Source organism: Salvelinus fontinalis, chromosome 12, assembly GCF_029448725.1.
Source record: "Salvelinus fontinalis isolate EN_2023a chromosome 12, ASM2944872v1, whole genome shotgun sequence".
In the NCBI taxonomy this organism is placed as follows: domain Eukaryota; kingdom Metazoa; phylum Chordata; class Actinopteri; order Salmoniformes; family Salmonidae; genus Salvelinus; species Salvelinus fontinalis.
The window spans coordinates 7967891-8039422 of record NC_074676.1 but is presented as its reverse complement, the minus strand read 5'-3'; the positions used below and the strand labels follow the sequence as shown (position 1 = coordinate 8039422).

Genomic DNA, 71532 nt, shown 5'->3' with positions numbered 1-71532 from the left:
TAGATTTGGATAGAAAACACTCTGAAGTTTCTAAAACTGTTTGAATCATGTCTGTGAGTATTTCAACAGGACAATGACCCAACACACCTCCAGGCTGTGTAAGGGCTATTTGACCAAGAAGGCGAGTGCTAAATCAGATCTGGCCTCCACAATCATCCGACCCAAACCCAATTGAGATGGTTTGGACAGCAGAGTGAAGGAAAAGCAGCCAATAGGTGCTCAGCAAATGTGGGAACTCCTTCAAGACTGTTGGAAAAGCATTCCAGGTGAAGCTGGTTCAGAGAATGCCAAGAGTGTGCAAAGCTGTCAAGGCAAAGGGTGGCTACTTTGAAGAATATATCTTGATTTGTTTAAACACTTTTTTGGTTACTACATGATTCCATATGTGTTATTTCAGTGTTGATGTCTACACTATTATTCTACAATGTAGAAAATATAAAAAATAAATAAAAACCCTTGAATGAGTTGTTGTCTTGAAACCTTTGACTGGTACTTGTAAATGTTTGGTGATGGACATGATCGACCAGTGGACAAGTTGGTTACCAATTATGTAAAGTGTTGGTCCAATGTTTCATGAGCTGAAATAAAAGATCAGACATTTTCTATACCTAAAAGCGCTATCCACCATTTTGTGCAAATTCTTTTACATCCCTGTTAGTGAGCATTTCTCTTTTTCTAAGACAATCCATCCACCTGACAAGTGTGGAATATGAAAAAGCTGATTAAACAGCATGATCATTACACAAGTTCACCTTGTGCTGAGGACAATAAAAGGCCACAAAATGTGCAGTTGTGTTACAACACAATGCCACAGATGTCACAAGTTGAGGGAGTGTGCAATTGGCATGCCGACTTCAGGAATGTCCACCAGAGCTGTTAACAGAAATTGAATGTTAATTTCTCTACCATAAGCCGCTTTGTGTTATTTCACAGAATTTTGCAGTACGTCCAACCCAGCATCAACTGCAGACCATGTGCAACCACACCAGCACAGGACCTCCACATCCGGCTTCTTCACCTGCGGGATCGACTGAGACCAGTCACCCGGACAGCTGATGAAACTGTTGGTTTGCACAAACAAAAAAGTCATGCACAAACTATCAGAAAGCATCTCAGGGAAGCTCATCTGTGTGCTCATCGTCCTCACGAGGGTCTTGACCGGACTGCAGTCTGGCGTCGCAGCTGACTTCAACGGGCAAACGCTCATCTTCGATAGCCACTTGCACACTCTTCACAGATAGCCACTTGTGCTCTTCATGGATTAATCCCGGCTTCAACAGTAGCGGGCAGATGGCAGACAGCGTGTATGGCGTCGTGTGGGCGAGCGGTTTGCTAATGTCAAACAGAGTGCCCAAAGGAGGCAGTGGTGTTTTGGTATGGGCAGGCATAAGCTACGGACAACGAACACAATTGCATTTTATCGATGGCAATTTGAATGCACAGAGATACCGCGGCGAGATCCTGAGGCCCATTATCGTGCTATTCATCTGCCGCCAACACCTCATGTTTCTGCATGATAATGCAGAGCCCCATGTCACAAGGATCTGTACACAATTCCTGGATGCTGAAAATGTCCCAGTTCTTCCATTGCCTGCATACTCATATATATCCAGAATTTTAGCACAGCCATTGAAGAGCGCGACAACATTCCACAATCAATATCCTGATCAACTCTATGCTAAGGAGATTTGTCGCACGGCATGAGGCAAATGGTGGTCACATCAGATAGTGACTGGTTTTCTGATCCACGCCTCTACTTTTTATTTAATAAGTTATCTGTGACCAACAGATTCATATCTGTATTCCCAGTCATGTGAATTCCATAGATTAGGGCCTAATGAATTTCTCAGTTGACTGATTTCCTTATATGAACTGTAACAACTTGAAATTGTTGCATGTTGCATTTAGATTTTTGTTCAGTGTAGATCTTTTTCAGGGGTCGATCGGTAGGAGCATCTCCTATAGCATCCGCTTCTTCCGGTTAGTAATTTTCATCATTCGTTTTTTGTTAGAGAAAGCTTAAATTCCGCTGCGTTTCATTGTTGTTGTTTAGCTTGCTAGCTAATGCCATTACTTAGCTTACAAAAAGGGGCGGCACAGTTCTGGAGGGAAAGTTTGCATAAAAGGGATTGGTCGTGCCTGGCTTGGGATTTTTTTTAGTTAGCTACGTTTAAGAATTTATAGCATTATGATTGGTTATGATTTGTAAACAATGTATCAGCCTGTCTTGTTTGAGCAGTGAAGAGAAAAGAATTGTGGCGAAATATGGTTATGCATTGAGTTCTTTTATTAGATAATTGTTTTCTTTTACGGTGCTACCAAAATAAAAGTACTGGTCGCACAGCAAAATGTTTAGTCAAGTAGAAACCAAATTGGTAATGTATGTACTGTTATCTCCGGCTGGATCAGCCTGATAAGACAGCAGGGTGAATGGGATCGACATTTACCTATCAGGCTCCTGAAGTCTCTCAACCTGGAGTTCCTCCTCTCCTGCTCCTCACTCACCGACTTCCACTGGAGCTTCATCCTGAAGTACTCATCCCTTATTCACCAGGGAGAAAACAAAAAGGAAACACCTCACTTGGACACTTTACTCATCTTATGTTTCACTCACATAGCCTACGCTGGTTTAACAAAGGAAAATGTCAACAAAGGCTGATCATTATTGTAAGACCACGTTGGCCACTTTGATTAGTGGTGATAATACATTTGTTATAATAAAAACAACAGCTGTTTCAAATATGTCTGTCTTGGTAAAGCACACATACGTTTTCCTCCTCTGTAGGCCTTTCCTCTCCTCGTAGGTGCTGTCCCAGGGGTAATACCCCAGCAGAAACTTCCAGGCCTCTTTCCTCACCGCATGGCACAAGCCCTGCAGGATCAAGACATAATTTAGAAGAATGACTTTACCCAGAATTGATAGTTACCACAAACGAATATACAGAGGGCCAGTTTCCCAGACACAGATTATATGAAGCCTAGTCCGGGACTAAAAAAAGCATGTCAGTTCCTTAGAGATTCTCTGTTGAAAGGTAATTTTAGTCCAGAACTAGGCTTAATCTCTGTCTGGGAAACCAGCCCAGAGTTTCACTGGAGAAGGTGCTTTACCAGGTCCTCTTAATCTCCCCATAAATTCAACATACCCCTTTGAATATTATTTTCTTGAGGTGAGGCACATTTTTCATCCTTCCTCCCTTCTCCTGGTGCTCAGCCCAGTCCTCTGCAGACAGTGGCTGCCTCCTCGTCACCTCTGGCCTTGCTCCCAGGTCGATCTGAGACAAACAAATCACTAACCAATAAGATCATGCACTCCTCCGCACTGTACGCATGTTAAAAGACAAACTCCAGCTGAAGACAGACAGAACCGATACCACTGCCAGAGAATCCATTCATAGGCACTAGACCAGGGTTGGCCAAGCCTCCTCCTGAAGAGTTACTGGGTGTCCAGACTTGATTCAACTCTGCTCTAACTAGGTTGGACAATAGAACGAGTCAAAATTCACCCAAGGCTGAAAAAGGAACATTTGCAGAGCTGGAACACTAGCGTGATGCCATAGCAAATGAATTGAAAGGAACCGTCGCTGAGCCCTTTCTGACTGGAGTGACACCAAAACATTTCTTCCTTTTTATTTTACCACTACAACCTGTTTTTAGGACGAAACTGAAAAATAACAACTCCTGTAGGAAGTAAACATCCGCTCATCGATGATGTCAAGTGTGCTTATGTCTTTTTCCACATCTTGTTACGCCTTACTCTAAAATGTACGAGTTTTTCCCCCTCATCAATCTACACACAATACCCCATAATGACAAAGCAAAAACAGGTTGACACACATTTTTTGGTAATTTAATTTACATTTTTCTAATTTCATTTTGCTAAAAATGAAAATGTAATATCCCATTTACATAAGTATTCAGAACCTCTACTCAGTACTTTGATGAAGAACCTTTGGCAGTGATTACAACAATGAGTCTTTTTGGGTATGACGCTATAACCTTGGCACACCTGGTTTTGGAGAGTTTCTCCCATTCTCCTCTGCAGATCCTCTCATGCTCTGTCAGGTTGAATGGGGAGTGTTGCTGCACAGCTATTTTCTGGTCTCTCCAGTGATGTTTGATTGGGTTCAAGTCCAGGCTCTGGCTGGGCCACTCAAGTACATTCAAAGACTTGTGCCAAAGCCAATCCTGCTTTGTCTTGGCTGTGTGCTTAGGGTCGTTGTCCTGATGGAAGGTAAACCTTCGACCCAGTCGGAGGTCCAGAGCAGGTTTTCATTAAGGGTCTCTGTACTTTGCTCCGTTCAGCTTTCCCTCGATTCTGACAAGTCTCCCAGTCCCTGTCGCTGAAAAATATCCTCACAGCATGATGCTGACACCACCATGCTTCACCGTAGGCGAGTTGGTGCCACCATTCTAAATATAACTAATAGGAGCTGGCATGGTGAAAAATGCCCTAAAATAAAGGACCGTTTTTTAACGACAACTTAAACTACAGCAAGCAGCTGGGACATATGGTAATATTATGAAACTGGGCTCCATGGCAGATGCAATGAACTAGTTATAAGAAAAAGGGCATTTTGTCCCAGCCTACTCTAACACACCTCACAACAGCCCTACATCTATAACAAAGCCTGCACATTCAGTAGCTGTCCAAGTAGGACGGTTGGCCTGTTTCCCTTTCAGACCCCACAGCATCTTGGGGTACCAGGGCTCATGGCCAGAGGTGCTGTTATGTCATACTCTCCATCCACTCACCCTGGTGATGACCTCAAAGCCCGGCTCCTCCTGCTGGTTGATCTCCAGGCCAGGGATGACCTCTCCCAGTCCCAGGATGTCCAGGTCAGCCATCTCCTCCAGGGGACGCTGCTGCTGCTCCAGCTCTGGACCACGGAACGCATCGAAGATGTAGTTGGTGACCTTGGAGAAGCCCCCCAGGGTCGTCACGTACGGATCATTCTTGAGCTTCTGTAAGGGAAAACATGTTTTAGGAAGGCAAAAATAAGCTTTTCCCCCCCCTGTAGATATACATGCTAGTTTCACAACCAGTCATTCTGGTTAACCAGGCTAGGTAAGTGACAAATGTATGACAACTATTTGCATGACAATAGTAGCCTCTTACAGTAACAAGGCCGTAGTTGTTGTCATCCAGAAGGTTCTCGAAGGACTGAGACAGAGCTCTGTTGGGAGTGCTGACCAGTAGGCAGGTTTCATCATCCGGGGCCCTGAAAACACGAGGAAATAATGTATATCCATTCTCGACATCAACCTAAAGTTAGAGATCCCGAACATACGAGTGAGCATGCATTTCAGAAAAAGGTGTTCACATCAAGGCTGTATGAGGGGAAGAGACGCAACAAGATAATGCATAATCCTCAGAAACATTAAAGTGTGCTCTCTCCTTCATGCAAAGCAGGTAAAGCACCCTGATAGCCTCAATATCCAATTTCATATATTTTTTTAACGGGTTAACAGTTAGTCACAAAAATACAATATTTATTGGAAGACATGGTACAGGGTGAGATATCATTCTAACCAGACGCCTGGCTGAAAATGGCCGGCCGGCACTTAAAGGTGGGTGCACTATGCAGAAATCGCACCGCCATTTCCTGGTTGCAAAAATTGGAATAATTTGCCTGATTTCAGTTTGTGACAAAACAAAGTACAGTGTAGAAAATCATTTCACCATCTAAATCTGTTTAATATATTTTCCATAAGCAGAAATATTGTCTTTTCAGCTGGTGTACAAAACTGAAAGTAAAAGATGCAAAAACAAAACTTAATGGGAAGCGTAGAAATAGCACACACAGAGCAGATCTACCGACTTGCTTTCAATCAGGACAGACCTATAACAATAATTTGTGTGAATTTTGTTGGGTCGCCTAAAAAGTTACATAATGCAGCTTTAATTGAAAGTAATCAGTATGAAAGGCCTTGATAAGAATTTCAACAGCTATATGCGCTGACTGAAAGAGGAACAGTGCCTCTATAGAGGGAATTACATGATGTTATATTGGGCTCAAACAGAAAGCCTGGCTCTATCATGGAGGAGAAACTGCCCACTAACCAGTCAGACAGAAGAGGGGATAGGGAGAGGAAAACCAAGTGTTTGCTATAAATCTAATTTTATTTGTCACATGCACTGAATACAACAGTGAAACGCTTACTTACAAGCCCTTAACCAACAAAGCAGTTAAGAAAATACCAACAACAACAAAATATATAAATGTAACAAATAATTAAAAAGCAGTAACATAACAATAGCGAGGCTATATACAGGGGGTACAGGTACAGAGTCAATGTGCGGGGGCACCGGTTAGTCGAGGATATGTGGGAGCACCGGTTAGTAACCCTCATGCAAATCACTAACATATTAGATAAGAAACCCCATGAAAATGCTAAGTGTTTCAGGTGGTGAAAACCCCCTCTATTGAGCCAAAACATAGATTTCCTTAACTACCCATCTTCTATCTACCAATTAATTCCAGAATGGTATACAACAAAGCATACTAAATCTACTCAGGCTTTTATAAATCTAGTCAGCTTCAGTTAACTTCACATTCCAGGTCAGACGTTATCCGTACAATGACGGTGGATATTGCTCAGACAGTATCCGCCTGCTGCTAACTCTAGCAGGCTTGTAACGGTGGGCTAGTTGAACACCAAATTATTCTGTGAGACAATGCTGAAACATCAAATCAAATTTTATGTCTCACATGCGGTGTATACAAGAGGTGTAAACCTTACTGTGAAATGCTTACTTACAAGCCCTTAACCAACATTGCAGTTCAATAACTAGAGTTAAGAAAAGACTTACTAAATAAAATAACGAGGCTATATACAGGGAGTACGAGTACCGAGGAAATCAGCGGGGGTACAGGTTAGCAGATGTCATTTGTAGATGTAGGTAGGGGCTAAAGTTAAACAGCGAGTAGCAGCAGTGTCAACACAAAGTCAATGTAAATAGTCCGGGGGGCCATTTGATTAATTGTTAAGCTGTCTCATGGCTTGGGGTAGAAGCTGTTAAGGAGCGTTTTGGACCTAGACTTGGCACTCGGGTACTGCTTGCTGTGCGGTAGCAGAGAGAAGAGTCTATGACTTGGGTGACTAGAGTATTTAACAATTTTTTGGGCCTTCCTCTGACACCGCCTGGTATAGAGTTCCAGGATGGCAGGAAGCTTGGCTCGACTGATGTACTGGGCCCTACACACTAACGACAACGACCTGTCTTATGCATATTTTGTTTTATTATTGTCCCAGAGAGGACGCCTTTAATTTTGAGCTATGGAAATATTTTATACAGACAAAAAAAGTTTTTGGTTGTAATTGTAACGTTTCAATAGATTTTATAGGCTACTAAGGGTGGCCCACCTTCCGCCACGAAAGCCTTAAAGGAGCTGTGTCTTATTTTGAGAATGGCTTCTTTGCCTATTCAAGCCAAAGGACAGAGTGCAGCCTACATTTTTGTCTGATTCTCTATGATAAAAAAAGATAGTAATGCATTTTATTTTGTCAGGTGGTTCCTTGCATCATACAGTGATGTAAAAATGGTGTTAGACTTTTTATTTTTGGACAAGTGATTTGAGCTTTCGGACAAAAAAAAGTTAATGTCAAGCTGTCTACACACTCATACAGTGTTTTTAATTTTGAGTCATTGTCCACTGTTGCACCATTCACTGGCCTTTGGTAGAACATACAGTAGTAATCAACAAAATAATCATCCTGTGATTCAAATGGGCTCAGAGGATCCCTCTGCTGGTGATTCACCACACTGCGCTCACTACAGTCACATTACCAGGCCTACATAACATCAGAGGTCGTTTAGCGTCCACGATTGCACTTAGAAACAAACTGTAATCATGCAATAACCATGGTATCGAATGGAATCAGAATATATTAATGTCTGATCCTGGTTCCTCTAAGTTTTTTTACTAGCCACTTTTTCCTGACCACTTCTGCTGGCTCTTGTTTTCTACTGTAAACCACTTGACCACTGCAGATGTAAAAAGGGCTTCATAAATCAATTGGCTTGATTGATCAATCGTCAAATAACGACTTTTTTCCAGAACCAGTTGGACTATTTTAGCAGACCAGAATACTGAAGCACTCACTCAGTGATCAAGGCATATCTCCTCAAGCAGTCCAGGAAGTCTTCACTACCCCCTTGGTGGAAGTGGAGGACTGGCAGGGAGGTGGGGGGCTCCTTCAGTCTGAACATCAGGCGGGACGAGCCCTCCTCCTTCACTGTGATAGACCTCAGGTCCCACAAACTGAAGGTGAAGGCCCACTTGCTTTTCTCATGCGTGTGGTTCAACGCACCTGGAAGAAAGCAAAGAAATTAATCCGGTTTCATTCTGACCTCATCTGGTGATGACCTCAACATACAATTCAAACTATGTTCAGTCCTTAATAAACCATAGTGGAGATTTACAAAAGGAAACATTGGCAAGAGATTCTCATATCAAACCCACTTCACACAATTTAGTAAACTTCTGCTGTAAGTGAACTTCTGTGTTAAGTGAACCCATCTGAACAAATCTCATGTTACATGTAGGAGGCATTCTTTTGGTATCACCCGGCATCGGGTGAGTTACAACGAATGCACCCAATTGTCCACCCACCCTCTCCGTTGGAGCAGGGTTTCCTCTTAGGAAAGGAGACTGCGTTGATCATGTCCCACTCAGTCTCGTAGCTCTGCTGCTGCTCTACCACAGCCTGCTGAGGAGTCGACCTCTCCTCCCCGGGACACTGGGCCCACTCCATCACCGAGCTGGAATCCTGGGGGAATGAAATGGATTCACCTCGTAAATGACATGATGAATCAGGTCTTCACCCATTATCATTCAAATTCTAAAGGCTTAAAACAGATGTGTGAATGGTGTTGCTAAATATTGGAATTCTTGAATTTGCTGAATCATGAAGAATGTTTATGGAATGTTGGTTCCTGGAATACTTATTGGAAGGCGGCTGTTTGAAGAGACTATCCCCATCAGCAATAGTTAACAATTGACAAACACACACAAATCTTCAATAAAGTTCTGTCAGATAATATCCTTAGTTAAATGCATTACCAGTTTTCTTTCCAATTTACATAGCGATATAATGCACAAAGTTACTGAACAATTGGTTGGCATTTTGGTGAATTAAACATTCCAAAAGAAATGTCTAACCTTGCCAGCACACAACATGTTGGATGGATCAACACTGTCCTCCAAGGGTTTGTATTCCACGATAGTTTCACCATCCTGGTAATCATTAAAAACACAATAAGCACACATACAAGTTCCAGGAATTCACTAACTGAAACGCAATCAACAACTCAGGAACTGATATCAACCTTATCAATGAGCCGTAGGAACCCAGAAACAAGGAGATCTGGCTCTTCACCGTCTTCGTTTGAGTGTATGAAAACACCTTCATGTTCAAATAACACCTGAAGAAAAATACAATACAGCAGGAAAATCAGCTATGGTAACAATGGGTGAATTTATTTTAAATTCTACATAATAATCTTTCTCAATACACTAGCCAACAACAGTATTTAGCTGTATAGTAACGTTAAATGCAAGAGTACTTGCCAAAAAAAAAAAGAGACCCCCAGACAGCTAGCTAGGGAATCCAGAGAATTGAACTAACTGGTCAGCTAGCGGGTGAGCAAGCGAGGTAGCAACTAGACCTGCAACGAGCTAACGTTAGATGCTAACTGAGCAGTCACTTGGCCAATGTATGGTTGTTTTTTCAAACTACAAGAGGAAACTGATAGTATCAGGTAGTTATTTACAACACACACAGATTCATGAAATTCAACTACCGAGATCTACTTATATGCTTTCGTGGCATTGTTGTGGGCTGTAAAATAGTTAGCTGGCTACCTAGCTAGTTTAGCAAGGAAAAACAGCTGATTGACACCACCAAAGTGGGTCAGCTCAAGCGTTTGTATGAACAGAATCTCCTTCCCCACGGTTATATTCACATTCAGTGATAGATGCATCTAAATACGAAAAAAAACGGAGAAGAAAGGCGCAAAGGCGATATTCCAAAAGTTGTGCATTTTCAGTACCTTGGGAGGAGTATCAGCCGCCATATCGCCTGCTTGCACTCACGACGACGTTGCACAGTGCAGCTCACGTGCCTGACAGCTTCAACAACAGTGACAAGTCATCTTCCGCATTTCCGGGAAGCGCATGCGCATTTAGCTCAGGCGTTACCACGCAGACGTGTAACTCCTGATGGTTAATTGCAGCAACTGGAGTACGTTGTCCTGTGAAATTGGCGTTTTTTCACAAGCAGTCTTTTGATGTGCTGGGCTTTGTGGTACAAACACAACTTTTCACCCCATAAATGTTTTATATGGAATAATCGGGCGATACCGAAATGGCCATAGTTGGTTCTCAAAAAACATTGTTCTAGTCAGCCAAGTAGTTAGTATTAGTGGGAATCTGTTAACACAGAGAGCATTTATTGAAAGAAACAACAATACCTAGTGGGATAACATATTTACTACAGAATAAAGCATCTTCTGGAAAATCTCCTATTGTAAGCGATATCCCGGTGAATGGCATAGGTTTACTAAATAAGAAATTCAATAATCGGTTAATAAGGGATCTTTTCTGCAGGAATTCTATTCCTTCTGCTATATTTTGTTGGCCTTCATCGTTTGATGGTAACATGCTTGGCTCACTCAACATAAATTTGTGGTGACCATAAATTTAAGATTATCCATAGATTTAAATGTAAAGATTATCCATAGAGTCTACCTGTATAATAGCTTGATTTCTAAATACTGTATATACTCGATGTTGCCAGTGAATGCAGTTTTTGTGAACTACAAACTGAATCTGAACACTTGCAATTGTTTACATAGTGAGGTGTTCTGGACTGATGTGAAACTATATTTTGGTAGCAAAATGCATACAAGTTTTACATATTATTTCACTACACTGATTCCACAATTGAACGCCAGTATGTCATAAATCTCTTTATTTTGTTAGGAAAATTGTTAATTCACAAATAAAAATGTATGAAGAAAAATGCCCTTAAAAAAAAATGATTTGGACAATTATTTAGAATCTGTCACGTTCCTGACCTATTTCTGCTAGTTTGTTGTATGTGTTAGTTGGTCAGGGCGTGAGTTTGGGTGGGCATTCTATGTTGTCTGTTTCTATGTTGGTTTAGGGTTGCCTGGTATGGCTCTTAATTAGAGGCAGGTGTTTGGCGTTCCTCTAATTGAGAGTCATATTTAGGTAGGTTGTTTCACAGTGTTTGTTGTGGGTGGTTGTCTCCTGTGTCAGTGTTTGTCGCACCATACGGGACTGTTCGGTTTGTTTTTGTACATCGTCATTTTGTGTAGTCTATTTTTCCCTGTTCGTGTGTTCTTCGTGTTTAATGTAAGTTCGTCTTCCAGGTCTGTCTACTCCGTGTGTTGTTTTGTTAGTTATAGTGAAGTTCGTGTTTTTCGTCTTTCTGTAAATAAATTATGTGTTCACAACCCGCTGCGCCTTGGTTCCATCACTACTCCTCCTTTTCGGTTGAAGAGGAGGAAGACTACGTTACAGAATCATTAAAACGTATGCAAAATGTCTCAAATGTATTCGCTACATTGTAGAATAATAGTGAAGACATCAAAACTATGAAACAACACATATGGAATCATGTAGTAACCAAAAAAGTGTTAAATAAATCAAAAAATATTTTAGATTCTTCAAAGTAGCCACCCGGCAAGTGCGAGGAGCTGGCACAGGACACACTGGGCTGTGAAAGCGCACTGGAGACCTGGTGCCTATAGCTGGCATCAATGGTACCGGAACTTTTTTTAATTTTATTTTTTTTAATTTTATCCCCTTTTCTCCACAATTTTCGTGGTATCCAATTGCTAGTAATTACTATCTTGTCTGTCACGCCCTGGCCTTAGTTATCTTTGTTTTCTGTATTATTTTAGTTAGGTCAGGGTGTGACAGGGGGGATGTTTGTGTGTATTTGTCTCGTCTTGGGTGGTTGTATTGTATAGGGGGTTTTGTAGAGTTTATGGGGTTGTGTTCAGTGTAGGTGTCTAGGTATGTCTATGGTTGCCTGAGTGGTTCTCAATCAGAGACAGCTGTCTTTCATTGTCTCTGATTGGGAGCCATATTTAAGGCAGCCATAGGCATTAGGCTGTTGTGGGTAATTGTCTATGTCTAAACGTTAGTAGCTTGTGTGTGCACTTTCGGTTTGTAGCTTCACGGTCGTTTGTTGTTTTGTTTGTTTGTAAAGTGTTTCGTTTCGTGTTCATCTTCTTCGTAAATAAAAAGAGGATGTATTTATATCACGCTGCGCCTTGGTCCACTCTTCCTCAGAAAGACGATCGTGACATTGTCTCATCGCTACAACTCCCGTACGGGCTCGGGAGAGACAAAGGTCGAAGGCCATGCGTCCTCCGAAGCACAACCCAACCAAGCCGCACTGCTTCTTTAACACAGCGCGCCTCCAACCCGGAAGCCAACCGCACCAATGTGTCGGAGGAAACACCGTGTACCTGGCCCCCTTGGTTAGCGCGCACTGCGCCCGGCCCGCCACAGGAGTCGCTGGAGCGCGATGAGACAAGGATATCCCTACCGGCCAAACCCTCCCTAACCCGGACGACGCTAGGCCAATTGTGCATCGCCCCACGGACCTCCCGGTCGCGGCCGGCTGCGACAGAGCCTGGGCGCGAACCCAGAGACTCTGGTGGCGCAGCTAGCACTGCGATGCAGTGCCCTAGACCACTGCGCCACCCGGGAGGCCCCGGTACCGGAACTTTAACACACTTCGCACGGCAAGTGCGGGGAGCTGGCACAGGACCTACCGGGCTGTGGAGGTGCACTGGAGACACGGTGCGTAGAACCGGCACACATTGTACCGGAACGATGACACTCTCCTCAAAGCGAGTGCGGAGAGCTGGCACAGGTGGCATCGGACGGCTAACACGCTCCTCAGTGCGACTGTCTTGCCTCTCCAGCCAAACCAACAGCTCTCTCTCCTCAACTTTCGTCAACCACTCCTCGCTCAATCTATCCCAATATTCCTCCTAGGTCTCTGACTCACCCCTCAGCGTCGCCGACCATCCCGTGTTCCCCCCCCCCCAAAAAACAAAATGTGGGCTTGCGTCGTGGCCGCGAACCCTGGCATCGTCGCTGTCCTTCCCTCACTGCTTGCGTCTGCTTCCACGGAAGGCTTTCGTCTCCAGCCATAATTTCCTCCCAAGTCCAGGATGTCTGTTCCTCCTTTATCTCCTCCCAAGCCTAGGATACCTTCTCTTCCCGGGCAAGCTTCTTGGTCCTGTTGTGATGGGATATTCTGTCACGGCCGTTTGTAGAATTAACGGACCAAGGCGCAGCGTACGTTGAGTTCCACATCATTTTTTATAAAGTAAAACTTTAGCAAAGACTAAACAATAAACTAACAAACAACAAACCGTGACTACAACACTAACTCAAAACATAAACAATATCCCAGAACGCACAGGTGGAAAAAATGCTACTTAAGTATGATCCCCAATTAGAGCCAACGATAGCCAGCTGCCTCTAATTGGGAATCATACCAAAACCCCAACATAGAAAAAACAACCTAGAACCCCACATAGAAAATATAAACTAGACTAACCCCCCAGTCACGCCCTGACCTACTCCACCATAGAAAATAAAGGCTCTATATGGTCAGGACGTGACACTATCCTACCAACGGGACATTAAAAACTGCAATATCTTATGTTTCACTGAGACTTGGCTGAACGATGACACGTATAATATAGAGCTGGATGGCTTCTCCGTGCATTGGCATGACAGAACAGCTACGTCTGGTAAGACGAGGGCCGGGGGTGTGTGTCTATTTGCTTGTGTGCGATGTTTAATATTAAAGAAGTCTTGAGGTATTGCTCAACTGAGGTAGAATACCTCATGATAAGCTGTAGACCACACTATCTACCAAGAGAGTTCACATCTATATTATTCGTAGCCGTCTATTTACCACCACAAAATGATGCTGGCACTAAGACCACACTCAACGAGATGTATAAGGCCATAAGCAAACAAGAAAATAAACGAACAGTAACCTTTCAGTTGAGCTTCACCTGTCTACCGGAAGTTGATGCTGTTACTATGCAGCCTCTTGCTAGCTTGTTAGCGTAACAAATTACTAGCTAGACATCTTACGACTTCGGGTGTGTTCGTAAAGTCAGACTGTTCAGAGCGCACACTACCTGCTCTGGCCGAGGAGCAGGATTGATCCGAGCGTTCTGACCTCACAACGGCAGTCAAGCACCCAAGCTAACTGGCTAAAGTTGGCTAGCTTGCTAGCTACTTCCAGACACAAATGAGTGAACAAGTCAATTGTCATTGTACTCGCCTTAGCAGAGCTGGTTAGGCTTTTTTCAAGTTATCCAGAGGGTTGGTGACTAACTGCGCTGCAGGCAACAATTTCATAACTAAATAAAATTCTACGGTTACTGACATCGGCCATATTCAACGGGTGTTGAGCGTTCGTAAATTCAGACGAGAGTGTTCTGAAATCGGAGCAGATAGCCAGAGCGAATTTCCGAAGCACTCGATTTAACAATGTACATTGAGTACGCATAAAGACTACGCTAAGAATTACATTAATAATCAAGTTAATAAACGTTGGGTAGTAAAATGTATTAGTAGCCAACTAATGTTAGGTAGCTAGCTAACATATATTACCGGTACATACTGCTGTAATCATATGCTATGCAGTTCATAAGGATAACGTATAATGTAACTTATTTGAAAAGTCATTATTTGAAAAGTCATTACTTTATAACATTGCTCAACATTTGTCATAATAAGTTAAATCAATGAATTTGTATCTATGGCCAATAAGCATACTAAATAGTCAATTTACGTCACGAATAGTACGGTTAGTGCAGTTATGCTGAGTACATCTACTAATTTTGATTTGATCATTTTTGGTTTTCTGTTGATAGAACGCTAACATTGTAATTTTTTTATTTTCTACCCGCAGGGTAGTTCCTCCTATGCAAATGTACGTGTAGGGTTTACATTTATATCTTGTTTCCCAATCGTAATCAACTGTTTTACCAGTCCACTAATTTAAAACATTTTTTTACAATGTTTTCTAACCTGCAGAAATATTTTATTACTTTTATCTCAGGATTGTGGCCTGGGATAACATAACTCATAACCATGTCATTGTCACGACTTCCGCCAAAGTCGGTCCCTCTCCTTGTTTGAGCGGCGTTCGGCGTCACTGGCCTTCTAGCCATAACCGGTCCACTTTTCATTTTCCATTTGTTTTGTCTTTGTTTTCTACACACCTGGTTTCAATTTCCTCATTACATGTTCATTATTTAACCCTCTGGTTTCCCCCATGTTTGTGTGCATGTTTGTTTTATTGTGAAGGCTGTATCTGATGGCTGGTATATTGTTGCCGGGTTTTGTTATTATGCCCGTTTATTTCGTGGTACCGGTATTTTTCCCCGTAGCATAGTATTGTGTTTATACTGGTGTTATCTTGTATTAAATACCTTGTCCACGCATCTCAGCGCTCCTGCGCCTGACTCCTTTCACCAGTTACCCACAGCCTTGACAGTCATGTCATCCCATGGCCACTTTTCTGCTTCAACAGAGAACCACAACCACAGCCCCTGTCTCTGACCAGGATCCTTCTGCTTCAACAAAAGATCCCAATCGGAGATGTCCCTGCTTGTCACGCCCTGACCTTAGAGTGCCTTTTTATTCTCTATTTTGGTTAGGTCAGGGTGTGACTAGGGTGGGCATTCTAGTTTTGTTATTTTAATGTTAGCCTGGTATGGTTCCCAATGAGAGGCAGCTGTCTATCGTTATCTCTGATTGGGGATCATATATGGCAGCCTTTTCCCAACTGTTTGTTGTGGTATCTTGTTTTTGTATAGTTGCCTTGAGCACTGCAATACTGCACGTTTGTTATATATTTTGTTGTAAGTTTCACTATTAAATATAATGTGGAACTCTACGCACGCTGCACCTTGGTCCACTCATTTCAACAAATGTGACACTGCTTCAACAGGGTCACCCTGCTCCAACAGAGTTTTTGCCCTAGAATTTCTCCTTTTATTAAAGATATTCCTGTTTCAACATAGTTCCTAATTAAAGATTCTAGCGCTTCCCCTATTAGAGATAAATCTGCTACAACAAAGATTCTAACTAGGGGTGTCTTTTGCTCCAACAAAATACCTAATGTGCACAACCTGTTCCCAGAACAGGATTTTCTATGATGTTTAAAAGAAAATCAGTCTCACCCTTAATTTATTTTGTCTGTTTGGAATGGCGTATCCACTCACTGAAGCCCCCTGCTGGGTCCGAGGCGGGTCCCTCCCGCTCCGCTTAGTCGGAGTGCGGGCTCCCTGAGCCATGTCTAACGCAGCCCCTGTGCACAGTTAACCTCGGTCTCCCCGGGAACAATCAGTAAGCGGAGTTAGCCATCCCATCCTCGTCACCAAATTGCGGTATAAATTCTATTGGAAGAGAGACTGCAGATTCTTTCAAACAACAACTTTATTATAAGATTTGCAAAAAGGATGCAGACAACATTCATTCAAATAGTTCAATGTTGAAAGGCCAACGAACAGAGCTGTCTCTCTCCTTTTATAGGAAGGTCATCCTCTAATCTATATGACAATTATCAGATGTTGTAACGGCTGTTGGAAGGAGAGGACCAATGTGCAGCGTGGTATGTGTCCATATTTATTTAATGAACACTGAAATAACAAAAATAACAAAGAGAACGACTGAAACAGTTCTGGCTGGTGCAGACACACAACAGAAAACAACTACCCACAAAACACAGGTGGGATGAGTATGGTTCTCAATCAGAGACAACGAGAGACAGCTGCCTCTGATTGAGAACCACACTCAGCCAAACACATAGACATATAAAACATAGAACAAAACATAGAATGCCCACACCAACTCACGCCCTGACCAAACCAAAATAGAGACATAACAAAGGAACTAAGGTCAGGGTGTGACAGATATGCAGAACAGGCCCTGGGAACAGTTGTACGCCACCATTCTCTGTTCCTCCCTGCAATTCCCACATAGCTAAATTCCTGCCGTAAACACAGGAGGTCACATACTGCGGTCGCACCCAAGCGGCTCATAAATCTATACGCTCAGATTTATGACTAAGTCACACAAGACAAGTTTGTATCAGTAAAAAATACTAGCATATAACAATGTACAATTATTTAAGTACAAAACAGTATAGTATGTCTAATTAAACAGTATAGTATGTCATGAATTTTAATTTCATCCACATAGTTCATAAATACTTTGCTTCACTGACACACTTAGTTATCTACCCACCTCATTTTTTCCCTTTTGCATGTGCACATAGTACGTACACCATCATGCTTTCGGGATACATGTCAGATTCCACAATGATTCTTTTAGTTGTGGACAGACACTACATCTCCACACTCCCTCTCTTGGTCCTCATCTCTGTAAGTCACCTTGATTTAGCACCTGTGTGTTTGATCAGTTTCTTTATGAAAATATTTAGCGAACTCCATGACAGTAGCTAAAGCAAGGGGAAATAAAAGCACACAAGTTGTCACGCATGCTGCCGCTCTCCCTCTCTGGCGCTCCAGGGCGCCAGACTGCCTTCACACCTGTCACCATGTTATGCGCACCTGCGCTTCATCACCCATCACCATCACGCGCAGCAGCACATCATTGGAATCATCTGGACTGCTTTAATTTGTTGAATGCCTTCCCTATTTCTGTCTGCTACCCCGTGTGTTCCCTGTATCAGCATTGTTGTCGTTTCCCCTGTCCAGACGCTGTCCGTATTATGTTCCTGCTCTGTTTCATGTCCGTTATTCATAAAATTTTCACTCCCTGTACCTGCTTCTCATCCCCGGCATCGATCTTTACAGAATGCTGATACCATTAAAGAAGCATCAGGGAGTTTTTTTTTGTTTGTTTTGGTTGGTGCCTTTGGGTCCGCGTTCCGTCGCCGAGGGAACCGGGGTGCCTCAGCCAGCTCGTCAGGCTTCCACGACTTAGCTGGCTCGTGAGGTCTTCTTGCCTCGGTGGGCTCGGCAGGCGCCCACCCCACGTCATGCTTCAGATGGCCATCAGGCTCCCACGCCTCAGCCAGTTCGCCAGGCTCCCACGCCTGAGCCGGCTCGCCAGGCTCCCACGCCTGAGCCGGCTCGCCAGGCTCCCACGCCTCTGCCGGTTTGTCTGGCTTCTACGCCCCAGCCGGCTTGTCCAGCGCCCATGCCTCGTGCCGGCCTGTCTTGCTCGCCCAGGTGGGACGCCGGGTGGCACCCCTAGAGGGGAGGGGTACTGTCATGCCTGTCTTCCCAGCCGAACAGTTCGTAAATATGTTATGACGACATTGTGACATTTTTGTTCGTTTTTGCGGCTGTTCGGGCACACCATTTTTTCTGAAGTCTATAGCTAAAAAGCGGCAATTGTACTGTTTGTCCATTTTGAGACACAGTAGACTGTATACACCTCCTCAAACTAGGCTGAATTAATCTAAGATAACTCAAGAAATCTTTCATTCATTTTACATCTAAGATGTTTGGTTCAGTATTTCTCAATGAAAAAATGTGCATGAAAATCAGTCAATCAATCAAGTTCAATCAAGTTTATTTTATATAGCCCTTCGTACATCAGCTAATATCTCGAAGTGCTGTACAGAAACCCAGCCTAAAACCCCAAACAGCTAGTAATGCAGGTGTAGAAGCACGGTGGCTAGGAAAAACTCCCTAGAAAGAAGTCGTCTCTCGTTGAATGACAACAAAGACTTTATTAAAGAATCCCTACTGTTGACCAATCACCGAAGAAGGGGTGTATTTCGGCTTGCCTCCAGAAAATATATAGCATGCTTGAACAGACAAAGAAACCCTAACAGAAGTCCAAAACGGAAAAAAACATCACAAAATGTTGTCTTAATATATGCACAAACTCGTCCGAACTGTTTCTTTAGGGAAGCATACAGACGCTTTAATTAAGCTGCCTGCTGCAGGGCTCTCTCAACACACACACCCCTCCCAAGGCCAACCACTCCCTCAGCAACATAGCCTGATAGTAAGCAGCAGCAGTTCACAGTGAAATATATATAAGAGAAATGCCATGGGGCCACGGTGCAATTTAAAGTAACCCAAAAGCCTGCAACTGCGACCAATACATTTTCACGACATCGTCTTCAAAGTAGGCACATTTTGCTCAAAAAACGCAGACATGGCAACCCTGGATGGGCGTCTTTGTTGGGCATGCGCACTCAGGACATGGGGGGGATGCAAATAGTCTGGACAGCCATTTGCTTAACTGTTCAGGAGTCTTATGGCTTGGAAGGTAGAAGCTGTTTAGGAGCCTCTTGGAACTAGACTTGGCACTCCGGTACCACTTGCCGTGCGGTTGCAGAGAGAACAGTCTATGACTAGGGTGGCTGGAGTCTTTGACAATTTTTAGGGCCTTCCTCTGACACCGCCTGGTATAGAGGTCCTGGATGGCAGGAAGCTTGGCCCGGTGATATACTGGGCCGTCTGCACTACCCTCTGTAGTGCCTTGCGGTCGGAGGCCGAGCAGTTGCCATACTAGGCAGGGATGCAACCCGTCAGGATGCTCTCGATGGTGCAACTGTAAAACCTTTTGAGGATCTGAGGACCCATGCCAAATCTTTTCAGTCTCCTGAGGGGCAAAAGGTTTTGTCGTGCCCTCTTCACGACTGTCTTGGTGTGCTTGGACCATGTTAGTTTGTTGGTGATGTGGACGCCAAGGAACTTGAAGCTCTCAACCTGGTCCACTACAGCCTTGTCGATGAGAATGGGGCGTGCTCGGTCTTCCTTTTCCTGTAGTCCACAATCATCTCCTTTGTGTTGATCACATTGAGGGAGAGGTTGTTGTCCTTGCACCACACGGTCAGGTCTCATCGTTGTCGGTGATCTGGCCTACCACTGTTGTGTCATCAGCAAACTTAATGATGGTGTTGGAGTCGTGCCTGGCCGTGCAGTCATGAGTGAACAGGAGGTACAAGAGGGGGCAGAGCATGCAGCCCTGAGGGGCCCCCGTGTTGAGGATCAGTGTGGCATATGTGTTGTTACATACCCTTAGCATCTGGGGGTGGCCTGTCATGAAGTCCAGGATCTTCAAAATAGCATGGTTGGTTAAGAGCCGATAAGACGGCAACCCTCCCCTCCGGTGCCATCGTAATTGGGGAAAGTAATGGTGTGTGTTAATTGTAGGGGTACCCATGCGGCTGGGCATCAGATATGTCCTGTGTGAGAGAGGCAGGTTTAGGTTTCCAGAGTTAGAGTACTGCAGAAGTTGTCATATGCTGAGGCATTGAAGAAAGTAGAGGAAGATGGGTCCACGGGGTAGTAGAACTGTACCAGTACAGAGGGATAAACCAACAAGTGATATATGTTTCAGTAAGATTTCATTTTTGGCATTTATAGCAATAGTTATCAACTGTACTGCAGGGATGGAACGTACATCGCTGAAAATAGAGTTTGTGGTGGCACAGGCAGAGAGGTATTTGGGTATGTGAGATTTGACGTCAGAAGAGTTACAGGGTGTGTTGAGTGGTGGTGTCCCATCCTGAAGTAGGACTAAATAGATTTAGATACTGGAGTATTGTATATATATTATTATTAATATTTTTATTTAAAAAATGTAGAATTGTGAATGTAATGCTTGATGGTAGGGTATTTGTTTTATTTATTTACTTTTTCAAGCGTAGTATAAGGGAGTTATACTCCAGTCTAGTAGGTGGCGGTAATGCAACATTTATTGGATGCCAACCGCGGTTAAACCTCATCGAAGAAGAAGAAGTCCGCATACGTGCCTTTGGAGCTCCACCCAAGCGAGGCATTTGACGTGTTGCATAACGTCACAAATTTACATCGGCCCCCCCTCAACTTCTGCGGTGGAACTTCCCCAGGCTTCAAGCAGAAGAAGGGAGAGAAATAGCGTAGTTAGCGTTATATTCTTTAACGTTGGCGTAACAACACAATAATACATCCAAGTTTGTAATTACAAACATATGTTGTGCGTTTAAGTACCAGTCTAACTAAGGTAATACCTCATTACTCTACAAAATGGATTCAAAGTCAAGCAATCGGTCTCCGACGGACGAAGGGGAGCTGGAAGACGGGGAGATATGCGATGATGACACCGACGAAAAGGTGCTTATACAGCAGGATACAATGAGGCCTAGTAGTACGAACAACAACTCATCACGAAATACACGGAAATTGAAGCCATCGGCGCGAAGTTTACCACCTCTTATGGGTAGCCAGCCTACAGATTTTCGACTCTTAATGCCATACAACCGTGGACCTCATTCGCACAGTCCCTTCCCCCCGAACCACAGACAGCAAAGCGGACCCGACCGGCCGCCGCCACTGGGGCCTCACTGTGACCAGAGCCCACGTTCCAGTTTCTGGGAACGAAGTCACACAGCCCTGGGTCGATTTAGGCACCGGTGGAAACCAGACGATGACGGTCGCGGGGATTGGGGACGTGGAGGCTGGGGAGACGGATGTGGTGGAGGGAGAGAGACTGGTAGGGTTCCCCCCGGTCGTTATGGGCCCGGAGAGAATCACAGTAACAAGAAAGAATCTCCCTCGAGAAACAAACGTATCCTTTGGCATTCATCTCATGGCATCTGTATGATTGTAAAGTGTGTGATGCCATGTTGCTGAAGGTAAAAGCCTAACAAACGTAACCACACATTGTAACATATTTCTCTGTTTGGCTGTTGTACTAGCCTTGATTGTAGTTACCATATCGCCTCTAGCTAACAATATATCTGCCATTTTGTAACAGTTGATTTTACACCGTATTTCCCTCCCTGCCATCAAAGCTCAATTGATTGGTAACATTTTGAATTAGAAACAAAATACTTTGTGCTGTTGACCTGGAAATGGATTTTGGATCTAAATACATGTTGCTATTAGTGTCAAAGTCTTTGTATGTCGTAATCAAACTCATTAATTGTGCATTTCCTTCACTTCATGAATTCAGAGAAGGTAATGATGGGGAGGAATCAGGTAAGAAACAAGCAGATGATGCACCACAACGCTGCCAAAACCGAGAATGGTGTTAATGAGAGCTTCGAGGACCTGCTCACCAAGTACAAACAGATTCAGCTGGAGCTGGAATGTATTAGAAAAGAAGAAAACATGGTTCTGAAGCCCGAAGAAGACCTGCCGGCTCTGAACGAGTCTGAGGGTCCTGCCAGCAATCCCCAGACCGAGCCATTACCCGACACTAACAGTATTCCCAATGACGGCACCGCGGAGGAGAAGAAGGTATTTCAGGCGTTCAACCTCAAACCTCTACGACAGAAACTCCTCACTCCTGCAGAAATTGATGCACTCAAAACGAAAACGGAAAAGAAAGATCCGGAGAAAGAGGACAGTGACATGGAGAGTGAAAGAGGTCCAGTTGAACCAGTTGCTACCCCGCTTGCTATTCCCAAAGGTGTGTACCAAAGCCACGATACAACACAAGTCTGCAGCAATGGCTACAGTGGTGGTAAATAATGCAGGAAACATTGTGAAGCAGACTTGACTATAATCAATGATGTATTGTTTTATCAGCCACAATGTTAAGACCCTGTTTGTGTTGTCTACTGACTATTTAGGAGAAGAGGAAAAGGAGGAGAAAGATTGGTTGAAGAAGGAGGCGAACGAGAAAGGGGAGAAGGACGCAACAATCTGTGTGAGCTGCAGCAGCAAATCTGAGGACCCGAAGAAAGAGGGGGAGACAAAGTACTCTAAAGTCGGTTGTGTGTGCTGCAGCGAATCATCAGAGGACTCCACTCCATCCCCTGTCAAGGTAGGCATCTGTTACAATTAGGGCCGTCAAAGTTAACACGCTAATAATGCGTGACATGTATATCGGCGCACATTTCTACCCCTCACGTAACCTTTTTAAGCGTGCGTGTTTCCGCACTGACCACCTTAGGCCAGAACACCACACGAAACACAGCTACAGTTGATGCTTGGGCCTTGACGTCGCTGAAGACCACGTGCCTCTAACCCAAATCACGTAAAGTTATGCCCAGTATTATCAGAGCTGGGGTTTTTTCTTTTTTTTCTGCCGCTGTTTGCGCATGTCACAGGCAGTTTTAAACTACTTGTGAACATTGTGTAGCTAGTTAGTCATGTTACCTAGCTAGCAACCTGATAACTTGACCACTGGTTAGGCTACGCACACATTTGGATGGCACAGGACAAATTGAAAAGGAATAGGCTCCTCGAAGAGATTCTTCAAAAGTGGGGTGTGGGAGTATGTGTAGGAGAGTGTGGGAGAGTGTAGGCCTATGTGTGTCAAGTTATCTGAACACTACAGATGGTTACAGTGTTTTCATAACATTGTTGGACAAGATTTAAAGCTCTTGGTACTTTGTATCCGTAGAGCCAGTTTTCTTTCTCCCTATAGTCCCACTCATTTAGTATGCCTGAAGCTTTGGTACGTGGTATTTTATTAGGATCCCTATTAGCTGTTGAAAAGCAGCAGCTACTCTTCCTGGGGTCCACACAAAACATTAAACATGACATAATGCAGAACATTAATAGACAAGAACAGCTCAAGGACAGAGCTACATATCTAGGTCGAATAGGGGAGAGGGGTTGGGCCGTGAGGTGTTGCTTTGTTGTTGTTTTTTAAAACCAGGTTTACTCTTTATTTGAGCAATACAAGATGGAAAGGAGTGCCATGCAATAATGGCTCTATATAATACTGTACACTTTCTTGGATTTGTTCTGGATTCGGGGACTGTGAAAAGACCCCTGTGTGTTGTGCACAAGTGTTAAACTTAAACATTGATAGGAGGGAGTAGGCCTACTTAAACATTGTGAGCATTAACAGCTGGCTGAATATTACTGTTACTTTTGTGTTTATGGTGAAAATGCAATTCAAACATTCTGATGTAGATCATTTTGTGTTTCCATCCCTTGCAATGAAAACATAGTATGTCTAACTCAATATACTGATTCTTAAATGGAAAGATCTTTCTTTGGGCAAAATCTGAGCAAATTCTGAAGTTGTGATTAATGCCATTAACTCAATTCACTATTTTAATGGTTTGACAGCCCTAGTTAAAATGTTTTATGTCAAGGCATTAGGCTTTATCTAGTTTAAACTGGTTTAGACACAAATGTTGACTTGAGATGTGGAAATGTCCTTTGACACAATGCATACTTGCGATAGTTAAGTTGCATTGTTTTCAAGTTAGGAGCCAGGTCATCTGGCCCTTAAATCATTCCTATTTAAAATCCCATTATAATAACCCCCCCCCCCCCCGCAGCCTAAAGTGAAAGGGAGCAATGAAGACGAGGAGCTGTCTGAGCTGCAGCTGCGTCTCTTGGCCTTGCAGTCAGCCAGCAGGAAGTGGCAGCAGAAAGAACAGCAGGTAATGAAGGCGAGCAAGGAGAAGATCACCAACGCCAAGCCTTCCAAGGAGAAGATCACCAACGCCAAGCCTTCCCAGGAGAAGATCACCAGCTCTACATCCAGTGCATCCAACCCACCCGAAAGAGGCAGAGTCACCACCAGGTCTGCCTCCTCTGCTGCCTCGGAGAAGGCCAAAGCTCTGGCCAACAAGCCCCAGGAGAAGGCCAAGGCTGGGGCTAAGCCTCCAGTGGAGAAGAGCAAAGCTCCGGTCAAGGGGTATCCAGGGAGGAAGATGGTCAGCCCAGGTGAGGAGGGCCTTTCTGCTTTGTCAGATACAAGTTGTCCTCAATGTTGGCACCAAACGTTCCACGAAACGGACATTCTAGTCTTGGAACATTTGGTGCCAACATGGAGTATATTAGATTTTTAAAGCTCAAACTTGAGTTTACAAAACTGCTTAGGCTTTTCTCCAAAAATGTCCCCCATCTTGATTCCTGTACCCCAGGCTCGGTGGCCAAGCAGACGTTCCGGAAGCAGCAGTTGAGGACCTGGAAGCTCCAACAGCAGAGAGACCAGGACGAGCTGCGGAGACAGGAGGAGGAGGAACGCCGCAGGAGGGAGGAAGAGATCCGCAAGATCCGAGATCTGTCCAATCAGGATGAGCAGTACAACCGCTTCATGAAGCTGGTCGGGGGGTCCAAGCCGCCACTGCCGCGCAATCCGAGCAAGGTAAGAGAGAGAGAGTTCCTGTCCAGAAACCCATCCTAGACCCTAGCTCAGGGGTGATTGACCCGCGGGCTGCATTTGGTCTTCAACTAGGGCCCGAGGGCCGCACTTAAAATGTATTATATTTCCTTGCTGTCAAAATGGCAGAATAAAATCCTCTATCCATCGCTTTGAACTGTTTTATGTTTCATGACTATCTAGCTTTCGTTTTGATGGCTGTTAGTAATCAGGACATAGTAAAGAGACTATAAATGTTGGTCCATTATCATTTTTAATGTTTAAAATCGTTTCTTTACTCAAACCACTCGCAGTCCAGAATGCCCTAGCCCCTACTCCCTAGGCACTTCAAGTAGCTTCAAAAGGATTGGATATGAGTATGTAATATGGAGGTATTTTTCACCATATTGCTTATCGCTTATCCAATCGTTACAGATCTACACAAGTGGTTATGAGGCAGGGGCCAGTGATGGGGATCTGTGTCAGAAATGTTCACTTTCCCAGATAAGAGAAAGACTGAGAAAATGTTTAAGTTAATGTCTATTTGTCCCTCTCAGTCCAGAGACAGCGACCACACTAGGAAGTCTTCTGGTAAACAGGGATTGGACACCTCAGGGAACCTTTACCAGTATGACAACTACGACGAGGTTGCCATGGATACTGACAGTGAGACCAATTCTCCGGGTGAGCATTCAGCTCACCTGCGAATGCACTCACACCACTATTCAACCTTTCTGAAGGTGTTATATAGAACCCATCCTACATCGTGGAAGGATTGTATGTAGGGACATGGTCATCAATCCATGACGCTTTTGTGATGTTTGACAGTTATTTCTGTCAGAATCTGATTGGCTAAAATTCTGTTCTTGTCTCTTTCCAGCGTCTTCTCCAGTACATGATCCATTCGAGGTCCCAGGATGTTTCACTCACATGCCCATGCCTTTCCCCGTGGACTCCCCTCAATACAGAATTGTACGTTCCACTCTAAACTCTAAACCATGCTTCTCTTATAGGTGAAACTAAACAGCTTTCCTCTTTCTTTCCAGGATTTGGGTCAGCCGCGTTTCCTGTCCGTCATTCCGTCCGCGCCCCCTCCACCCTTACCCCCAATGCCCCCACCCCCGGATGAGCTAGAGCCGCCCCCCAAGCCGCCGTTCGCTGACGAGGAAGAGGAGGAGGAGATGCTGCTCAGAGAGACCTGCCTCATGTCCATGGTCAACAAGAAGGTGGTACTTCCTGTGGTACAACACTAGATGGCGCCACAGGAGCGTAAAGTGACATGCACGTATTATCTGTGTTGTTTTAGGAGTAGGTCATACTCTAGAAAGTGAATTCAGCTCAACAGAAGGATGCATCTTTTTCACTCTGTTAATTTACAGGTGTTGAACAATGCTAATTTATCTCGTTACCCTGCTATATGAGATGGGCAACTCAATCGTGATATTTTCCATTACTACAGCAAATGGTTGTCTTTGAACAGTGGGCTTGGTGAGTCTGGCTTTAACAATGTCTTCCTCCCCCTTAGGAGATTATCCTTGACAGCGGCCCCCCCTCTCCCTCCCCCCTGTTCAGTCTGGTTGAGCCGGTGCCCATGAGCAACCGGAGTGTGGTCAGCCTCAACACAGCACCCCAGCCACGAAACAAAAAGTACAGCCGCGGGCATCACCACCCCAGGCTCCCACTGGTGGTAAGGATAATAACACAATGGAGATAGTATACTACAGGCTAATACATAGTTGTTACTGAATTAACCAGGGAACATGTTCATCTGTACTTTATAGTCAATTTTAGTTCCTGTTGGCTTTCAAACCTAAACATTTGAAGGAAATCCAGAGTTGGGTCAGTAACCGAAAGGTCGCCGGTTTGACTCCCCGAGGTGACTAGGTGAACATTCTGTTGATGTGCCTTTGAGCAAGGCACTTAACCCTAATTGCTCCTGTAAGTCTCTCTGAATAATAGCGTCTGCTAAATGACTAAAATGTGCATTTCTTAAAACCCACAATGTCCTGAATAGCGTTCTTTCTTTGACACTTTCAACCACAATATTCCGGATGGGATTCATTCTGTTCACCTACATTATAAACACAGCCATGGAAGTATGTTGAAGCAACAAGTCAGTAGATTCGCAAATGAGTTTCTTCTCTGATCATCTTGCACGTGCTGAAAATATAAAATGTTTTGTTAATACGCTATATTTTTGTTAAAGAACTACATATTCTGCTTTTTTTTGCAGCTAAATTGTGTAAAACAGGACTTTGGAAGCCACAGGTATCTTTGTCCTCAGTAACGCCGTGTGGTGTCTTATAAGACCAATGGCTTAGAACTCGCGCTGTGATTGCTATAGGAAAACACTCGTGGATCCCTTCAGCAGGACATGTGTTCCCAATTACGCCCGGCCTCAGTTATGTTCCCAGAGTGGGTGAACAATAAGCTCATCTTCGACTGCATCCCAGGGCTCGTATTCACTAAGAGTAGGAGGGCTGACATAGGATCAGTTTTGCATTTCAGATCATAATGAATAAGACGGGGGGGGATCTGATCGTAACTTGACACTCCCACTTTGCGATGAATTGATTTGGTGCCGTGAAGTCCGCGCCCGTTCCTCGCGATGACCCATTTTTCAATTCATACTTTTTATTGTTCCCCCCAGCTCCCTCGGCACAAGGCGGTGGTAGTCCAGCTCAACGGTTCAGACGACAGTGACTCGGACACGGAGGCCTGCGGCAGCTCTACACAGACACAGTTTGTCTTCGGAGGCCTGGAGTTCATGATTAAGGAGGCCCGCAGGTCTGCAGAGGTACGTCTGAGTGTAGCCCAACAGTTTAGCCTCCAGGACCTCCTCTCAACGTATATGTGAATGGCAGAATTCTAATTTGAGTTGCTTGTTATTGTGCTAATTGTATATGATCTGAGGGGGACGGGCAGTTGATGCTTTTTTATTTTCTCTCTCTCTCTCTCTGAACATCTAGGCAGCAAAAGCCAAACCGACGTCGGGGTCTGAGGAGAACGATCCAGTCAGAACTCCGGAGGCTCTATCTGATGCCAAGAAGGTGGAGTATCGTCTGCTGAAAGAAGAAATAGCCAGGTATGGACTACAAATGGTCCTTTCATTCGTTATACCCGCGGTCTTGGAATTCCTTCCAAGCCGAACCTAAAACAGGACCTGGTGTCTCTGGAGGAGGTCAAAGGACAAATAGATGAACAGGTTGTTGAGACATGTCGTTGCCACTAGTTTGCGTTCTCTTATGTAAGCAAGCATGTTTCACTTCACGCACATTCCTGTGCGCACACACACACATGCTGTTTGTTTGCTGTTGTATTTGTGCTGTTGCCAGTGTCTCCTGTCTGTGTTGTCCGTTTTTATCTTAGTATTTATTTTTTTATGCTGGCCCCCGTCCGCACAGGAGGCCTGTTGCCAGGCCGTCATTGTAAATAAGAATTTGTTCTTAATTGACTAGCCTGGTTCAAATCAAGGTTAAAATAAAAACACTGACAAAAATGTCTCACTGTTTTTATTTGTTTTCTAACTGCAGTAGGGAGAAACAGAAGGTTCTGATGGACCACAGTCCCAGAGCTGTGTCCTCTCCTGCAGGCTCTGATCCCGATGTGGACTTTGCTGCCAAGGCAGCGGCCAAGCTACAGCTGACCGAGGCAGAGACCAACCTGACCAAACACAGGTGAGGCCCCCAAACACATTGGTATTTTCAGTAGTTGTCTCACATTAGGAAATCACTCGCACGAATGGTTTCTCCCCTTTCCCTCCTCCCAGAAACCTGCTCCTGAAGGACGACGGCATCCTGAGGCAGCTCTTACAGCAGGAGCAGAAGAAGAAGGAGGCGTTGAAGGCGGCTGAGGCCAAGGTGGCCAAGCTCAAAGAACAGCTCCTTGCCTCGGAGAAGATTGTCAGCGCCAACAAGACCCTCCTCAACAGGCTCCAGGAACAGGTGTGTCAGTTAGGGAGGAACCCAGGGGAAATGAAACTGAAAGGCAATGAAGTTTGAAGTAAACTTCAATTCTCCTTTGCGTGTATAGAGCAGGTGTGGTCACGCCTTCTCCTTGGAAGGCTACTGGATGTGCCGTCTTTCACTCTCAACACACCTGATTCAGCTAATTAAGGTTCTGATGAGTTATCATACTGTTTTAGCTCATTTGTCATTTACACGGAGTACACCAAACATTAGGAACACCTTCCTAATATTGAGTTGCACCCCTCCCCTTTTGCCCTCAGAACAGTCTTAATTCGAGGCATAGGACTCTACAAGGTGCCGGAAGCGTTCCACAGGGATGCTGGCCCACGTTGACTCCAATGCTTCCCGCTGGTGTGTCAAGTTGGCTGCATGTCATTTGGGTGGTGGACCGTTCTTGATACACACGGGGAACTGTTGAGTGTGAAAACCCCAGCAGCGTTGCAGTTCTTGACACACTCGAACCAGTGCGTGTCAAGAATCGGTGTGTCTCACCTACCGTACCCTGTTCAAAGGCACTTTAAATATCTTGCCCATTCACCCTCTGAATGGCACAGTCTGTCATGGAAAGAGCAGCTGCTCTTAATGTTTTGTTTCCACCCTTTAACGTCTGTCACGTATGTTCCCGCCCTATAGGTTCATCGTGTTCAGCTCCGTGTGTCGGTGAAGAAGAACCACAGCTTGAAGCTGCAGAAAGAGATGGTCCAAGCCCAGGCCGCCGCAGGCAGAGAGCCAGGGCGTCAGAAACGACGCACGGACGTCAGCCACCCCTCGGTGAGCATCACAACGTACCGACCCACAGTATACTATTCCGGAGCCCTTACTTGTTGTTTGATGAAACATAGAAACGTGTTCAAGGCCATGTCCAGTAGGGCACAACATCGTAACATTGCTTTGAAGTGGAAAATGTGTGTTATTGGCCTTGTAACACCACCTCTGTCTTCTCCCATTTCCTTTCAACTGCACATGACCCAGCCATAAGTAAAAGCCAGTGTTCTCTAAACAGTCTCTCTTTCCTGCCTCTATTCTACAGCCTGTGAAACGTCTACGGGTGGAAGTCTCTGTCGCCCCCCGCGGGACTGAACGCCACTTCGCCGACCTCCTGGCCCAGAAGCAGCGTCTGCAGCTGCTGGAGTCAGAGTACGCCCTAAAGATCCAGAAACTGAAGGAGGCCCAGGCCCTCCACAACCGAGGAGCCGTCCCCGAACCCCCGCCACCCCAGGCCACCTCCACCCCAATCCCCAGGGCTCGCCAGCCCAGTGCCCCTCCCACCAGCCCCTTCCCTTTGCCCCAGCCATCCCTGCACGACCTCACCCAGGATAAACTCACCCTGGTCAGCAGTGAGGACATCACTGAGACTGAAGACGGCGACATGGAACCCGCCACTGCAGCCATGCCCGCCGCCTCCACCCAGAGTGTTCGCAGGCGATCTTTCAGAGAGACGGGCGCCTTCACCAAGCCTAAACTGGAGCCCGGTGGGACTGGGCTGGTCAAGGATTGTCCAGCCAAGGTGAAGGCCCCTGGGCCTGGGGAGCTGTTCTTAGGGCTGGAGGTGGAGGCCCTGCAGACGATGGACAAGCAGCAGGCCAACCTAGGAGAGCTGCTGCTCGGGGAACTACGGGCGCTAGGTGGCACTGTGGAGAAACCTCCAGCTGGGAAGGTAAAGCATAATATAGCTGAAACCTACTCGCACTGAATTCAAATAGCCTTTTGTTGTGATTTCAAATGCTACTTAGATGGTTATGTAGAGTTTTTGGACTAGCATACAACACACACGTTCTGTCTGGAACTGTTTTGCATTCATTCTCCATGGGAAGACTGACATGTTTTAATGTTCAGGTGATAGAGGTGGATGTAGACATAATGGCTGCCCAGTCAAGCCGTGCTGAGCTAAAGCCTGTCCCGTTCGGACAATATCGCAGCCCTCTCCTGGTCTTCAAGTCTTACAGGTAGGTGGCTACTTCACTGCTAGGCCGTCTCCCAATTACACATTACTAGTGCTAAGAATGACCTTTTCAATAAGAACCTCTCGCCTTTTCCTCTTCTCGTTTTTTTTGCCTTTCTTCAGGTTCAGTCCGTACTTTCGGACCAAGGAGAAGTTATCACTCAGCTCTGTGTCTTACAGCAACGTTGTAGTGCCCAAAAAGTGTTTCTGCCGCTTCGACCTCACAGGCACATGCAATGACGATGACTGCAAGTGGTAAGTCGGTCTTCTTAGTGTGTGTGAACATGCAGGTGAGTCTGTGTTCATTTCTGTTTCATTATAATCACCCCACCTCATTTGGGTGATCTGATGTTGGTTTCTCCTGGTCTGTTTTCTAGGCAGCATATGAGAAATTGCACTTTCGGTGGAAACCAGCTTTTCCATGATATCCTGTCGTACAACCTGGCCTTGATTGGCTGCTCGGAGAGCAGTACCACTGATGACATCAGTGTTGCCACAGGTAACAGAACCACACTGCATCGGGCAATATTGAAATGCCACTGAGTTTAGAATTTATGGATTTGGCGATTTAATAATGCAAGTAAAAAAAAATAAAAAAATCTTGAACCTCTTTCTCCATGATAAATACATGTTTGAGGCTTTTACTGACATGTTAGTTGTGCCAATGTTGCTTGTTTACAGAGAAGTATTTAAAAAAGCTCTTTGGGACAAATAAGGATCGCATGGGAATGGACCAGAAGGCCGTCCTACTGTTGAGCAAAGTGAATGAAAGCAAAAGACATGGTGAGAGAATCTTCCTTTGTTTTTATCTCCTAATCACTCAACAATGTGTTGTTAGTTTAAGGAACCTGCTCCACAATAGAAGCATTCTGACTCTAGTCTAACTTGTGTTTTGTCTAGTCCCTCCCTTCACCACGTGTAAGGATCTCCGGAGGTGGAGGCCTCAGCCCACTCGCCAGGCCAGCCCAAGCGCAGGGGACGACAGCGGGGACGAGTGTGCAGACGCCAACCCTGGTCCGGTCAAATACGGTGAGTCAGTCAGTAGGTTCATCTCCCGACAACAGACCACAACGGACGAGGAGAAATACAACTGATCTGAAGCGCAGTGTAAATTTGCTTCGCTTCAATTGTGCCAAACACAACCGTTTGAGTTTTTCCCCCCTGGAGAGTTTCACCGATATCCTTTTGCTCTTTGTCGTTTTTTTAATCCTTGTCATAGACGGCTGTTCCAAGAGGAGTTTGTCTGCTGCCATGGATGTGTGTGTGACCCCAGACGACAAGCGCTACTTCATTAGTGAGACTGACGACATATCTAACCTGGAGACCAGTGTCCTAGAGAGCCCCCGCAACGCACAGCTGTGGATCAAACTGGCCTTCAAATACCTCAGCCAGAAAGAAACGTATGTGAACCCTCTAGTGTGTCTGTGTATGTATGACCCTCTACTCGAGGCATACTCAAATCTGGATCTGGTGTGTCTGGGTGATGAATGTGTATCAGATTGGATATGTATTATACTGTACCAGTCCAAGTTTGGACACACCTACTCATTCAAGTGTTTTTCTTTATTTTTACTGTTTTCTACATTGTAGAACAATAGTGAAGGCAGAAAAACTATGAAATAACACAGGGGCGGCAGCGTAGCCTAGTGGTTAGAGCGTTGGACTAGTAACCGGAAGGTTGCAAGTTCAAATCCCCGAGCTGACAAGGTACAAATCTGTCGTTCTGCCCCTGAACAGGCAGTTAACCCACTGTTCCTAGGCCGTCATTGAAAATAAGAATTTGTTCTTAACTGACTTGCCTAGTTAAATAAAGGTAAAAAAAAAAAATATGGAATCATGTAGTAACCAAAAAGTGTTAAACTAATCAGAATATATTTTATATTGAAGATTCTTCAAATTAGCCACCCTTTGCCTTGATGACAGCTTTGCACACGCTTGGCATTCTCTCAACCAGCTTCATGAGGTAGTCACCCGCAATGAATTTCAATTGACAGGTGTGCCTTGTTACAAGTTAATTTGTGGAATTTCTTTACTTAATGCGTTTGAGCCAATCAGTTGTGTTGTGACAAGGTAGGGTTGGTATACAGAAAATACCCCTATTTGTTAAAAGACCAAGTCCATATTATGGCAAAAACAGCTCAAATAAGCAAAGGGAAACATCAGTCCATCATTACTTTAAGACATGAAGGTCAGTCAATCCGGAACATTTCAAGAACCTTGAAAGTCTCTTCAAGTGCAGTTGCAAAAACCATCAAGCGCTATGATGAAACTGGCTCTCATGAGGACCGCCACAGGAAAGGAAGACCCAGAGTTACTTCTGCTGCAGAGGATAAGTTCATTAGAGTTACCAGCCTCAGAAATTGCAGCCCAAATAAACAGACACATCTCAACATCAACTGTTCAGAGGAGACTGCATGAACCAGGTCTTCATGGTTAAATTGCTACAAAGAAACCACTACTAAAGGACACCAAAAATAAGAAGAGACTTGCTTGGGCCAAGACACACGAGCAATGGACATTAGACCTGTAGAAATTTGTCCTTTGGTCGGAGTCCAAATTTGACATTTTTGGTTCCAACCGCTGTGTCTTTGTGAAATGCAGACTAGGTGAACGGACGTTTTCAACATGTGTGGTTCCCACCGTGAAGCATAGAGGAGGTGGTGTGGGGGTGCTTTGCTGGTGACACTGTCAGTGAGTTTATTTGGAATTCAAGGCACACTTAACCAGCATGGCTACCACAGCATTCTTCAGCGATACGCCATCCCACCTGGTTTGCGCTTAGTGGGACTATCATTTGTTTTTCAACAGGACAATGACCCCACACACCTTCAGGCTGTGTAAGGGCTATTTGACCGAGGAGGAGAGTGATGGAGTGCTGCATCAGATGACCTGGCCTCCACAATCACACGACCTCAACCCAATTGAGATGGTTTGGGATGATTTGGATCCCCCGGTGAAGGAAAAGCAGCCAACAAGTGCTCAGCATATGTGGGAAGTCCTTCAAGACTGTTTGAAAAGCATTCCAGGTGAAGCTGGTTGAGAAAATGCCAAGAGTGTGAAAAGCTGTAAGGGTGAAAAGCTCTAAGGGTGGCTACTTTTTGAACAATCTCAAATATAAAATATATTTAGATTTCTTTTAAAACTTTTTTGGTTACTACATGATTCCATATGTGTTATTTCATAGTTTGTCTTCACTATTATTCTCCAATGTAAAAGTAAAGAAACCCTTGAATGAGTAGGTGTGTCCGAACTTTTGACTGGTACTGTATGTTTTGTAATATAACGTGATATGATATAAGTATTGTATTATGTTGCTTCCCTGTAGCTCAGTGGCAGAGTGCCTAGATGCTGCGTTGAACACGCTGTCTCGTGCCCTGGAGGACAACCGGGCCAACCCAGAGATTTGGTGCCACTACCTGTCTCTGTTCTCCCGCCGCGGGAAGAGGGACGAGGTGCAGGAGATGTGTGAGATGGCTGTTGAGCACGCCCCCGACTACCAAGTCTGGTGGAGTGTAAGTTCTCATGTCCAACCTACCCTCTGCAGCAGTGTTCACCAACCAGTCGATCTTCGAGGCATTCCTAGTCGATCACCAAACATTTCTGTAGAAACGCCAACGATAAAAGCATGCAGGCGGTAGGTGCACTTGATTCAGAAGCTTTGCGCACCGGGTAGGCAGAGTGTTGGCATTTTGAACCATCTAATTTGTCTGAAAAGTCAAACTCTGCCTGCCCGGCAGACCTGGAGGTCTGTGGCTAAATCGAGTGTGCCTACTGCGCTGGCCAATCAGATAGCTCAAATCGATTCGCCTACCTACAGCTGCCACAACCCCGGTCACAGCAAAGTTTAATACTAGCCTACGTGAGATTTCATTACTTTTATAACCATGACCAGAGACTGTCAAAGAATACAGCAAAGGGCTGCTGTTAAAAAAAACAAAAAAAAAAACCTTTTCTTTATTTAATTAGGCAAATCAGTTAAGAACAAGTTCTTATTTTACAATGACGACCTAACCCGGACAATGCTGGGCCAATTCTGAGCCGCCCGATGAGACTTCCGATCACGGCCGGTTGTGATACAGCGTGGGATCAAACCAGGTTCTGTAATGACCCCTCTAGCACTGAGATGCAGAGCTTTAGACCGCTGCACCACTCGGGAGCAATGAGCGAGTTCATGTGTACGTTCTTTCAGTACTGTTTTTATTCAACACTATTACCCAACATAACATGCTTCTAACTACTTCCACTGCAGCTGCAATGAATGAGTAGCCAAGTGTATCGATAGTCCAGCGTTAAAAATAAATAATCATTCTTAGCAGCTCGTCGTGTCTATTTTTAATATTGAGGAGTAGGCCTATTTCACTTTCTCTGGTCATAGGAACAACATGAATTTGTGCACGAGGCAGACGTGGTGCGACTCGTGTTTTGCCATCAGGTGGAAGACGGGTCCCCTCTTTGGTCGGTTTCGCCGGAGGAAAGGAAGGAGAGAGCAGACCCTCTGCTGTTTTCCCTCCCTCCGCTGAGACTAATGCCGCGTTCAAAACAACTGGGAACTCGGAAAATATCAGACGTCTGTGCGTTCAAAACAACTGGGAACTCGGAAAATAATGAGATCCGACTGGGGGAAAATCTTTTTTTGAATGGTCATCCAAAGCGGGCATGTTTCTAGAACTCTGACTTTCCAACCTGAAGATCACTGATGTCATGATTTGACCTTGTTTTTTTCCCAGAGTTCCCAGTTGTCTTGAAAGTACCATGACCATCATATCCAGTAAAATAAAAAAAGCGAATTATTTCAAATTACGCTACGCTGTGCCTCGCAAGAGCTACACCAACTGATCTATTTAGTTATCAAAGCTCGAGTTCTGAAATATAAACTGGTCTGAGAAGAATAATATTGCCGGGCATGTAGCCGATATGCTGTTATAGTGTATTAGGTCTAAACTAACCCCCCCCCCCACCACCACACAGTACCTAACCATGGAGAGCTCGTTTGAGGGGAAGGACTATGTGTGTGGTCGTCTGCTGCAGTACCTACTGGACTGTTCTTGGACTAGTGGTTTCTCTGAGAGGCTCTCCTTCCAGTTGCTGGAGTCTCTACTCTACAGGGTCCAACTCAGCGTGTTCACCGGCCGGCTACAGAATGCCCTGGCCATCCTACAGGTAAGCAACTTTGAAGACATAACCCGAGAGCACCAGCAATCTAGCTGCACACATCAATTCCCGGTGCAATTCCAAGTCATATGGCATGTTTTTTTCTACCATCAGGCCAAACCGATTTAATACCTCTTGGATTAGCTATTGCTACACAAAATGCACAAGATGCTCAAGGGCAAACAATCACCTCTCTGGCATCCCTGTTCATTCCAGAATGCCTTGAAGTCGGTCACTGAGCAGTGCATTGCTGACCACCTGACCGCGAGTGACCGCTGCCTAGTCTGGCTGTCCTTCATCCACCTGACAGAGTTTGACCGCCTGCCGGCCAGCTTGTATGACCCGGCCAACTCCAACCCTTCCCGGGTGGTAAGCACAGAGTCCTTCGCCCTCCCCTGGAGAAAGCCGCTCGACGTCCGCACCGAGCCTGATACACTTATCGCTGTGTTCGAAGGTGAGCCTTCACCATCGCCACGATTCAACGACTGGAAACTGTCCCATGTTTTTTTTTTTTTTTTTTTTTTACAGGTCTTTTACTTAGCTTTTTCACACAGTCTATAAATGTTCACTTTGTCCACAGTTACTCATGGTAAATGTAGTTGACTTGCAAGCCTAAAAATGTTACGCTTCCATTTAGACTATTTCCACTGTTACTTATTACATTTTTCTTCAATTACTGCCACATTGATGTTAATGTAGTTTACAGCTGAGAGGGGCATTGATTTCATTCTTGTTTTTTTCAACGCTAGATGCAGTACGTCAGTGCACAGACCAGACTCTGCCTCCCAGTGAGAGAACTCTGGTCTGTCTGCCTCTATACACAAACCTCATCGCCTGCTACAGCCTGCTGGGAAAGTAAGCTCAACGCTAACATTCTGCTAGCTAGGGGGGCGTGTGTGTGTGTGGCCCCCAATAAAATCTGTCTTGTGTGTAGTGCTGGGCGGTATACCATATTTGACTATATACAGGTATTGATGCACAGACGGTTTGGGTTTTTACTTTACCTTCTATAATGGTATTTCAGTGTTTGGTTTGATAAATGTGATACTCAACTTCCGACACGTGTAATGGTTTTGTTTTTACATACTGAGACAAAAATATAAACGCAACAATTTCAACGAGTTACAGTTCATATAAGGATGTCAGTTATATCAGTAAATTTAAATAAAGGAACTAGCCCCTAATCTGTGGATTTCGCATGACTGGGCAGGGACGCAGCAATGAGTGTGTCTGGGAGGGCACAGGCCCACCCACCTGTGAGCCAGACCCAGCCAATCAGAATTAGTTTATTACAGACAGAAATACTCCTCAGTTTCATCAGTGGTCTGGTTGGCTAGGTCCTGGGCTGCCTTTATGGTAGCGAAATGTACATTAAATTGTCTGACAACAGTTCTGGTAGACATTCCTGCCGTCAGCATGCCAATTGCACGCTCCCTCGAAACTTCAGACATCTGTGGCATTGTGACAAAACTGCACATTTTAGAGTGGATTTTTATTGTCCCCAGCACAAGGTGCACCTGTGTAATGGTTGTGCCGTTTAATCAGCTTCTTGATATGCCACACCTGTCAGGTGGATTATCTTGGCAAAGGAGAAATGCTCAGTAAAAGGGATTTATATAAATTTGTGCACAAAAGGAGAGAAATAAGCTTTTTATGCATATGGAACATTTCTGGGACCTTTTTATTCCAGCTCATGAAACATGGGACCAACACTTTACATGTTGCCTTATATTTTTGTTCAGTATAGTTTATGCGTTTGCTACTTGGGTCGTCTCTCTCCTTCCACATGCCACTTCCCCATGTCAGTCAAGAAGAGTAGAATTGCTCAAGCACTTGGTTTAAGTTGAACAGTATAAAACGATCCGAATGGAGAGAGCCCCATTTGAAATCACTTATAATGTACACTAGATGACAATGTATGTGGACACCTGCTCATCGAACATCTTATTCCAAAATTATGGGAATTAATATGGAGTTGGTCCCCACTTTGCTGCTATAACAACCTCTACTCTTCTGGGAAGGCTTTCCATTAGATGTTGGAACATTGCTGCGGGGACTTGCTTCCATTCAGTCACGAGAATTAGTGAGGTCAGGCGCTGATGTTAGTCGATTTAAGCCTGACTCTCAGTAGGGTTTTTCTTTTCAATTTTACTGTTTTCTACATTGTAGAATAATTGTGAAGACAAACTATGAAATAACAGATGGAATCATGCAGTAACCAAAAAAGTGTTTTCTATTAGAAATTCAGCTTTGCACACTTTTGGCATTCTCTCAACCAGCTTCACCTGGAATGCTTTTCCAACAGTCTTGAAGGAGTTCTCACATGTGCTGAGCACTTGTTGGCGGCTTTTACTTCACTCTGCGGTCAAACTTATCCCAAACCATTTCAATTGGGTTGAGTTCGGGTGATTGTGGAGGCTAGGTCATCTGATGCAGCACTTCATCACTCTCCTTGGTCAAATAGCCCTTACACCACCTGGAGGTGTGTTGGGTCATTGTCCTGTTGAAAAACAAATGATAGTCCCACTAAGCGCAAACCAGATGGGGTGGCGTATCGCTGCAGATTGCTGTGGTAGCCATACTGGTTAAGTGTGCCTTGAATTCTAAATACATAGGCAACAGTGTCACCAGCAAAGCAGCCCCACACCATCACACCACCTCCTCCGTGCTTCACGTTGGGAACCACAGGCAGAAATAATCTGTTCACCTATTCTTAGTCTCACAAAGACACGGTGGTTGGATCCAAAAATCCCACATTTGGACTCAACAGACCAAAGGACAGATTCCCACTGATCTAATGTCCATTACTTGTGTTTCTTGGCCCAAGCAAGTCTCTTCTTTTTATTGGTGTCTTTTAGTATTGGTTTCTTTGCATCAATTCGACCATAAAGGCCTGATTCATGCAGTGTCCTATGAACAGTTGATGTGTCTAACTCTGAAGCATTTATTTGGGCTGCAATTTCTGAGGTTGGTAACTCTAATGAACTTATTCTCTGCGGCGTAGGTCATTCTGGGTCTTCCTTTCCTGTGGTGGTCCTCATGAGAGCCAGTTTCATAGCGCTTGATGGTTTTTGCGACTGCACTTGAAGAAACTTTAAAAGTTCTTCATTTTCCTGATTGACTGACCTTCATGTCTTGAAGTAATGATGGACTGTTGTTTTTCTTTGCTTATTTGAGCTGTTCTTGCCATAATATGGACTTGGTCTTTTACCAAATAGGACTATCTTCTGTATACCACACCTACCTTGTCACAACAACTGATTGGCTCAAACGCACAAGAGTGAAAGAAATTCCACAGATTAACTTTTACCAAGGCACACCTGTTAATTGAAATGCATTCCAGGTGGCTACCTCGTGAAGCTGGTTGAGAGAATGCCAAGAGTGTACAAAGCTGTCATCAAGGCAATGGGTGACTACTTTGAAGAATCTCAAATATATCAAATATATTTTGATTTGTTGAACACATTTTTTTTTGGTTGCTACATGTTTCCATATTTGTTATTTCATAGTTTGTCTTCACTATTACTCTACAATGTAGAAAATAGTAAAAAAAAAAAAAAAAAAAACCTTGAATGACTAGGTCTCCAAACTTTCGACTGGTACTGTAGATAGTAGTTCATGAACCTAGGGTGGCAACACACACTCATAAATAAACTTTTATTATTAAAAAACATAAAATATTGTCAAATAAGATGAACCTACTGACTTAAAATATCATGACATTTTGGTCTTATCGCCCAGCCCTACTTTTGTGTTTGGACAAGAAAGGTCTTAACGTGTGTACCAATGTGGTTGGGTGGTTGTGTGTGTGTGTGTGTGTCATTAAACATTCTACTAATATCTCCTTGCTAGTCTTACCTTAAAACTGACTTGCACCCTGTAGGTACGATGCGGGCCTGGAGCTGTGTGAGTCCCTGTTGGCGCTGTGCCCGCAGTCCTGTGTCCTGTTAGATGCCCTGTCAGGGCTCTACGTGGGGAAGGGGGACTGTGAGCAGGGTGTCTGCGTGTGGCTACGGGCTCTGTCCCAGTGTCCACACAATGCAGAGGTCTTCTACCACACCTGCAAGTTCTTTATGGCACAGGTCAGTCTGTCTGTTAGTGCGTTGGGTGGCACTCCTGGTCATTTCAAACGTTATATATCCCTTTAGGGACAATTAAGAAGGGCATAGTCAATTTACATGTAGTGACATCATTTTGTGTTTTTTTGCACTAAGATTCTTCATGACCTAGCTAACCTACAGTGCTTTCAGAAAGTATTCATACCCCTTGACTTATTCCACATTTTGTTACAGCCTGAATTCAATTTTTTTTATTTATTTTATTTTTTTTTATTTATTTTTTATTTAACCTTTATTTAACCAGGTAGGCAAATTGAGAACACGTTCTCATTTACAATTGCGACCTGGCCAAGATAAAGCAAAGCAGTTCGACACATACAACAACACATAGTTACACATGGAGTAAAAACAAACATATAGTCAATAATACAGTGAAAAAAAAAAAATGAAAAAAAAATAAGTCTATATACAATGTGAGCAAGTGAGGTGAGATAAGGGAGGTGAAGGCAAACAGATATATGTATAAATAAATAAAAATATAAAAAGGCCATGGAGGCGAAGTAAGTACAACACAGCAAGTAAAATAAAAACTAAAAAAAACACTGGAATGGTTGGTTTGCATTGGAAGAAAGTGCAAAGTAGAGACAGAAATAATGGGGTGCAAAGGAGCAAAAAAAATTAATAAATAAATACAGTAGGTAAAGAGGTAGTTGTTTGGGCTAAATTGTAGATGGGTTATGTACAGGTGCAGTAATCTATGAGCTGCTCTGACAGCTGGTGCTTAAAGCTAGTGAGGGAGATAGGTGTTTCCAGTTTCAGAGATTTTTGTAGTTCGTTCCAGTCATTGGCAGCAGAGAACTGGAAGGAGAGGCGTCCAAAGGAAGAATTGGTTTTGGGGGTGACTAGAGAGATATACCTGCTGGAGCGCGTGCTACGGGTAGGTGCTGCTATGGTGACCAGCGAGCTGAGATAAGGGGGGACTTTACCTAGCAGGGTCTTGTAGATGACCTGGAACCAATGGGTTTGGCGACGAGTATGAAGCGAGGGCCAGCCAACGAGAGTGTACAGGTCGCAGTGGTGGGTAGTATATGGGGCTTTGGTGACAAAACGGATGGCACTGTGATAGACTGCATCCAATTTATTGAGTAGGGTTTTGGAGGCTATTTTGTAAATGACATCACCGAAGTCGAGGATTGGTAGGATGGTCAGTTTTACAAGGGTATGTTTGGCAGCATGAGTAAAGGATGCTTTGTTGCGGAATAGGAAGCCAATTCTAGATTTGACTTTGGATTGGAGATGTTTGATGTGGGTCTGGAAGGACAGTTTACAGTCTAACCAGACACCTAGGTATTTGTAGTTGTCCACATATTCTAAGTCAGAGCCGTCCAAAGTAGTGATGTTGGACAGGCGGGCAGGAGCAGGCAGCGATCGGTTGAAGAGCATGCATTTGGTTTTACTTGTATTTAAGAGCAGTTGGAGGCCACGGAAGGAGAGTTGTATGGCATTGAAGCTCGCCTGGAGGGTTGTTAACACAGTGTCAAAAGAAGGGCCAGAAGTATACAGAATAGTGTCGTCTGCGTAGAGGTGGATCAGAGAATCACCAGCAGCAAGAGCGACATCATTGATGTAAACAGAGAAGAGAGTCGGTCCAAGAATTGAACCCTGTGGCACCCCCATAGAGACTGCCAGAGGCCCGGACAACAGACCCTCCGATTTGACACACTGAACTCGATCAGAGAAGTAGTTGGTGAACCAGGCGAGGCAATCATTAGAGAAACCAAGGCTGTCGAGTCTGCCAATGAGGATGTGGTGATTGACAGAGTCAAAAGCCTTGGCCAGGTCAATGAATACGGCTGCACAGTATTGTTTCCTATCGATGGCGGTTACGATATCGTTTATGACCTTGAGCGTGGCTGAGGTGCACCCATGACCAGCTCTGAAACCAGATTGCATAGCGGAGAAGGTGTGGTGTGATTCGAAATGGTCGGTAATCTGTTTGTTGACTTGGCTTTCGAAGACCTTAGAAAGGCAGGGTAGGATAGATATAGGTCTGTAGCAGTTAGGGTCAAGGGTGTCCCCCCCTTTGAAGAGGGGGATAACCGCAGCTGCTTTCCAATCTTTGGGGATCTCAGACGACACGAAAGAGAGGTTGAAGAGGCTAGTAATAGGGGTGGCAACAATTTCAGCAGATAGTTTTAGAAAGAAAGGGTCCAGATTATCTAGCCCGGCTGATTTGTAAGGGTCCAGATTTTGCAGCTCATTAAGAACATCAGCTGACTGTATTTGGGAGAAAGAGAAATGGGGAAGGCTTGGGCGAGTAGCAGAGGGGAGGGCAGTGCTGTTGTCCCGGGTAGGGGTAGCCAGGTGGAAAGCATGGCCAGCCGTAGAAAAATGCTTATTGAAATTCTCAATTATAGTGGATTTGTCGGTGGTGACAGTGTTTCCTATCTTCAGGGCGGTTGGAAGCTGGGAGGAGGTGTTCTTATTCTCCATGGACTTTACGGTGTCCCAGAACTTTTTTGAATTTGTGTTGCAGGAAGCAAATTTCTGCTTGAAAAAGCTAGCCTTGGCTGTTCTAACTGCCTGTGTATATTGGTTTCTGGCTTCCCTGAAAAGTTGCATATCACGGGGGCTGTTCGATGCTAATGCAGAACGCCATAGGATGTTTTTCTGTTGGTTAAGGGCAGTCAGGTCAGGAGAGAACCAAGGGCTATATCTGTTCCTGGTTCTAAATTTCTTGAATGGGGCATGCTTATTCAAGATTATTCAAGGCATTTTTAAAAAATGACCAGGCATCCTCTACTGACGGGATGAGATCAATATCCTTCCAGGATACCCCGGCCAGGTCAATTAGGAAGGCCTGCTCGCTGAAGTGTTGATTAAATATAAAACAAATTCTCACCCATCTACACACAGTAGCCCATATTGACAAAGTGAAAACATGTTTTTAGGAAATCTTCCAAAATGTATTAAATTCAATACAGAAATATCAAATTTACATATGTTTTCACACCCCTGAGTCAATACATGTTAGAATCAACTTTGGCAGCAATTACAGCCTTTCTGGGTCTTTCTGGGTAAGTCTCTAAAAGCTTTTCACACCTGGATTGTACAATATTTGCACATTTTGTCATTTTTTTAATTCTTCAAGCTCTAAAGTTGGTTGATCATTGCTAGACAGCCATTTTCAAGTCTTGCCATAGATTTTTCAGACAGTTTAAGTCAAAACTAACAAGGCCATTCAGGAACATTCAATTGCGTCTTGGTAAGCAACTGAAGTATATTTTCGGCCTTAGATTATTATCCTGCTGAAAGATGAATTCTTCTCCCGTTGTCTGTTGAAAAGCAGACTGAACCAGGTTTTCCACTAGGACTTTGCTTGCGCTTAGCTCTATTCTGTTTCTTTTTATCCCCGAAAAACTCCCTAGTCCTTGCTGATGACAAGCATACCCATAACATGATGCTGCCACAACCTTGCTTGAAAATATGAAGTGGTATTCAGTGATGTTGGATTTGCCCCAAACATAATGCTTTTTATTCAGGACATAGTTCAATTCTGTGACGTTTTTTTGCAGTTTTACTTTTGTGCCTTACTGCAAACAGGATGCATGTTTTGACATATTTTTATTATTTTCACTGTCATTTTAGGTTAGTATTGTGGAGTAACTACAATGTTGGTCCATCCACATCCATTATACTCTAACTATTTTAAAGTCACCATTGACCCCATGGTAAAATCCCTGATTTGGTTTCCTTCCTCTCCGACAACTTAGTTAAAGGATGCCTTTATCTTTGTAGTGACCGGGTGTATTGATACACCATCCAAAGTGTAATTAATAACTTCACCATGCACCAAGGGATATTAGATGTCTTTAAAAAAAAATAAAAAAAATAGATCTACCAATAGGTGCCCTTTGCAAAGCATTGGAAAACCTCCCTTTGTGGTTAAATCTGTCTGAAATTCACTGCTCTACTGAGGGACCTTAAAGCTACGTGTATGTGTGGGGTTCAGAGATGAGGTAGTCCTTCAAAAATCATGTTCAACACTTATTGCACACAGTGAGTCCATGCAACTTATTATGTGACTTGGTAAGCATTGTTTTCTTCTCCTGAATTTGTTTAGCCTTGTCAATGAAGGGGTTGAATACTTGAATCAAGACATTTCAGCTTTTCATTTTGAATTCATTTGTAAAAAAAGATACACTTTTTTTTTTTTTTTAAGTCAAAACATAATTCCACTTTGACATTATTGGTATTGTGTGTAGGCTAGTGGCAAAATCTCAATGGAATCCATTTTAAATCCAGGCTGTAAAACAAAATGTGAAAAAAGTCAAGGGTGTGAATACTTTCTGAAGGCACTGTATGTGTCTCTGAACAGGAGAAGTCAAGTTGCATCACTCCTCTGTTCCGGGAGTTTGTCCTGTCTTTCTGTGATGGGGAGAGAAGTGAACAGAAACCTGTGGATGTGCTACGGTAGGACATTCCCTCCCAGAACTTAAGCAGGAATGAGTGTCCTAACTCTCTTAACTTAAAAAAAAACAACCAGACTTTTTGTAAACCAAGTTGCTTCTTTTTTGTAGAGGGGTATATGGTTAAATGTTTAATGAATTAATGCAATCTCCATTTCTTTTGAAGGTACATCCTTGGTATTCCAACAGAGGACATCCTAAGAGGCCCAGTTATCAAAAGTCAACTTCAAGAGCAGCTTAGTCACCAAAAGCCTTACCTGAACCTCGTCCACTGGCAAGTATTGTGCTGTACTGCGCTGTGATACGCTGGCTGACCCTACACTACACATAAGCCCAGTTCTTTTTCATATATGGCAGTTCAATGCACCATCGTTAACAGTTTATAATAAGGTTACCTTTTCATAACGGTTTTTAGAATGAGGTCATTCATTCATTCATCAATACAATAAAACATGATAAGTCATTTCACACAGTCCGAGACAGTTGTGTTTTCTGGTGTCTTGCAGTCTGTGGCAGTGGGTGCACGGTAGTGTTGGGGAGGCGATGGATGCTTTCGAGAGAGCCCTGGGAGCCGTAATGCAGCTAAATGTCCTTCGAAAGTTATGGATGGAGTGAGTCCAGTCTTACAATGTCTTACACCAACTCCTTAACGTGCGTCTGTTTCATCCTCTCACCCAGTATCGCCATAAGGATAGTACTATCGTTCCATGGGATGATGGGGCCACATCTGGTGAGAGTCAAGCCAGATCTAATGCTCCTTTATAGCGATGATGAACAGGCACACATACAATAAAAGGGTTCACAAGTGGGAGCACAGGATTTCATCAGGATGACTTTGCATCCAATCAGAAGGCCTTACCAACTAACCAACCACAGTGTGGTTGGGTAGCGGCTATCCTCCACTCAGCTTCTGACAGGGGCTGCCTTAGCATTAGCAAGCGTCCAGGTGGGGGTAGGCCCAGAGACCTAACGGAACTAACCTTTTTACTGTTCTCTCCAGTTATCTCCTTTTTACCAGCAGTAAGCTAGCCGGGAGCCCCTCCAACGGCAAAGAGCTCCGGATGTTATCAGACCTGGTCCAGCGTTGCCTAGTAACTGTCCCCTCCAGGCTAGAGGTTCCGTTCAGCTCGGCCCAGTACTGGAGCTGCTTCAGATTTCACAACAAGGTAATAGAACCGCAACTGGACTTGTCTTCACTATGACGACTGATCAGATGAGCCCCAATGACAAAAATAAATCCAGAGAGCCAATGTTGATCAGGAGGGGTCTATGAAGTTGAATCCTTTCTTTAGCGTTTGTGGTATTTGAAATGTGCAATTGCAAACTTCTCCACACTCAGGTTATGTTCCACTACCTGAGCTGTCTGCCCCAGTCCCAGCACCCCCATATCCTGGAGAGACTAAAATACACCATGCCCACCAACGCTGAACTGGCCCTGAGGTACCCAAAGCACCCGACACTACCGGCCTAAACCTGTTGTAAACTAGTCCCGCTTGCTTTGACATGGACAGAGGGTGATAGAAGTTGGAATATATTCAAGTTGGAACTTTGTTAGAGCCTTATTGTTGTTTAATCTCTGTTAGTTACTGGTTGTGATGTCACGTTATCTGCTTGTGGAATCTATTATTATCTAGGTTAGTGTTATAACTGCGGCTCCGGTCTTATTTTGTTGTCTAGGCTGTATTCTCCAGACGATTAGGTTAGATTTTTGTTGCTGTTGTTGTTGTGTAGGTTGCTGCATCAAGAATGGCAGGACGGAAATATAGAACATCTGAAATTCCAGGCCAGAATGTTGAGCAGTAGCATTCCAAACTATCTGGCCAACTGGAAAATGTAAGTCCAAACTTTCTCCTGAGCTGTGGATTATTATTATTATTAGGTGATTATCTTTCTAGATGGTTTTTCACTGTTCTGATGCACTTTTCAAATGCACTTTTCCACATTAAAAAAAATGCAGCTTCTGTCCTGCTTCAATCGCAGCTTTGAAAAGCCGCTGCACTTGAATTGCGGTTATAGCTGACAGGCTTTTGTGCTGTGTTTCTCGGCAGAGCGATCGCTGTGGAGAGGGAACTCAAGGAGCGCTCCGAGGTGAGTTAGAGGGGGGGGTGTGGGTGGGCAGGGGGCAATGAGCGAAGTGGGTAGGGGCAGTGAAACAAGGAAATACTAGTTGGGCAAAAATAGAAGCGCAAAAGACTGGTTAGGGCTCTACGCTGACCTATTTTAAAAAGGAACCTGTGTGCGCCTAAGTTGAAAAATGTAGGGGCGCACAAATGTAGGACCACAATGAAAAACATTTTGACCTAACAAGCTGTTTTCTTTGTAGTAATGGTGCAAGCATAATGGTCATGAATCTGCGCTCAGTGTATTCTCCATGGGCTGCGGTACAGTGAAATAGTCATTGCAACAACTGGTGAACTGGTGCTCGTCGCACAGCAAAATATTTCGGTGCGTACGCGAGTAAAATGGATTGACTGTAGAGCCCGGCTGGTAAGGGAGTGGATGGGTGAAGGTTAAAGTTTAGGGAGAGGGATATGACAGTAAGTTAGCAGGAGGGTTGTGTGAATGTACACTATATCATGTATGTTGCTCTGTTAACATGTTGATGACTCTGCTGCTGTCCCAACCTCTTGTCAGTGTTTCGCTTTGCATATTTACCTTGACCCAGCTGTCCCATAATCTTCCCTTCATTTTGTTGTAATCTATTTCTTCCCTACAGGCTGTTGTCAGTGTTCGCCACAATGTAATGTATGACAGTTAAAAGGCTTACAACTGACGTTGGGGACAAACTGGAATGGTTGGATTTTGTTGCTCGGTAACAGTTTGGTCTATTAGAGACAAACTAAACTAGTTACTAAAACCACTGACCTCATTCCACGCTCTTTCTCCTGTTTTGTCCTTGTCCTCCGCTAAACTGACATGTGGCTCCCGCGTTTGGTATTTTTGTTTGTTTTTGTAGGTCCGGCTTCTTTATCAGCAAGCCCTGCAAAAGCTTCCACTGTGTGCCACCCTATGGAAAGATGTAATTTCCCTCTCGGTTACTATCTCTCTGATACACACTTCTCAACAAAAAAAGTTTGTTTTTTGTCCCACCTGGGAGATAATGCACGCATGTTCACCTACCCCCCCCTTCCCCCTCCTCTCTCTCCCTTTCCAGCGTCTGCTGTTTGAAGCTGCGGAGGGAGGTAAAACTGATAAACTGAGGAAACTTGTTGACAAATGTCAAGAGGTGGGAGTGAGTCTAAGTGAGCCCCTAAATTTAGGCTGGAGCAAAATGGAGGGAGAGGATCACTGAGGATAACCACCCCCCACCCCCTCAAAAACAAAAAAAAAGGTTAAATCTAAGTCCAATCAGACCAGACCACTGCCTAGGTTAGCCAGAGAGAGAGGGGCAGACTCTAGAGGCAGACCCTCCCGCAGTAGGACTGTCTCCAGCCGGGAGATGTCTGTGGGCAGGACGGTTGCTCGCTCATCACCGAAGCCAATGAATGAACTCCCTCCCTGTCCAAACTCTGGGCCACGCACTCAGGGTTATATCACCTTACATCATGTACGTAAGTATAGACCTGCTAACTAAGTGACACGTCTTTTTCCCTTTTTAATTTACATGTTCCTTTTTTTTCCCTCATGTCACTTAATTTTATTTTTACCTTTACGTACGAGGTTGAAGACTTTTGACTGACTATGGCATCCTAACTGGGATGTTGACGTGCGTCTGTCTTGAGTGTTTTTAAAGGTTTTCCCCAAAATAGTGACGCTCGCTGCTGCCTTCTACAGTATGTAACTTTTTGTTCCAGTGTCTCCCAAGGGAAGAGATCAAATTACCTGTTTATTTCGCTATTTGTTTTAAGAAGTGATTAAAAAAAACATTAACAATCGCATGAAAATTAAAGGGCTGGCCATGGTGACGTTAAAATGGCTGCCTGCAAAAGTATTTATTTGGCCCCTCATCATTGTCCCATGTATTTTTGAGACTGCGGAATGCTGTGATATCCCCTCTGCCAGACAGTCGATCAGCGGGGAAGACCCTTTAAACACATCACCAGGCGAGGATAGTCACAAACATCTAGTTTAAATGTTCTCATGTGCAATTTTGTTTTTGTCAAATATATTACAATGATTAGGCTATTTGAGAGGAGCCAAGGATGAGTGTTTCAACAGTTTTTGTATGTTGAATTTGAATGTGTTTATATTAAATTATCTAATGAAATTCTGTCCTGTCTTTATTTACTATGTGAACTTTTAGTGGGTTTGGTCAGAGGGAGCTTGTCAAGTGGAGTGAAAACGTGTTGGAAGTTTACGTACACTTAAATGAGTTTTAATGACTCCAATCTTTCAACCACTCCAGAAATTTCTTGTTAACAAACTATAGTTTTGGCAAGTCGGTTAGGACATCTACTTTGTGCATGACACAAGTCATTTTCCCAACAATTGTTTACAGACAGATTATTTCACTTATAATTCACTGTACCACAATTCCAGTGGATCAGAAGTTTACATACACTAAGTTGACTGTGCCTTTAAACAGCTTGGACAATTCCAGAATATGATGTCATGGATTTAGAAGCTTCTGGTAGGCTAATTGACATAATTTGAGGTGTACCTGTGGATGTATTTCAAGGCCTAGAGGCGAAAGAAACGCACAGGTATTTAGGCGAGGTGCTGGCTAGCGGAGTGGAACACTTAAAAAAATAAAGGAGAGCCGTACAGTCTAGGAGCTCAGATGCAAAAATATGTCTTCTTCGGGGTATAATGACAAACACTGCAGGATGAATCATTTATATAGTGTCTAATCATGGCCAGGTGTGGCCTGATATCATTGGTTAATTCTCATATTAAAATAGCATACAAAAAACAAATGGATATGATCATAGATACAATTTGTCTACATAAGCCTACAAACATTTACAATAGCAAAATCACAAGAATGGCTTCAGATCAAAGTCTACATTGAGACCGAAGGGAGCAAGGGGCTTTAAATTAAAGATCCAAGCAGCCTCTCATTTTAACAAATTGTTGAGGTCACCCCCTCTCCGAGGGAGGGTTGATATGTTTGATGCCAAAATAATGTAGAGACGAAATCAAGTTTATTTAACCAGGTAGGCAAGTTGAGAACAAGTTCTCATTTACAACTGCGACCTGGCCAAGATAAAGCAAAGCAGTGCTACAAAACCAACACAGAGTTAGTTACACATAAACGTACAATCAATAACACAACAGAAAATCTATGTACAGTGTGTGCAAATGTAAAAGAGTAGAGGTAAGGCAATAAATAGGCCATAGAGGTGAAATAATTACAATTTAGCATTAACACTGGAGTGCTAGATGTGCAAGTAGAGATACTAGGGTGCAAGAGAATAAGTAACAATGTGGGGATGAGGTAGTTGGGTGTTCTATTTACAGATGGGCTGTGTACAGGTACAGTGATCAGTAAACTGCTCTGACAGCTGATGCTTAAATTTAGAGAGGGAGATATAAGACTCCAGCTTCAGTGATTTTTGCAGAGAACTGGAATGAAAAGCGGCCAAAGGAAGTGTTGGCTTTGGGGATGACCAGTGAAATATACCTTCTGGAGCGCGTGCTACGGGTGGGTGTTGCTATGGTGACCAGTGAGCTGAAATAAGGCGGGGCTTTATCTAGCAAAGACTTATAGATGAACTGGAGCCAGTGGGTTTGTAACGAATATGTAGTGAGGGCCAGCCAACGAGAGCATACAGATCACAGTGGTGGGCAAGTTGCTGCAGGGGGTGCTGAGATGTTGGCCGGGGTAGAGGTAGCCAGGTGGAAAGCCTGGCCAGCCGTAGAAAAATGCTTATTGAAATTATCGATTATCGTAGATTTATCAGTGGTGACAGTGTTTCCTATCCTCAGTGCAGTGGGCAGCTGGGAGGAGGTGCTCTTATTCTCCATGGACTTTACAGTGTCCCAAAACGTTTTGGAATTAGTGCTACAGGATGCAAATTTCTGTTTGATACAGCTAGCCTTAGCTTTCCTAACTGAGTATATTGGTTCCTGACTTCCCTGAAAAGTGGCCTATCGCGGACGCTATTCAATGCTAATGCAGAATGCCACAGAATGTTTTTGTGCTGGTCAAGGGCAGTCAAGTCTGGGGTGAACCAAAGGCTATATCTGTTCTTAGTTTTACATTTTTTGAACGGAGCATGCTTATTTAAGATGGTGAGGAAAGAACTTTTAAAGAGGAACCCGGCATCTTCTACTGACGGGATGAGGTCAATATCCTTCCAGGATACCCGGGCCAGGTCGATTAGAAAGGCCTGCTCGCTGAAGTGTTTTAGTGAGCGTTTGACCGCGGACCCATAAGTATCTTTCATACAAATCTTAACCTTGTGACCCATTCTATACATCTGTTGTTTGTCATGCAGAATGAAAGGGGTGTATCTTGGCTATAAAAGACCTTTGTACCTTTGTCTCAGGGCTCTCAACAAATCATCTGAGGGTGATTCGTCGACCAGCCATCATTATCGTAGACCACTCAATCCATACACTTTATATGTGTGTGTTGTATTGACCTGCTCCCTTATTAATAAGTGAATAGTGAATAAAGATTTAGTTTAAGTATAACTCTGTCTTGTGTGATAAGTTTGTCTCTCCTCATTTGATAGTAAAGAAATTAACCACCACACAGGTTAATGAGAAGGGTGTGCTTGAAAGGATGCACATAACTCTGCAATGTTGGGTTGTATTGGTGAGTCTCAGTCTTAAATCATTTTCCACACACAGTCTGTGCCTGTATTTAGTTGTCACGTTAGTGAGGTGCGAGAATCCACTCTCATACAGTGGCAAGAAAATGTATGTTAACCCTTTGGAATTATCTGGATTTCTCCATAAATTGGTCATAAAATTGAATTGGATCTTCATCTAAGTCACAACAGACAAACACACTCAAAAAACTCCTGTGGCTTATTTTTCAAATTGGGATGTTAGGTTTCTAAATGTCCGCGCAAGAGTGAAGGTTTCATTGAGTTGTGAGATAGTACTTTTGCACATATAACACACTGTGGCTGAGGAATGGCACTACTCCCAATATACACTACCGTTCAAAAGTTTGGGGTCACCTAGAAGATATGACTGCACTGTCAGAGCTAGAAACACATGCATTTCCGCTACAACACCAATAACATCTGCTCAACACGTGTATGTGACCAATAAAATTTGTTTATTTATTTTCCCTTTCATACTTCAACTATTTGCACATTATTACAACACCATACATAGCCAATAATATAACTTTTGAAATGTCTATATTCTTTTAAAACTTTTGTGAGCAATGTGGCGATTTTAGCATGTAAATCTTGGTGGGGCAAAAAAAAAAAAAAGTGGGATTGTCACGTGTGCTCCCAGGCTGCTCGTTATGGCGCACACCTGTCACCAATGTTACGTGCATCAGCGTATAATGATACTCACCTGGACTCCATCACCTCCTTGATTACCTGCCCTATTTATGTCACTCCCTTTGGTTCTTTCCCCAGGCGTCGTTGTTTCTGTTCCAGTGTCATGTCTGTGCGTTCTTGTTTTGTATTTAGTTGCGTCAAATCTAAACCTAAGCGCATGGGAAGTAGACAGACGGGATCATGCTTAGTTTTCTGGAACATTAGCGAGGACAGAGCAACAGCCTGTTGATGGCTTCAGAAGCTAGTCTTCATCTGCTTCGTGGTCAAGTGATGTTACAGCAGCTAATGCCACCCACCGCACTTAAACCTCACAGTTGCTCTGGATGTCCTCTCAAATTGCTATTTTTTTATTTTTTTTATTTCACCTTTATTTAACCAGGTAGGCTAGTTGAGAACAAGTTCTCATTTGCAACTGCGATCTGGCCAAGATAAAGCATAGCAGTGTGAACAGACAACAACACAGAGTTACACATGGAGTAAACAATAAACAAGTCAATAACATGGTAGAAAAAAGAGAATCTATATACAATGTGTGCAAAAGGCATGAGGTAGGCAATAAATCGAGTAATTACAATTTAGCAGATTAACACTGGAGTGATAAATCATCAGATGATCATGTGCAAGAAGAGATACTGGTGTGCAAAAGAGCAGAAAAGTAAATAAATAAAAACAGTATGGGGGGTGAGGTAGGTAAATTGGGTGGGTAGTTTACAGATGGACTATGTACAGCTGCAGCGATCGGTTAGCTGCTCGGATAGCAGATTTTTAAAGTTGTTGAGGGAGATAAAAGTCTCCAACTTCAGAGATTTGAACAAATAACTGACACATTTAGTGTACATTGTGAAAATGGGACACCTTGAGGTCATTTCTGTCACTGCAGTTGTATTCCACTAAAGCTGTCGATGGGGGTGGTATTGTGTAATATCTGGACGTTGGGAGGAACGATTGTTGCCCATTTACTGTAAAGGGAGTTAAATCATTCATTACACTCATGAAATGCCAATTACATTCCTTCCCTACCTCAGAGGGTGATTAGTTTCCTGAACAGTTGGACGAGTGATGTCCATAAATGGTTGTATGTCCTTGTAACTCTGTGTCCAGTCAGGGATGACTTTTGAGCATCAAACACTAAAGCTGGGCAGGCCCATTTTCCTGTACGGACCTAGCCTGGTGTAACCCCTTATAACAGGTTATAACCTGTTATATGTTATCAATCTGAGAGTAGAGTAGAGAGAATGTTTACCGAGTTACAGTATAATTATTATCTTGCTGATTATTGTTGCATGCAATAATATTTCTTTCCAATAAATTGTCCGTGGTTCACCTCTCTGTCTTTGCATGCTAACGGCCCCTTAAACTGAACCTCAAACTTTGACTTTTGACCCTTGTAGCTGAAATGAGAGACCAGGCCCTACTGATATGATGGGCCCATCAATTATTGAAACTGTATTCCTTTCCCCTCGTCCCCCTCTTTTCCTTCATCTGCACAGGGTCAAGATGTGGAAGCCACTTTGGCCTGTTGGGATGGACCCAGGAATGTCCTGCAGACTAACAAAGATGTTATCAGGACCCCTAGACATGCTAGGGCAACTCTGCCTGATTATAAAAGGCTGGAGGCGAAAGGCTGTGAAAGGAGTTCGTGTCAGCTTGTTTCCTGACCAGGATACCAGGATATAAGGTGTGCTTAAGACTCAGTCAGCACTCTAGATGGTCAGAGGAGCTACGTCACCTCCTCTTTCCTAGTCCCCTCGCTCTTCCTTCTACCACCAGAGAATGCCTGGAATGTTTTATCGACAAGTAATCAAGTTGTATTCCCAGATCTCTAGTAATGCTGTACACCTCAGCGGCTCCTCAGCAGTGACAACATGTTAAGTACTTCACAATGTACACAATATCATTAGAACTAAGGCACAATTTCTTTGACTCATCCGTCTCCCTCCAACCCTTCGAAGGGGTCGCAGGTCAGGGTGTGGGCGTGTGCTCAAGGTCGCCAGGCTCTGATTGAACCAGGAAATGGCAAATTGCAGAGGAACTGGAGACTTCCTGAGCTGCTAGCGTTAGCAGCCAAACCCTGTCTGGACCAGACTGAAAGACTGAAAGTAGGAAATGCTCTATGACTCTCCCATTAAAGCAAGTGTGTGTGTGTGTGTGTGTGTGTGTGTGTGTGTGTGTGTGTGTGTGTGTGTGTGTGTGTGTGTGTGTGTGTGTGTGTGTGTGTGTGTGGGGGGGGGGGGAGGGGGGGTAGAAGTCAAGGTTAACGCACGGGACATGATGAGTTGTCTTTTCCACAAGTTCAGGAGGACTCGTTGAAATAACATGGAGTGATAAGAGACGGTTTTGTCCAACCACAGTGCCCTGTTTGGCCTGAAAAATGTTTGTTATTAGACAGCTGCAGACAGTTTTCTTATTGGACTGCCATAACATTGTATGTGGGTGGTGGTTCCAGTGTTACCCATCCCAACCCTTAGGGACATCCACTTTGTGTATATCACCAGGTATCACTGGGTGAATAGAACAAATGATACTAGCGCACCTGGTGAAACCTTGTTTAACTAGTCCACTGAGTATTAAAGCTATCTCCATTCCCTGCTGGTACTTAACACGTGCAACACATGTGGCGTGAGGACCTAGTTGGGAAACTGTAGACACAACTTGAACAGTGTCGTCTGGGTTCTCTGTCCGTCTGGGTCTTTTTTCTCTGTGCTTGGGTCTAGAGATCAGGGGGTTCATGTGTCCAGAGACCATTGCTCTGGGGTCTATGTAGACAGACCAGGGTTACACAGCATGTCTTCCTGTAGAGGGTGGAACTTCCTCTTCACCAATTAGCAGCAGGCTTGTTTTTAGTGGGGTTAAGTATACAAGCTCACTCTCTGCACGAAATGGTACTAATTCTTCCCATCCATCCATTTTGTGCAGAGAGTGTGTAGTGAAGGGCCCGAGGTAAGATGAGTAGTAGTTTTACTCACGCTTCAACACTGAACAGTATAAAAGCCTAAGAACACCATATTAATCCGAATGATTTTCTTTATATTTTGCACCATTCTGGGCACTGGAACGGCATGCTATTGTCCAGCCTTATTGTCCGACCTTGGCACTAGAGGGTCAGGAACAGAGTGGCAAGGCTGGGTACAAAAGATAGAGGGAAAGGGAGGTAGGAAAAAGAGAAAGCGAGAGGGAAGGAGAAGGTGGGCTGAGAGAGAGAGAGAGAGAGGAGGGGGCACCCAGGGACCGCCCTGGCTAAGCATGGGAGTGCACCAACACCCTCCATTTATCTGGCCCTGTGGGACCGGGTCTGCCACAGTCTCTCTGACCTCTCAGCTCCCAGATGGAACACGATGGGCCAACAGGGAGAAGACCTGGAGAGACCAGCATACACCTCACCCTAGCCACTGTATCAAGACGTACTTCAAGAAGTAGGTATGTTGCTTTATCTGACTTTTGGAAATCATTTGAAAATATATTTTACAAAGGAATTGAGTCTAAGTCAGATTCTTTTTTTTGGGGGGGGGGGGGGGGGGAGAGGAGCTTAACCCTTTGCAGTATGTTGCACTGATTAAGTGGATAGAGGATCTTACAGATGCATCATCTTGAGTCAAGGTTTGCTATCATACAGCATTCTCTCTGTTTCTGTACTGTCATCCCTCTATTGAAACTAGTACTACAGCCTAAATCACTGTCCATTAACAGTACGTCGTGGTCGACTAAACCTGTGCTTTCCAACCCTGGTCCTCAAGTACCTCCAACAGAACACATTTTCACGGTAGCCCTGGACAAACACACCTAATTCAACCTATTGAGGGCTTGATGATTAGTTGACAAGTTGAATCAGGTGTGCTTGTCCAGGGTTCCAATAAAAATGTGTACCGTTGGGGGTACTGGAGGACCAGGGTTGGAAAGCACAGGTTTAGTCGACCACGACGTACTGTTAATGGACAGTGATTTAGGCTGTAGTACTAGTTTCAATAGAGGGATGACAGTACAGAAACAGAGAGAATGCTGTATGGGTTGGGAAACACTGGACTAAACTGAGCTGAATACCTGCCAGGGTGGTGTTGTGGTGTTGGTCTGGACAAAAAGATGAGACACAGGGATGAGCAAGAAACCATAAGAAGACTTTAGGGACCCAACCAGCACATACTGGAAAGGGGAGTAGAGGACACACATTTACAGTGCATTCGGAAAGTATTCAGACCCCTTGACTTTTTCCATATTTTGTTACATTATAGCCTTATTCTAAAATGGATTCAATTGTTTTTTTCTACACACAATAGCAGGTAATGACAAAGCAAAAACAGTTTGTTTTTTTACTTTGCAAATTTATAACAAATACAAAAACAGAAATACCTCATTTACATAGGTATTCAGTCTTGAAATTGAGCTCAGGTGCATCCTGTTTCCATTGATCATCCTTGAGATGTTTCTACACCTTGATTGGAGTCCACCTGTGGTAAATTCAATTGATTGGACATGATTTGGAAAGGCACACACCTGTCTATATAAGGTCCCACAGTTGACAGTGCATGTCAGAGCAAAAACCAAGGAAGGTCGAAGGAATTGTCCGTAGAGACAGGATTGTGTCGAGGCACAGATCTGGGGAAGGGTACTAAAAAATGTCTGCAGCATTGAAGGTCCCCAAGTACACAGTGGCCTCCATCATTCTTAAATGGAAGAAGTTTGGGCAATCTAAGTAATCGGTGGAGAAGGGCCTTGGTCAGGGAAGTGACACGATGGTCACACTGACAGAGCTCTAGATTTCCTCTGTGGAGATAGGAGAAACTTCCAGAAGGACAACCATCTCTGCAGCACTCCACCAAATCAGGCCTTTTTGGTAGAGTGGTCAGACGGAAACCACTCCACAGTAAAAGGCATATGACAGCCTGCTTGGTGTTTGCCAAAAGAAGACACCTAAAGACTCAGACCATGAGAAACAAGATTATCCGGTCTGATGAAACCAAGATTGAACTCTTTGGTCTGAATGCCAGGCGTCACATCTGGAGGAAACCTGGCACCATCCCTATGGTGAAGCATGATGGTAGCAGCAGCATGCTGTGGGGATGTTTTTCAGCGGCAGGAATTGGGAAACTATTCAGGATCGAGGGAAAGATGAATGGAGCTAAGTACAGAGAGATTCTTGATGAAAACCTGCTGCAGAGGGCTCAGGACCTCAAGACAACACATGAGTGGCTTCGGGACAAATCTCTGATTGTCCTTGAGTGGCCCAGCCAGAACCCGGACTTGAACCCGATCGAACATCTCTGGAGAGACCTAAAAATAGCTGTGCAGTGACCACCCCATCCAAACTGACAGAGCTTGAGAGGATCTGCAAAGAAGAATGGGAGAAACTCCCCAAATACAGGTGTGCCAAGCTTGTAGCGTCATACCCAACAAGACTCAAGCCTGTAATCGCTGCCAAAGGTGCTTCAACAAAGTACTGAAAAGGGTCTTATGTAAAAGGTCTTATGTAAATGTGAAGAAATAAAATTGCAAACATTTCTAAAAAACAGTTTTTGCTTGTCATCATGGTGTATTGTGTAGATTTATGAAGGGGGGGAAACTATTTAATCCATTATAGAATGAGGCTGTAACGTAACAAAATGTGGAAACAAAATCACAGACAAACAAATAGACGGGCAATGCAATGCAGGTCCAGAGTCTGAGTGTAATGTAAAGATTTTCAGTTGAAATTATGACCGACCATAGTTCTCTGAAACATTAGAAGCTGTCTTTGTGTACAACAGCCAGAGGGTCTCTTTGTATGCTGTTTTTGTTGTGTGGTTGGTTTGTGGAGGTTGTTGTAGTGGAGTGACAGCCTTAGTTTCTTTTTTTTAATTGTGTCAAAAGCAGATGATTTCCGTTTGTAAAGCAGAGGACAGTTAGAGGACACCTAATTAGAGGACACCTAATTCCTGAAGTCCTCCTGACTTCAGAGTCTGAAATGTCTCTTTGATATTGTTGGCACAATACGTTAATAATGAAGGGGGCTGTGCTTTAACTGGTTGGTTCTCCTCTGTGTCTATCTCACTCAACCCACACACACAGCCCCTGAGCGCTGCCCCCTTCCATTACAATGGTTGGATTTTCAAATCGAAACGATGAGAGGTCTCATTTGAGAGAACCAATCAAACCCGTCTCTCAATTTCTGAGTGAACGTTGCATTAACAAACAGCCTCCTTTCCAGGATAGTGTGTCACAGCTCTCCCTGTGCTGTGAGTCACGTCGGTTGCGTCTGTCAGGCTGGAAGACAATATCAATGCAGAAGTCACCACTGCAGTGCTGGGTGTCTGTTGGTTGTTGCTGTTCAGTTCAGATAGAGGAGTATCAGTGTTTCCCCTATATTCATTTACTGTAGCAGTGGCAACAAACTCTCACAGACTAACTGTTCACTTATACGTTTTCTTTAAATGATATTGAAAAAAAACGTAACTGTGGGCTTTCTAACAACAGTTGTTACTGTGCCAACAATGGAAGGTACAGGATAGGTCAGTCCCTTATGCGTCAATTACATGTCAATGTTGAAGGTACGGTGGGTTGAGGCTGACGGGAGGATGTGGAGGAAGGAAGGAAGAGATGTCCTACTCAGAGAGAGAGAGAGAGAGAGAGAGCTCTCCCCCTCCTCCTCCCCTCCGCTGTCTCCTGACTAGCAGTGGCTCGTGGACCAAAAAGTACATTTTATGCCCCGATTCACACCCACATTTTGTTGAGTTACAGATTGAATATCAAATGGATTAAATTGAGTTTTTTTTGTCACTGGCCTACACACCATACCCCATAATGTCAAAGTGGAATTCTGTTTTTCAACATGTTTGTCCAGAGTAACAACTAAAATGTATAATGTTGGGGTTACTGGAGGACCAGGTTGGGAAACACTGGACTAAACTGAGCTGCACACCTGCCAGGCGGGTGATGTGGTGTCTGGCTGGACGCAGAGATGAGACACAGGCATGAGCATGAAACCATAAGGGAACTTTAGGGACCCAACCAGGACGTACCAGAAACGGGAGGAGAGGACACACATTTAGCTGACAAAATCATAGAGACAGAAAATGCAATGCAGGTCCAGAATGTGAGTGAGATAGTAATGGTAAAGATTTTCAGTTTGAAATGATGGCCGACCATAGTTCTCTGAAACATTAGAAGCTGTCTTTGTGTACAATAGCCAGAGGGTCTCTTTGTATGCTGTTTTTGTTGTGTGGTTGGTTTTTGTAGTGGAGTGACATCCTTAGTTATTTTTTTTTTAAAGAGTGTAAAAGCAGATGAGACACAGCTCACCTTGCGCTGTGAGTCACGTGGGTCGCGTCAGCCAGGCTAGAAGACAATATCAATGCAGGAGTCACCACTGCAGTGCTGAGTGTCTGTTGGTTGTTGCTGTTCAGTTCAGATAGAGCAGTATCAGTGTTTCTCCTATATTCATTTAGCATTGGCAACAAACTAACTGTTCACGTATAAGTTCTGTGGGCTTTCTTTCAACATTTGTTGCTGTGTCAATGAGCGAAGGTCCAGGACAGGTTAAGGCTTCATGTGTCAATGACATGTCAAGGTTGAAAGTACGGTGGGTGGAGGCTGACAGGAGGATGTGGAAGAAGGGTGGAGGAGATGTCCTGCTCAGAGAGAGAGAGAGAGAGCTCACCCGCTCCTCATCCTTCTCCTCCTCCCCTCCACTATCCCCAGACTAGCACAGGATGTTAGGGAGGGGGTAGAGTGTTCCACAGGGGAAAGGGACGAGACGGGGAGGTCAGGGTTGTTTTAGGGCCCTATCCCACGAAGGACCCACTCTTGCTGGAGATAAGAGCAGGAAAAAAAGAGCTGAGCCTGAGCGAAGGCCCCAATTCTCTGTTGAACCAGGAGTGTTGTAGCCCTTATTCTCTCTCTCTTTCACTCTCTCTCTACCACTCGCCAATCCATTCCGTTCTCTATTACCTTTTCATCATCAATTATTTCATGACATGCATGTCAACAAAATATAGAAGCATTTGACTTACTAACTTATGCCTTCCGATGGCCCTAAAATCATGGGTGCCATCATCTTTATGCAGATTGGTGTTCTCACTCATACAGATACCTTTCCAATGTTGCAACTGCCTTGTATTTTGAGGCTCAAGGCCAATGGTAATATGTGTTTGTGTGGAGGGCTGGCATGATTTAAGTCTGTGAAGCCATGACTCACTGGGCACAAACTGGTTGAATCAACATTGTTTCAATGTAATTTGTCAAATTATTGTGATTGGAAAATACACTAATACACTAAAATACAATAAGTGTTGTTTTCAGGGTGAATGTTCAACCACAGGATTATGTCATGGTAACCAATTTTCAACATAGTCAAACCTTGTATGAAATATGTTGAATTTACACCTTTAAACAACGTGAGATTTTCAATGTTATATCCACTAGCAGAAAAAAAAACTATAGGTTGGGCAGCACCTCCTACTGGAGAGTTGATCTAGCTACAGCTATCCCTTTGGTCACCCATCCAGGGTTTAAACCAAGCCCAGCCCTAGTTAGCTTTGACATTTGTCACTGACTACTACCAATATGTTAACGTGAGAATGATTATTGAGAGATCTCCACCTAATAAGCAAATAGATTCATTGTTGCTATCGAAGTCATTCCAAAGGGTAGGTTTAACAGAGCAAATTAAATGTGACCATACTTTATCACTAATATATCATCAATGATACTATTTAGGCCTATATAGCATTTGTGAAGTCATTAACAGTTATTATTTCAATTCAACCCAGGGTTAACTAAAAATATTCAACGGGTGGGTCTACTCCTGAATGCCGATTGGTTAAAACCGCATTCCAGACGGTGTCTATTCCACAAGTTACCATCGGTTAAATCTATGACATTAAAATACATATTTAATCTGTTCCATCTGACTGAGCAATCCACTGTTTCATCAGCACAGCCAGGCAATTTATAAACTTAATCTCCACTATAAAAAGCATCTAGATTCTAGACATTATCTCACATTATCTCATTTCTTTTAGACTAACATTTCATTTTTCAACAGCTGAGAATTGTTTAAACCTTGTTCTCTGTCTCTCCGACGTTTGCAACATTGTTTCAATCTTGAAATTCGATCTCCTGCTGTCCCATAGTAATGAACGTGTTCCAGAGTCGGGACGAGACAGAGACTGACAGGCAGGCAGCATTTCTCAGCCAGTCGAAATCATGAATCAGCTGGCATCATTTTTATGGATATATATATAGAAAAGAATATATATTGAAAAAATGTACAATGAAACGCAGCTGATTTGCAGTCTTTCCAGCTTCAGTTTGTAGTGATTGTGTTACTGTAGCTGTGTTGTTAACTAGCTCCTCTGAACAACAGGATCCTGATAAGTGAGCACATTTTCTATGCCAGGCGATATCGTGCCTCATTAGCTCATTGTTATGAATGTATCCAAAAAATTATCACTAGAAAACAGCTTAAACAAATGCAAATGCGGCTACTTTTCTGTTATTCTGGCTGCAATTTTTGACGTGACTGTAAATTAGCCGTAGTTGGCTAGCTAGCAAGCAAGAGATAAGAACGTAGCCAGCCATTATCGCGATTGAACATTTAGAACGAACAACTGGGTCGCGTCCATAGATACAGAACAAAAAGACAATGACTGGGTCGCGTCTCTAGCAACCTTCGATTTGTGCAAGGATAAAATAGTATGAATATATTAATCAAAATAACGTTTTTAATGAAAATATGTCATTATTTGAATATGTTGGTAACACTTTGTATAAAATTGATAATGCCCTCGAAGCCGGTGTTTGTAGAATAAACTCAGAAAAAAACGTCCCTTTTTCAGGACCCTGTCTTTCAAAGATAATTCGTAAAAATCCAAATAACTTCACAGATCTTCATTGTAAAGGGTTTAAACACTGTTTCCCATGCTTGTTCAATGAACTTTTAACAGTTAATGAACATACACCTGTGGAGCAGTCGTTAAGACACTAGCAGCTTACAGACGGTAGGCAATTAAGGTCACAGTTATGAAAACTTAGGACACTGAAGAGGCCTTTCTACGGACTCTGAAAACACCAAAATAAAGATGCCCAGGGTCCCTGCTGATTTGCGTGAACATGCCTTAGGCATGCTGCAAGGAGGCATGAGGACTGCAGATGTGGCCAGGGCAATACATTGCAATAAATGTCCGTACTGTGAGACGCCTAAGACAGTGCTACAGGGAGGCAGGACGGACAGCTGATTGTCCTTGCTGTGGCAGATGACGTGTAACAACACCTGCACAGGATCGGTACATCTGAACATCACACCTGTGGGACAGGTACAGGATGGCAACAACAACTGCCCGAGTTACACCAGGAACGCACAATCCCTCCATCAGTGCTCAGACTGTCCGCAATAGGCTGAGTGAAGCTGGACTGAGGGCTTGTAGGCCTGTCGTAAGGCAGGTCCTCAACAGGCAACAATATGGGCACAAACCCACCGTCGCTGGACCAGACAGGACTGGCAAAAAGTGCTCTTCTCTGACGAGTCGTGGTTTTGTCTCTCCAGGGGTGATGGTCGGATTCGTGTTTATCGTCGAAGGAATTAGCGTTACACCAAGGCCTGTACTCTGGAGCAGGATAGATTTGGAGGTGGAGGGTCTGTTATGGTTTGGGACGGTGTGTCACAGCATCATCGGACTGCGCTTGATGTCATTCCGGCAATCTCAACGCTGTGCGTTACAGGGAAGACATCCTCCTCCCTCATGTGGTACTCTTCCTGCAGGCTCATCCTGCCATGACCCTCCAGCATGACAATGCCACCAGCCATACTGCTCGTTCTGTGCGTGATTTCCTGCAAGACAGGAATGTCAGTGTTCTGCCATGGCCAGCGAAGAGCCCGGATCTCAATCCCATTGAGCACGTCTGGGACCTGTTGGATTGGAGGGCTTGGGCTTGGGCCATTCCCCCCAGAAATGTCTTGGAACTTGCAGGTGCCTTGGTGGAAGACTGGGGTAACATCTCACAGCAAGAACTGGCAAATCTGGTGCAGTCCATGAAGAGATGCACTGCAGTACTTAATGCAGCTGATGGCAACACCAGATACTGACTGTTGCTTTTGACACCCCCTTTGTTCAGGGACACATTATTCCATTTCTGTTAGTCACATGTCTGTGGAACTTGTTCAGTTTATGTCTCAGTTGTTGAATCTTGTTATGTTCATACAAATATTTACACATGTTAAGTTTGCTGAAAATAAACGCAGTTGACAGTGAGAGGACCTTTCTTTTTTTGCTGAGTTTATACACTGAGTATACCAAACATAAGGAGCACATTCCTAATATTGAGTTGCACCTCTCTTTTTTGACCTCAGAACAGCCTCAATTCATCAGGGATGCTGGCCTCCAATCCTTCCCACAGTTGTATCAGGTTGGCTGGATGTCCTTTGGGTGTTGGACCATACCCAGCAGCGTTACAATTCTTGACACAAACCAGTGCGTCTGGCACCTTCTACCATACCCTGTTCAAAGGCATTTAAATGTGGAAAGAGCAGGTGAAATTCATCAGATGTCTGGGTGGCTGGTTTCAGACGATCCCGCAGGTGAAGAAGCCGGCTGTGGAGTGTCAAGTCTCCTCCCGCTCCCCCACTATGGCGCTCGACGTCCCCGGTCTACTAACCCACATTACACTTGGCAGCCATCATATGGGCACACCTGCTCCCCATCGTTAAGCACACCTGGACTTCATCACCACCCTGATTACTCTCCCTTCATATATCCCTCAGTAAGCCTCAGTCATCGGGCAGTATTGGTTTTGGTTATGTTCAGTACGCTTCTCCTGTCTTGTATTAGCTTCATGATGATGATTATTAAACTCACCTTCTGCACCTGTTTCCTGACTCCCTGCGTATACGTTACATGGAGGTCCTGGGCTGGTGTGGTTACACGTGGTCTGCGGTTGTGATGCCAGTTGGGGGTACTGCCAAATTCTCTAAAATGTCGGAGGTGATTTATGATTCAATTCAAATCTCTGGCAGCAGCACTGGTGGACATTCCTACAGTCAGCATGTCAATTGCACACTCCCTCAAAACTTCAGAAATCTGTGGCATTGTGTTGTGACAAAACTGCACATTTTAGAGTGTTATTTTATTGTCCCCAGCACAAGGTGCCCCTATGTAATGATCATGCTGTTTAAACAGCTTCTTAAAATGCCACACCTATCAGGTGGATGGGTTATCTTGGTAAAGGAGAAATGCTCACTAACAGTGATGTAAACAAATTTGTGCACAACATTTTAGAGAAATAAGCTTTTTGTGCATATGGAAGCTTTCTGGGATCTTTAATTTCAGCTCTTGAAACATGGGACCAACACTTTACATGTTGCGTTTATTTTTTTGTTCAGTATGTTTATATTCCGGATTCTGAAATTGCTGACCCAATCATGATTAAACCTTGTTTTTTTTTCTCCAGAGTTCTCAGTTGTCTTGAAAGCTCCATAAATCCAGAGAATGCCAGATTTGATGACAAAATTTTCCCACAAAAGGACTGCCGCGCCACCTTCCTGTTCAAGTCAGCACAGCACAACAAGGTGAGTCCAAACATGTCTTGTATGCTGCTGCAAAAATTATGTAATATGCCAGGGAGATATGTATTGTCACGTATACTCCCTCTCCGGCCTCTAGGTCATCAGGCTGCTGATTGTCCCGCACACCTGTCACCATCGTCTTGCGCACCTGCGCCTCATGACACTCACCTGGACTCCATCACCTCCTTGATTACTTACCTATATCTGTCACTCCCTTGGTTCTTTCCTCAGGTGTTATTGACTCTGTTTTCATGTCGGTGCGTTGTTTGTGTTACGTGTTTATTGTTTAATTTATTTATTAAAACACCCACTCCCTGAACTTGCTTTCTGACTCTCAGCGCACTTGTTACATGTATACTGTACCTAAGAAAGTAATACTAAGTGTATGTTGTGTAGTAAGCTATTAGTAACCCATGTGCCTCACCCTAATAATATGGTCCATTTACCCCTCCTAATTTCGCCTACTGTTCTGACTTGGTGGTGCACATGTAGCCTATAGTCTGTTTTAGAGAAATGTAATCGTTGAATATTGGAAGAGCTTTCATTATCTGCTTATATGCCCACTTTATTTATCCTACAGTTCTGACTTGGTGTACAGGGAGAATACTGTAAGAACGGCCCATGTTCTAAATTCTGTCGCTGTACATTTCAAAAGTACTGAACAAATAGTTATTGACTACATCCATTCTAGCTCACTCATTACGGTCTTAATCTAAATTACGGTTTGCCTCTTATCCACTCGTCGTCCCCTTATGCCATAGTTTGTACATCTCAATTGTCATTAGAAACCACATTTGTTTAAGCAAGATAGCCATATCAGCTATGTTTTTTTTTAAAGGCAGTAAATGAGGCTGAATGAACTGTTTCGCTGCCAGACAAGGCCCCGCTGATAGCCAGGTGTAGCATTAGTCAGGTGTTGGGACTGCTGTTGGGACTCTGCTGTTGGGACAGCTTCATGTAGGCCCTAGCAGTTTGTGGGCACCGTTTGTCACCATTATAGTGCAATTAATGGATTGTTTAGTGTTGTGTTCTGTAGTGGCTTTGCTGACATGCATCCCATTTTTTTTTTTTTTAGTTTGCCCCACCAGAATTTACATGCTAAAATTGCCACTGATTGTTAGGTATTACTGCACTGTTGGAGCTAGGAACATAAGCATTTCGCTGCACCTGCACACTCCTTGACGTTTTCCACATTTTGTTGTGTTAGACTGAATTTAAAATGAATTACAGCAACATTTTTTGTAAATGGTCTACACACAATGTCAAAGTGGAATTATGTTTTTCAAAGTGTCTTGACTCAATAAGTATTCAACCCCTTTTATGGCAAGCCTAAATAAGTTCAGGAGTAAAAATATGCAAGTCATAATAAGTTGTAGGAACTCACTCTGTGTGCAATAGTGTTTAACATGATTATTGAATTACCACCTCATCTCTGTACCCCACACATACTATTATCTGTAGGGTCCCTCAGTGAGCAGTGCCTTTTTAACACAGACTCAACCACAAAGACCACGGAAGTTTTCCAATGCCTCACAAGGGCACCTATTGGTAGATGGGTAAATATTTAAAAAAGCAGACACTGAATATCCCTTTGAGCATGGTGAAGTTATTACACTTTGGATTTAGTCATTACAAAGATACAGGCGTATTTCCTCACTCAGTTGCCGTAGAGGAAGGAAACCGCTCAGGGACTTCACCATGAGGCCAATGGTGACTTTAAAACAGTTACATAGATTAATGGGTGTGATAGGAGAAAACTGAGGATGGATCAACAACATTGTAGTTACTCCACAAAACTAACTGACAGAGTGAAAAGAAGGAAGCCTGTACAAAAGAAAAAATATTTCAAAGGCAAAGAACTGTACTTTTGGTCCTGAATACAAAGTGTTATGTTGGCCTCTGATATTTATTCGTATCCAAGGGGCAGGCAAGAGAACGGTCGTGGACAGGCAAAAGATCATAACAAGGTCAGAGTCCAGGAGGTACAGAGTGGCAGGAAGGCTCGAGGTCAGGGCAGGCAGTATGGTCAGGCAGAAGGGTTCAGAGTCAGGGGAGGCAAGGGTCAAACCCGGGAGGACTAGCAAAAGAGAGATAAGAAAAAGCAGGAGCACGGGAAAAAACACACTGGTTGACTTGACAAGACAAACTGGCACAGAGAGACAGGAAACACAGATAAATACACCAGGGAAAATAAGCGACACCTGGAGGGGGTGGAGACAATCATAAAGACAGGTGAAACAGATCAGGGCGTGACAGTTATGGGTATGCTTGTAATCGGTAAAGACTGGGTAGTTTTTCAGGATAAAAATAAAACGGGATGGAGCTAAGCTCAGGCAAAATCCTAGCTTTAAACCTGGTTCAGTGCTTTCCACCAGACACTGGGAGATGAATTCACCTTTCAGCAAGACAATAACCTAAAACACAAGGCCAAATCTACATTTGAGTTGCTTACCAAGATGACAGTGAATGTTCCTTAGTGGCCAAGTTACAGTTTTGACTTAAATCTGCTTGAAAATCTATGGCAAGACCTGAAAATGGTTGTCTAGGAATGATCAACAACCAATTTGACAGAGCTTGAACAATTCTGAAAAGTGGGCAAATGTTTCACAATCCAGGTTCGGAAAGCTCTTAGAGATTTACTCAGGAAGACTTGCAGCTGTAATCGCTGCCAAAAGTGATTGTAACATATATTGACTCTGGTTTGAATACTTATCTCATCAAGATATATTAGTGTTTATTTAAAAAAAAAAAAAATTACAAACATTTGAATTGTTCTTCCACTTTGACAATGTACAGTATTTTGTGTAGATTGTTGACAAAAAAATGTGAATTAAATCAATTTTAATCCTACTTTGTAACACAACAGAATATGGAAAAAGTCAAGGGGTGTGAATACTTTCTGAAAGCCCTGTATCTCTATGCAACCAATAAAATGTGAATTGATTTGATAAACCGGTGTCCCCTCATTGCATTTGTTTGCCTTCTATCTGAACAGTTGAACATCTGCGATGCTCTTTGGAATTTCCGATAAAACAGCATTTCCCTGTCAATGTCCAGTGCTGAAGGTTACTTTACTATGAAACAATTGAATAGAAGGAAACGCAAGTCACTGACTTTTTCCTCCCCAGAAGGTAACTTCCCTTTGACGCCTCAGCTCATCTGAATCTATCGGACGAGTCAAACCATTACGAGTTGTGGACTAAAATGGATACTTTGTTTTTCCTTATATTTATACTTTTTCGATGTACTTCGTCAAGTAAGTAGACTAACTTTTAAAGTGTGAAGATGTCGGTTAATTTACTTGCTTATTATTAGAGTAATAACAACTTTCTTGTTAAATATCTTCAGGCCTACGCACAACGGAAACGTTAGTTAATCCTTATCTATACAGGGAAGCCAGTCAGTGAAAGAATGTTTGATTGAGGTCACTTCAAATATTATGATCGGAGTAGTCTCTCACTGTAACAATAAATAGTTCATTCTTTGGCAAAGAAAATATGTATTTCCTTTTATATTGACCATCGTATACTATTTTACAGGTAGCCTAATAAAATAAATACAATTTAAATTCACCCTGTAGGTTTGAAATGTGGATTATTAATTAATAATAAATTACGTCAATAACAAATTACTTTCACCCGTTTTATTTAGCAACACATAAAGAACATTCCAAGCGTAAACATGTAGCCTTTTTTAGGCCGTAGCTATTTTAGAAATGTTTGGATTTATGCATTTAAAAAATGACATTACTAACCTGCTTTCAAAATAATAATAATGTGGCTCTTAATTCGTTTTTGGAACATTAGTTCTTCAGTCTTTCAATGATTGTTAGTCTCCACACCATTAATTCACCTTCAATTTGCATCTTCCATTTAGACAGTTTCCTTATTGTGCACACACCAAAGAAACTGTGCATGTCTACCCACAACTCGACCGTCATCCTTGGAAAATGCAATGTCGCCAGTCCCTATCAACAATGGGAATGGACAAACGATATGAAGTTACATCACACGCAGTCATCGAAGTGTCTCTGGGCCAACACGAGCAATGTGATACCTATGCACGCTCGCCTGGTCTCAATCATCAACTGTGACAGCGCACATGCCTGGAAATGTTACGACAAACAAGGGACTTTCGGGTTAGCAGAGAAGCCCATGTACCTGAAGAAACAAGGTATACGCGTTGTGATTCGAGGAGATCCGAGGTATTCCAACTGGACAAAGCACGAAGAAGTCGACTCAGGAGGAGGACAGGTGATGACACATTTATGCTCGAGTAAAGGTGAGTGGTCTTTCGAGGAATTACCGGGCTATGCCCTCTGTGTTTAGCTACGTTCTACTGATGTAATTAGGTTTACCAGTCATATAGGCCTGCGCTATTTCAATATATGTGTCTATATGGCTTTAGTCTATCACTTCGTTTGTATTCAGCGAATTATTTATGTATTTATATCGGCTATTTGAAATGTTTATAGCCTCATAGTCACAGTTATTTACTACCTTACATACATTACCAGTAATAGTAGCCTTGAACTGTATGGCTATTTAATATTTCCTCCGCTGAAGTTTGATAAGAAAACATAGTCTTGTAAAATGATATGGCCCAACCACAGAATAGTATCCTATCTCTATGGGCCCAACAAACCCATTATGACTTAAATTACCAAGTTTTTCTTTACAGTAATTTAACCGATGGTAATTTTAAACCAGGGAAAACAGAATAATCACACAGACAAAATCCGTAGATAAATTACTCCAAATTACTCCACGCCATGTCAATTTTGGACTTGTCTGACATTGGTCTGGTGTGAGCGCATGAGGAAAGGCAGAGGATGACACTCTTGATACTGACTTCCCTGCACATGGTTGTCAAGTTCTATCAGCCTACTCAGTCAGTCAGGAAGAACGTCAATGTTCTTCCTGTGACAATATGGCCATTCGGGGGACATATGAGTGTCTCTCGATGTCCCATTTGATGAAAAATACATGCCACAATGTAACTGGTATTGTTTAATGTTTATTTAGACAAAGTTTATTCAGGCCACCTGTTATTACAACCATGCATGAAACCAATAGGGGAGAGTGGGGGTATGGTATTATTTCTCACAAAGATATCTACATATATTTCAGGATGTTGTGTATCCCTGGAAATAATTTATGTAAATTTTACAGTTTTGAAAACATAGCTTGTCCAAGAAAAGTGGTCTCTTGGCACAACTTAGCCTGGGTATTTTTTTAACACTTATTTATTAGTTCCAAGTAGGGCTTTCAACACTTACAGAAATACAATTTGACTGTTTTTCAACGATTCCAGGGTTTTTCTTTATTTTAAAGAAAAACCCAGGAATGAGTAGGTCTGTCCAAACTTTTGAGTGGTACTGTATTCTCTGGGTAAACAATTAGGAAGCAAAATGTTGGGGTAGAGGTAAACTCAGAGCTTTAGCGCAGTACTGAGCTCCAAAACCTTTGTATCTCAGCACACTCCCACAGGCAATGATACAAGGTGCATAGATGCATATTACATTTAACAAACAGGTCTGTGATATTAGGGTCGGTATCAGGTAAATTGAGCCACGGGACAGGGTAAGTTAAGCCACCTACAAATGTCTGTACTGAATGAAACATTTTTATTTTATTTTAATTTTATTTAACCTTTATCTAAATAGGCAAGTCAGTTAAGAACAAATTCTTATTTACAATGACGGCCTAGCAAAAGGCCTCCTGCGGGGACGGGGACTGGGATTTATAAATAAATAAATAAAAGGACAAAACACACATGACAAGAGAGACAACACAACACTACATAAAGAGAGACCTAAAACAACAACATAGCATGGCAGCAACACATGACAGCACAACATGGTTGCAACACAACATGACAACAACATGGTAGCAACACAACATGGCAGCAGCATAAAACAGGGTACTGCTTAGCCGGCCCACAGGAATGGAATGGTCTACCATATCAAATACTTTGACCAAGTCAATAAAAATAGCAGCACAACATTGCTTAGAATCAAGGGCGATGGTGACATCATTGAGGACCTTTAAGGTTGCAGTGACACATCTATAACCTGAGCAGAAACCAGATTGCATACCAGAGAGAATACTATAGACATCAAGAAAGCCGGTCAATTGATTTACCACTACCTTTTTAAAATGATGTCTATCTTTATTTCCCAAACACACTTCAACACAATCACTTTTTTGTATTTTAAAAATGTAAGCATATTTTAACAGTCTTAAAACCTAACAAACACTTTGTACTTTTGTTTTACACTTTTAAAATAGGCCAGGCCCTGTTGTTAACTCATATCCCAGCGATAAACGCCTGGGAAGAAAACACTTAAATTTTCTCAACTTGCCGTTGGCTCAATTTACCGCAAAGCAAACGTTTTGACTATATTAGCTAACACAGCTATACGGATGCACTTTCATGCTCCACCTCATTTTTAACCTTATAGAGACCCCAACTAATGTATAGAACCATCTTAAAACGATCTACTTTGGTTTAGATACAAGCATCATGAAACCTCTAACACAATATATTCACTTGACTTGGTGAAAATCCGTTTTTTGGACTAAATTACCACTTTTTCCATGTGGTTTCTTCCTTCACAGACTCCATGAAATGGTGACCTGATCCAAAACATTGGTCAAATTATTACATTTTGTGTATGGTTTCCTAGAAACAAGGGTGGCTCAACTTATCACACTCTCCCCTACCCATCTATTTATTTCACCCACGTACATTTGTCACGTTAAAAGATGAACAACATGATAATGAACCATCTATTACCATGTTATTTAAAGAGCATTTAGCGTTCCACTCAGGAAGCAACGCCCACATCAAAGCACAGAGGTGTCAGGAACTGAGGGGGAAATTCTTTCATTTCCCTTTCAA

At 43.5% G+C, this 71532-nt stretch overlaps 3 protein-coding genes across 6 annotated transcripts in view; 2 read left to right on the top strand and 1 right to left on the bottom strand.

The window, feature by feature from the left end:
- The window catches only part of LOC129866721 (TBC1 domain family member 15-like), a 15535-nt gene extending 5376 nt beyond the window's left edge, over nucleotides 1–10159 (bottom strand). Inside the window, exons 1-10 of the mRNA XM_055939556.1 lie at nucleotides 10055–10159; nucleotides 9332–9427; nucleotides 9165–9239; nucleotides 8616–8772; nucleotides 8106–8313; nucleotides 5117–5219; nucleotides 4753–4962; nucleotides 3144–3272; nucleotides 2769–2872; nucleotides 2448–2542 (exon numbers count right to left, since the gene is read on the bottom strand). Of these exons, the coding sequence (XP_055795531.1) occupies nucleotides 2448–2542; nucleotides 2769–2872; nucleotides 3144–3272; nucleotides 4753–4962; nucleotides 5117–5219; nucleotides 8106–8313; nucleotides 8616–8772; nucleotides 9165–9239; nucleotides 9332–9427; nucleotides 10055–10078 (1201 nt within the window). The 5' untranslated portion in view covers nucleotides 10079–10159. The remainder of the gene's footprint in view (nucleotides 1–2447; nucleotides 2543–2768; nucleotides 2873–3143; nucleotides 3273–4752; nucleotides 4963–5116; nucleotides 5220–8105; nucleotides 8314–8615; nucleotides 8773–9164; nucleotides 9240–9331; nucleotides 9428–10054) is intronic.
- A 10703-nt stretch (nucleotides 10160–20862) lies between these two features.
- Nucleotides 20863–48898, top strand: LOC129866720 (zinc finger C3H1 domain-containing protein-like). Of its 3 annotated transcripts, XM_055939555.1 has the most exons (35): nucleotides 20863–21617; nucleotides 22005–22463; nucleotides 22627–22820; nucleotides 24295–24685; nucleotides 24886–25109; nucleotides 25661–25787; nucleotides 25984–26075; nucleotides 26150–26329; nucleotides 26629–26790; nucleotides 27754–27900; nucleotides 28073–28188; nucleotides 28637–28780; nucleotides 28873–29047; nucleotides 29705–29842; nucleotides 30102–30728; nucleotides 30908–31017; nucleotides 31137–31268; nucleotides 31391–31512; nucleotides 31695–31796; nucleotides 31914–32042; nucleotides 32233–32413; nucleotides 34339–34525; nucleotides 35982–36173; nucleotides 36381–36618; nucleotides 36914–37019; nucleotides 40048–40246; nucleotides 44601–44695; nucleotides 44858–44965; nucleotides 45198–45302; nucleotides 45692–45857; nucleotides 46031–46131; nucleotides 46423–46524; nucleotides 46740–46779; nucleotides 47648–47710; nucleotides 47846–48898. In XM_055939555.1, the coding sequence occupies exons 1-35, from the start codon at nucleotides 21077–21079 to the stop codon at nucleotides 47981–47983; spliced, it is 6333 nt and encodes a 2110-aa protein (XP_055795530.1). In that variant the 5' UTR covers nucleotides 20863–21076; the 3' UTR covers nucleotides 47984–48898. The 3 variants fall into 3 exon arrangements, with proteins under 3 accessions (XP_055795530.1, XP_055795529.1, XP_055795528.1); XM_055939554.1 differs by having other exon boundaries at nucleotides 25661–25769; nucleotides 47648–48898; XM_055939553.1 differs by having other exon boundaries at nucleotides 47648–48898.
- Nucleotides 48899–67751: 18853 nt separating this feature from the next.
- LOC129866716 (receptor-type tyrosine-protein phosphatase beta-like) overlaps nucleotides 67752–71532 on the top strand; it is a 45570-nt gene continuing 41789 nt past the window's right edge. For both annotated transcript variants that reach the window (XM_055939549.1, XM_055939548.1), the window contains exons 1-2: nucleotides 67752–67885; nucleotides 68506–68910. In XM_055939549.1, the coding sequence (XP_055795524.1) occupies nucleotides 67834–67885; nucleotides 68506–68910 (457 nt within the window). In that variant the 5' untranslated portion in view covers nucleotides 67752–67833. The remainder of the gene's footprint in view (nucleotides 67886–68505; nucleotides 68911–71532) is intronic.

Excerpts from the sequence above, each read along its gene's own strand:
- LOC129866720 (XM_055939553.1), top strand. The coding sequence starts at position 21,077 with ATGGATTCAAAGTCAAGCAATCGGTCTCCGACGGACGAAGGGGAGCTG. Across the intron at positions 26,330-26,628 it reads TGTCCATGGTCAACAAGAAG|GAGATTATCCTTGACAGCGG; the intron begins GTGGTACTTCCT and ends CCTCCCCCTTAG. Across the intron at positions 29,048-29,704 it reads TCAACAGGCTCCAGGAACAG|GTTCATCGTGTTCAGCTCCG; the intron begins GTGTGTCAGTTA and ends CCCGCCCTATAG.